The sequence below is a fragment of the Sarcophilus harrisii genome, chromosome 5 (genome assembly GCF_902635505.1).
Source record: "Sarcophilus harrisii chromosome 5, mSarHar1.11, whole genome shotgun sequence".
NCBI classification, from domain to species: domain Eukaryota; kingdom Metazoa; phylum Chordata; class Mammalia; order Dasyuromorphia; family Dasyuridae; genus Sarcophilus; species Sarcophilus harrisii.
Genome location: NC_045430.1, coordinates 198817675 through 198889763, shown reverse-complemented (window position 1 = coordinate 198889763; position 72089 = coordinate 198817675). Strand labels below are relative to the sequence as shown.

Genomic DNA, 72089 nt, shown 5'->3' with positions numbered 1-72089 from the left:
TTGCCCAGTTTGGGGATCCTTCCACATGACTCTTCCTAAAGAGTCCCTGTTAGAACAGATTGCTTTGTGTTCATCAAAAAAAGTTCTGCTGGGGAGAGGTATTAATCATTAAGTGTAAAAAAATTAAGAGTATATATAACTTTGGCCAGCCTCATACATGGCTTATCTTCATATCCCCTTTCTTTTTGTTTTTGCAGGAACATTTTAATGTCACAGGTTTTTCATTCAACAATTGCCCCTGTGGATTGTATGGCAGGCCAGAAATCTATTCAGTATTACAATACAGACAAAATTGTTTAAATTTAGATGATATATAAGCAGGATCATTATCTGTTTTTTTGTTTTTTTTTTAATGAGCTATACCTATATAAGCAAAACCAGAAAGCATGTGTTCAATAACATGCATTGTAGATTCTCTTGTCTGGAGAGTAGCCACTGTAAAGTAAAAAAAGTATCTACAAGGATGTGTATAAAGGATTAATGTCCAAAAGATGAATAATGAATAATATCCATTTGCCAAAATTCCAAGGAATGAAGATCTCTTGGATGGTGGATTACTGACTTGATCAGACAATCATACCTGTATTCAAAACTCCAAACAATATTAGATATAATCTCAAGAAATTTCATTTTAAATAGCAATTTTTACCAATTAAAGATTCAAATGGATTTAGCTCTCAAGGATCACACATTTTAAATAAGAATTTATTACTAGAGCAATCTGCTAGTGGCTGGTAGGTGTTATAGGAGCCACCTACTAATGGCTGCTGGTAATCTAATTCTGACAACCAGAACAGATCCCTTCATGTGAGAGGATGATGATACAAGGAGACTGAGAGGCAGTTGCATTCTCTGATCTCTCTCCTCTTCCCTCTTGTCTCCAATTTATTTCATTCCTAATTCATAAGCAATATCTGCATCAGTAAAGGCTGATTTGCAGTTCTTTCAAGTGTTCCCCATAGTTGTGGGTGCTTTCAGAGAATCATCCTATCCCTTCACACTTAGGCATAGTCCTTAACAATTCCCCATTTTTTTGTTTTATGGGAACACGATTATTTTCCCTCAACAGCATGGTCAGTAAGTTTGTCCAATACTGTGAAGCAGCTGTTATCTGAGTCCACAGGTTAAGGAATGCAAACAGCACTATCAAAGTCTTTTCCATCCTATTCCTCTGGATAATTGCAGGGTGAGATGCTATAGCAGGTTTTAAGCCAAACTTCTTTCGAGGCAAACTTTCTGACAAATGGAGAAGAAGATTGTAGTCCAAACAGGCATTTTTCATAAGTCTCTCATCAGTCTCCTGGCTCAGCCCTTTGATTTGTGGCCCATTTTAATTACTCTGACTGAAAAAGTCTCATTGAATCTCTTCCTTTCTTTCCCTACAGGTTACCAAAGGAACTCTCCTGGGAGGATCCTCCTCACGAACAGCTCCCGAACACTGCTGCTGCTTTATTTCTTGTGTTTCTTGTGCCCCACATTGGGAGCCATTTGTTATGGGAGCCACAAGCTAGTGGCTGCTGGGGATCTACTTCTGACCAGCAGAATAGATCCCTTCATGTGAGAGGATTATAATGATACAAGGAGACTGAGAGGTAGTTGCATTCTCAGACCTCTCTCCTCTTCCCTCTTCCCTCCAATTTATTTCATTCCCAATTCATAAGCAACAGCTGCGTCAGTAAAGGATGATTTGCAATACCTTCAATACAATCAATAGATGTGGGGCCTTTCAGAGAATCAACCTGCCCTTTCATACTTAGGCATGGTCCTTAACAAGTATCAACTATAATCTTGCATTGATAACAATAAGAGATTCATCCCTGAAAGTTCACAGCTTATCTTGACATCTGAATAGATGGTTTTAAGTTCAACATTACACAAATAATTTTGCTTAAAAGATACCCAATAATCAATAACCAAAGGCTCAAGTTTTAGAAATATATTAAAAAATTCCAGATTGCATATTGTCTATAGCAAAAACATGTTCAGATGTTAAACAGTTCAAAGGGACAAAGGTATACACTACTATTCTCAGAATCACTTTAAATAATGGGAATAAACATACACTGTATACTTATTATCTGGAAAAATGTTGAGGGGTTCTGTAACATTTTCAAGGAAGAGGATTATTACTAAGATTTCAGCCTTTTATGCAGAACTGTTATGAGTTTCCATGGCATTATATTTCTCATCTATACGGTATTCTGATTTCCCTAATCTAGAGTTATGGGTAAATGTAGTAAGTGCAGAATCAATAGGATAGTGCTTTATTATCTTTGGGAATATTCAATGACATTTTTCAAAAAAGTTGAGTAATTTTTATAGAGGGTTTATGATTATCTATTTTACCACTGTAAGTAGAAATAAACCCTTGCCATTCTTCATTCTGAAATATTAAAGATATTACTTCAGATAATGTATATAGTTGATATATGATTAACAAAGAAGAGCTGTGAGTTGGAAATGTCATTTAAAAATTTATTATATATGGCATAAATAAATATTATTAATTGGGCCTCAGATAATTTTTTTTCTCAACAAGATATAGTTCACATTTTGCCTCTGAAAACTCGAGAGTTTTAGAAGAGTTTTAACGAAGGGCCTCCCTATAAAATAGAGAATAAATGGGAAAGTTGATGTATAGGTATCTGTAGCATGGGTCAAAGTCAATAAACATCACTTAACCATATTTGAAAATCATTAAAATTTTGTAATGAATCTGTATTTGTCTCAAATTTCTGGGATCAGATTATTTGAGAATCTATCACATAGCCATTTTACAGAAAAAAAGGCTTTTTTTTTTCAGGAGTAATTACCAAATCTCATAAATTTAGGGCTTACTTTAAATCATGTATTTAGAAATTGAAATTGTTTACATCTTTACTGCTCTATAAAATATCATCCATATAGTGAATTATTTTGGAATCTGGATATTTCAGACTCATTCGTGAAATAGCATGGGTAACAAAATTTTTGGCACATTGTATAGACCTCTTTTTCATATCTTATGGCAACACTTTGAAATTTTGAAATTTGAAATCCATTGAAATCTTTGTGCAAGTGCCTCCACATTTACACTAGAAATAGTAAAGGCAAATTTAGCTTTATTCTTCTTTGGAAGAGGAATAGTAAAGATGCAGCCTTTTAAATCAATAACTAACAGGGATCATTTGGCAGGCACCATGGTAGGGAAAGAAAGACCAGGCTGAAGGGGACCCAGAGTGAACATGGTATCATTTATTGCATTACAAACATGTTATATTCACTATTTCCCTGATTATTACAAATATTGGAGAATTCCAAAGATTAGTAGAAAATTCATTATGTCCTAATTTGAGCTGTTCAGAGACTAGTGATGTAGAGCAGTTAACTTTCTCCTTTGCCAGAGGGCACTGTTCTACCCACACCAGAGTGTGACAAAGATTGTTCATAATTACCTTTAAAAAGTTTGCAATCCATGACTGGAGGGGCTAAATATGCATAATTTCATCTGTTCAAAAATGTCTTTGCCCCAGAGATTTATAGGAACCTTTTCTAAAGTATAAGGTTGAAAATAGTCTTTCCTATTTCAATATTTTAGCATTTTGTTTTGATGCTACCATGCCTATCTTTCTTGTTTCACATACAAAGTAATTACCAATAGTCCTCTTAACTCACAAGCAAAAGTGGAAAAACCCAATCCTCTAAATTACATTTACTGAGTTAGCAAGGCTGATAACAGATTTTTATACACATTTTCCACTTCTGTTGGTTTTTCAGTTTTTAACAAGCCAAATCTGGGTTCTACAATCTCAGAAGGAACCCAGCCTAAATCAGTTCATCTAGAAACAAATATATCACAACCAGTTTCCAATTTCAACACACTTACCAATTTTAAAGTTATCTAAAAATTAATCAGTACTTTAGTTTGTGAAATTCCCTAAAATCTACTTAGATATTTCATTCAAGCCTCTTCTCTTTAGTAAGCCAAGAAAGAGTTAAAGTCAATTCTTGCTTCATATGGGTTTTTACCTTGAGATTCTTCCTGGTATGATTCCACAATCCTGAGTTCTGATAAAGTTATAGGGTCTTTGCTTACAAGAGTTTTTAAAGTGATAACACACTGCTCTTCCATTTTCTCAAAAGTTCCCGAACTCTAATCTCTTTCAATCTATGCTCTTCTCATTTTTGTTTCTATTTTTTTTTTAATTAAAGCTTTTTATTTACAAAAGATATACATGGGTAAATTTTCAACATTTACCCTTGCAAAACCTTGTGTTCTAAATTTTTCCCTTCTTTCCCCTTCCCCTCCCCTAGATGGTTGGTAATTCAATACATGTTAAATATGTTTAAATATATGTTAAATTCAAAATATGTATACATATTTATACAGTTATCTTTATGCTCTTTTATTACTACATGCTTAAACCTTCTCACTATTTCACTACATTAAATATACTTTTCCTTTTCTCTTTCCCTCTTATGCAAAGGAAAGTCCCAAATCCAGAACCAAACACAAAAGCTACCAGAAGTTCTGATATGGCATCTGATTTCAGGTTTGAATTGGGAGATCCCCAAGAAAGGAGTTAAAAATCTCAGACAAGTCCTATCTGTTTTCCTGTTATTTCCCATTTTTCCAAATCAAGAGTTCCCTGGGGTGGGAAGCATTTGTCTACACATATCTCAAATTCCTTTCATTGATCAGTAGTTATAAGCAATCTTCTTTTATTACCCTTTTTTTCCTTTTTAGCACTTTTAAATATACCTATCTCTTTTTCTCCTGATTGAGATTGTCCCATTTTGCTAAATAAAGTGAAACTAAAATTAGCTCAAGACTTTAAATGAAACTGCAGCTCCTCCTCCCGCTGCACCTGTTGATTTCTAAGCTTTCCTGTTGCCCCTCTTGCCTCTTGTTGCTCTGGCTCGAATGATTAAGGGTACTTTCTCCTCAATGCTTCTCTGCTTCAATGTTTATATCCCTGTTTGGGGACCACTTAATACCAGCTCATGATCCTTGTGGAGGAGAAAGTATAATGTGGAACAGGCAAGAGCTTCATCAATGAAGTTCATTTATTGATCTGAGAGCCAGGGTTATATACTCTTTAGGCTAAACTAGTAATAGTGCCAGATTCTCTAAGTTAATTAGTTTACATTCCAGCTAGGCACTACAGTAAAGTAAAAACCAATAGTACCGTCTATTAATGGCAACACAATTATAAAACTGTCTCGTTTGTGATGTACGGTTCCTGATACAGGCATTCCTTGCCAAGGCCCTCTTATGTTTACATTAGACTTGCCTTCCTGATGTCTACATGACCACATACAAGACTCCCAGATTGATTGTGTACTTGTACTGACGGCATTTCTTGGTATTTTTCAGGTCATCTCGTCCCATTCTCAACCTTGGTTCTGAAGGAAGGGTGAGCCGGCTGCAAATCAATCCACAGCTGCACAGAGTATGTTAACCCCTGCATAGCTTTTTAGATCTGCTGGTTGTGGCCCTCTACCTGAGGCTCGTAAATAGAGTTTAGAGGGACCAATAACATTTTTATTTTCAGTAACCTCTAGTTAAAATTTAGTATTTCCCTGAATCATAGAAAGCACACTTATTTGGGGACGGGATCCATAGGCTTTATCAGACAACAAAAGCTGTCTAGGGCACAAAAAAAGTTAAAAATCGTGTTCCTAGACCTTACACCAAACCCCCAACCCTAGTTTATCCCCATTCTCTGCATCTTTTGTTTATCCTCATGTGCTGTTGAATAGAGCTTTAAAATGTTTGTTATTTTCTTGTGTGTGTGTGTGAGGCAACTAGGTTTAAATGACTTACTCATGGTCACATAGCTAGTAGGTATTAGGTGTCTGAGACCAGATTTGAACTCAAGTCCTCCTCACTTCAAGTCTGTTGCTCTAGCTACTGCATCATCTAACTGCCTCCAGAATTTAAGAATAGAAGTTATGTGACTATGCCGACTTCATCTACCAGAAATTAAAATGATCTATTCCCAACTAGGTACTCATTGCATATGGCAATTCCTTTTACTTCTCCCCAAATTGATTCTTTATCCTATGTTCCACAGCTGTTCATGATCTCTTTCTTGTTCTCCACAATGACTAGTGCTATCCTCCCAAATTACTTAATATATATTATATGCATAATTTTATATGCATTGCTAAGTCCCAATTGAATCTAGACTCTTTAAGAGCAAGGATTAATGTACCTGTCTTTGTCCCCAGTGCGTAGCACAAAAACAAGCACTTGATTTATGCTTATTTTCAAAAAAGAGGGGAAAGAACAGAGTCTGCAAACTATCCCCATGGAGTTTGACTTCAATTTCTGAGACGATTCTAAAGCAGATCATTAAGGAAATGATTGGTGAAGCAAAGGAAGTAATACTTACAAAAAGCATAATTTCAGTTTTCATGCCAGGATAACCTTAATTTCTTTGACAGGGTTACTAAACTGATATGTCAAAGGGATGATACACAGTTTACCTGTATTTTAACATTTACTCAAATAACTTATGCAATCCTCATGAAAAGATAGAGTGAAGTATACTAGGCTGTAAAATAATTACATGAATCAGGACCCAGTGCAACTTGAAAAGTCTCCAGCACAGTGTTCTAGGGATCTGTACTGTTTAACATTTTTATCAATGACCTGGTCAAAGGCAAAGGTGATAGATGAATTAAGCATTTATTAAACATCTACTGTGTATGATAAGCTATATTTAGAACTTTACAAATATTATCTCATTTGATCCTTATAACAATCCTGTATGTTTACAATTTTTCCCCCTTAAATTTAGAATTAAGCAAATTACTCACACACATTCAAACTTCTCTCAAAAGTTATGGCATAGCAGCTCCCTGGCTCTTGGGCCAGGGAGATAGGTACTATTATCCCCATTTTACAGCTGAGCAAACTGAGGTTAAGTGAGACTTGCCTAGGATCATACAGCTTGTAAAGATCTGAGGTCATACTTTTAAACTGAGGTCTTCCTTATTCTAGGACCAACAGTATCAGCTAGCTGTCCCAAGTGGCCTGGTCATCAAATTTGAAGATGACATATAACCAACAGATATACTGGATGACCCTGATACAAACTAAAAGTGGGAAAAGTCCTGATCTGGGAGTCAATATGATGACACTAGTCCTGGTTTTCATCATTCAAAGCCATTTAATGACCTATTTAATGTTTCATTGAAGGTCCATCACTTTATCTCACTGGGCCTCAGTTTCCTCATCTGTAAAGTGGGAGTCCTGAAATCCAAATGAGCCTCATTTTTCCTCTTTAGAGTGTACAAACAAATGGTGGCTTAGGTATGAATAAAGAGAATGTAAAAAGGCGCTTTGGGTGATTCCCTTCCATGAATTAGGGAACAAGGGACACTCAAGTTCATGTTCCAGAGGGTAGGGCCAGCTCCCACATCCCAAACTCTGGGGACTTAACGAGGACACCCGCCCCCTCCGTCCCAGGTAAGAAAGACCCTCACGGGGCGCAGGCCCCCTCTGCCCCCTCAGCGGCTCCGCTTAGCGTCCCTCTGCATTGCCCCCCCGCCGCAGCTACAGATTGACAGGGATACCCTGGGAGGCATGCTGGGAATCTCTTTACCCTGACTCACCCACACAGAGCTCCCTCATCCCAGGAAACTCTTGGGTCGCGCAGCGCCGCTTGCAGCCAGAACAGTCTTGGGCCTTCAGAGGCCCGGGGCCATGGGAGATGAGATCAAAGGAGATTTTAGTCCAGTATTTAGTGACTTGGGGAAGAAAGATTGGGGACGAGAATGGGCCTGGCTAGTGAGAAATCCTGGCAAATAATCCATGTTAAACATGTTAAAATATATTAAATCCAGTATATGTATACATATTTATACAATTATTAGATGATTATTTTCTCTTTGAAGACTTTCTAGTCTTTGTATTCCATTTCTGAAGTATTCTAAACTAGGAAATTAATAGCCATCAACAACTGTTATAGAATTTAAGCTCCTCTGGTATAAGAATTGTTTGATTTTTGCTTTTATTTCTTAAGAGCTTTCACTGCTTTGTGCAGTGCTTGCCATGTAGCAGGTACTTTATAATATACTTGTTGAAAACATGCCAATCCTCCAATTGGAATGTATAGTTCCTGAGAATAGAGTTAAGACAAGAATCATTTATTAAGTGCCAGACACTGTGCTAAACTCTGAGGATACAAATACAAACAAGAAGAAAGACAATTTCTACCCTCAATAGCACATATATTCTGAGGGGGGAGATGGCACCAGAAAGGAAGTTGAAAAGGAAGGAGGAAGGTACCTATATTGGTGACAAATTCCAAAGAGCTGGAAAAATGAAAGATGGCTTCTCAAAATAGATATTCTGGGATAAGGGATTGGATGAATGTTCCAAGTTGAGAATACCCCAGGGTTGCCATCTAGAGGAGGGGGTGAGGGAAGGGAGGGAAAATTTGGAACACAAGGTTTCGCAAAGGCCAATGTTGAAAAATTATCTATGCATATGTTTTGAAAATAAATTTATTTTATTAATTTTAATTTAATTTAATTTTAATTTATTTAAGTAAAAAAAAAGAATATAAGCTCCTTGGGAGTAGAGATTATCATTCTTCCTATGTATCTTTGTATTCTTAGCACTTAGCACAGTTCCTGACACATAATATGTGTATAATAAATACTTGTTGATTGACAAAAAAGAGACTACCCTAGGGACTGAGGGAACTGCCAGAACAAAAAGACAGCTGAGATATGGTAGCAAAAATCCAGAGAGTCAGAAGCAGAGATGGAAGAGGGATGAAGGATGGCAGGTGTGGCCCCATTCTCAAAAAGGAGATTCTGGAGACGGGAGAGGGAACTATCAGTGGAAAAATATTTTGTATCTGTATTCTCAGTGCCTAAATAATAAAAGCTGCACACTGACTGACTAATTGATTGAATCTTATAATGTGAATGTCACACACCTCAACATAAAGTACTTTGGGACTGTACTTTATGGTTCTAATTCACCCCTTAATTGTAATACACTCCTTTTTTTCATAATTATAACTTTTTATTGACAGAGCCCATGCCAGGGTAATTTTTTACAACATTATCCCTTGCACTCACTTCTGTTCCGACTTTTCCCCTCCCTTCCTCCATCCCCTCCCCTAGATGGCAAGTAGTCCTATACATGTTAATATGTCACAGTATATGCTAGATGCAATATATGTGTGCAGAACCAAACAGTTCTCTTGTTGCACAGGAAGAGTTGGAGTCAGAAGGTAAAAATAACCCGGGAAGATAAACAAAAATGCAAAATTGACACTCATTTCCCAATGTTCTTTCTTTGGGTTGTAGCTGCTTCTGTCCTTCATTGATCAACCGGAAGTCAGTTAGTTCTTCTCTTTGTCGAAGAAATCCACTTCCATCAGAATACATACTCATACAGTATTGTTGTTGAAGTGTATAATGATCTCTAGGTTCTACTCATTTCACTCAGCATCAGTTCATGTAAGTCTCGCCAATCCTCTCTGTATTCATCCTGCTGGTCATTTCTTATAGAACAATAATATTCCATAACATTCATATACCACAATTTACCTAACCATTCTCCAATCGATGGGCATCCATTCATTTTCCAGTTTCTAGCCACGACAAACAGGGCTGCCACAAACATTTTGAGACATACAGGTCCTTTTCCCTTCTTTAGTATCTCCTTGGGATATAAGCTCAGTAGTAGCACTGCTGGATCAAAGGGTATACACAGTTTGATAACTTTTTGAGCATAATTCCAGATTGCTCTCCAGAATGGTTGGATTCGTTCACAACTCCACCAACAATGTATCAGTGTCCTTGTCAAACACTTCTTTTTAGCTGCAATGCTTGTATCTGCAAGGAGGGATGGAACTGGACCTGGACCTGGAGGGATGGATGAGATTTCAGCAGGCAATATTAAGGGATAATGAGCATGGGATGGGACTGAGGGATGGAAGGGCAAAGAATATGATGAGGACGATTTTTCTGACACATGGAAGATTGTTTTATGTAACTCCAGAGAGGGTAAAGAGATAAAACAAGATGAATGGTAGGCATTATGAAAAGTCTTTCATAGATAGCTAGTAAGAAGTACTGTGAGCAAGGCAAGCTGAGCTGCCAGTGTGTCTGGGGAGGGTGGATTTTCTATTCCCTTTCACTCTGGGAGGAGTGGCTTTCCTGGCTGGCCAAGAACAGCTGCAAGCAGTGTGGAAATAAAATATCCTTAACCAATCTTTGCTGTCAGTTCTCATTGCCCTGTGACTTGTTTTTAGGAAGAGTTTGTCTGCCAGGTTTGTGACAATGTTAAACTTCTCTTCCACTTGCTTCCAGCAGCTCTAGTCTAAGGTTACTCCCATTACTCCCTTTAGTATCTATATAGATCCAGAGTACTCATTCCCTTGTTCCCCCTCTATTTGTAAGCCTTAAATACAGCTAAGCATTTCTGAAGGCCAACAAGTTTAGTTTAGGGAGCTCTACATTGAATACAACAATTAGAAGGCAGAATGGCTGGTTTACCTTGCCAACTGTAAGAGGGAAAAATGCCTCTGCTAACCAGTAAAAGGACCAAAAGAGGTCCTTAGTTCTTATCATCCTGGAGTAGATCTTTAGCTTGGGGTCTTTCAGTATGGCACATATATGATTAGTTCAGATATTCTAATAGGCTATCCATCAACATGCTATCCTTTTCCATGATCAACTCTCTCTTCTCTTCTTTCTTCTGTTTAACCAGCCCCCATTTTTTCTCCCCTTCCAAAAAAGTAAGCAAAGAAAGCCTGAGAATCAAGCTTAGCGCTTCCTAGAAGTCTCTCTGCCCCAAAGATGAGAACTATACAGGGGTCCTCAAACTACAGCCCGCGGGCCAGATGCAGCAGCTGAGGACGTTGATCCCCCTCACCCAGGGCTATGAAGTTTCTTTATTTTAAAGAACCACAAAACAAAGTTTTTGTTTTTACTATAGTCCGGCCCTCCAACAGTCTGAGGGACAGTGAACTGACCCCCTATTTAAAAAGTTTGAGGACCCCTGACAGGAACCATTCAAAAGCTGAAAGGGCATTATTATGAGTTAGTGGTCTCCCAATCACTGGAAGTATTTAAACAGCTTGAATAATCACTAATATTGCTGATGGCATGTGGCGGAAACATTTCCTGGGAAGCAGGAAAGACCTCCGAGATTCATTCCAACCCCAAGATTTTACTATTCTAGGAGTTCCTATTACTATATTCATTCACCAGAGACAAGAATGATGGGGGATTTAGTAGCAGAAGCCACCTGAATGATATGAGATGAGGAGATGAGAGCTCTGGGAATGGAATCAATTTATTTTTTAGTAAAATGTGAAGGAACGTCTTAGCTGATAGGATGGTATTAGAGGGAACACAGGGAGTTATTAGGGGCGATGAAAGGGTTTGGAAGAGGCTCTGGTGAGTGAGGGAATGAATCAATTAGGAAAGTATAAAAGGATTGCCTTGAAGCAATGAAGGCCCAACTGAGGTTATGTAACATAAATTTGTAGTGGATTCAGCACAGTTTTGTGGTTTTCTCCAATTTTATTCAGCCACAAAGGAGTGAAAGCAGCAAAAAATGGGAGTGTTCCAAAGCTGAGGGTTTAGCAGGTCAAGATTAGTGTTATGATAAAGGGAACATGACTCCAGAGAAGATAACAGTGTAGAGTTGAACTGGTTCACTAAAGGGTCAAGATCCTTAAAGAAGCAGAGGGTAAGATAGTGCAGGGATGATGGTGTGGGAGAGAACTGTGTTGAGAGATTTTTTTTCATAAAGAAACTTTGTGCTTCACAAAATTAAATGTGATTTGTATTTTTGTAAGATTTTTTCATAGAAATGAACTTACAACTTAGTAAAACAGGGATTTTTTATTGAGAAATTAGTTACATAACCAGATTATATGATAATCAATTCTGATGGATATGGCTCCTTTCAACAATGAAATGATCTTGTGATGAAGAGAGCCATTTACACCCAGAGAGAGGACTGTGGGAACAGTCACACATAGTATTTTCACTTTTTGTTGTTGTTTGCTTGCATTTTGTTTTGTTTTCTTTCTCATTTTTTTCCTTTTTTAATCTGATTTTTCTTGTGCATCAAGATAATTGTAGAAATATATATAGAAGAATTGCAATGTAACATATTGGATTACTTGTGGGGGGGATTTGGAACACAAGGTTTTGCAATCAATGTTGAAATGTTGAATGTTGAAATGCTGAAAAATTATCAATGCTTATTTTGAAAATAAAAAGCTTTAATAAAAAAAGAGAAATATAGTTACAATATCCTTACATTGTGGTATATATTCCCAATGATTGTCAGTGGGGCGATAGGCTCCTGAACTAAAGTACATTCCCAAATTCATAATTAATTAGGAGACAGCTCTGAGTAGTAGAAAGCAGAGACAGATTCAAAGTTTCATTTCAAAATGAATTTAGAGTTAGAAGGGGCCTGAGAAGTCATTTAGTCCAACCACCCCATTTTGTAGGTCAGAAAACCCAGACTTGTCCAAAGTCACACAAGTAATAAGTTGCAGAGCAAGGATCCAGCAGAAATCCTCTGACTACAAATTCAGTGTTCTTTTTGCTGATTCGAATTCTGTTATTCTTTTCACTGCCTCCCAAAGAAGTACATTTTCCACTTAAGTAAAATAGTCCTTATTAATGCCAAGAACTTAGGAAAGCCTGATTACAGATAAATAAAAAGAAACAGAGCTGAAATTATTTTCATTTCTCAAAAGACATTTTTACATTGTTAGAAGAGTTTTCCTAACAATGTAAAAATGTCTTTTGAGAATATATCTATATGTGAAATGAGCAGGACCAGGAGATCATTATATACTTCAACAACAATACTATATGATGACCAGTTCTGATGGACCAGGCCATCCTCAGCAACGAGATCAACCAAATCATTTCTAATGGAGCAGTAATGAACTGAACCAGCTATGCCCAGAAAAAGAACTCTGGGAGATGACTAAAAACCATTACATTGAATTCCCAATCCCTATATTTATGTACACCTGCATTTTTGATTTCCTTCACAAGCTAATTATACAATATTTCAGAGTCTGATTCTTTTTGTACAGCAAAATAACATTTTGATCATGTATACTTATTGTGTATCTAATTTATATTTTAATATATTTAACATCTACTGGTCATCCTGCCATCTAGGGGAGGGGGTGGTGGGGTAAGAGGTGAAAAATTGGAACAAGAGGTTTGGCAATTGTTAATGCTGTAAAGTTACCCATGCATATATCCTGTAAATAAAAGGCTATTAAATAAAAAAAAAGAGAATATATCTATGTATATCTATGACTCAGAACTGCAGATAAACTTCTTAGTATTTTAAAGTACAATTAGTTCATAAGAAGAATGTATAGGGGAATAGAATGAAAGAAAATGGAACAATTAGTTCATAAGAAGAATGTATAGGGGAATAGAATGAAAGGAAGTATTTAGATTAGACCTAAGTAGGAATTTCTTGGCATTCAGGACTGTTAATCTGGGTTAGCAAATTATTAAACTAGAAGCAATCTGAAAGACCATCTCTTCTCACTGATTCATTAATACTCAGAATCCTAGAAAAGCTCTGAAAATTTCTGTGAAGATCTTAACAGCAAAATAAGCAGAGAAGGAAATAGCAAACCACTTCAACATCTTGGTTAAGAGAACCCCAAAAGGGGGGTGAAGAGACATAAAGGTGCCCAGGCAGTAGTGTTAGGGGCAAGGACGTAAGCATGAATAATAAAGCAAAAAATAATAAATGAATAATAAAGCAATAAATTCTCAAAGAATTTATGTTCTAGTGGGGAATCAAACAATATAAATACATACAGCAGAAATAGAAAATAAATACAAATATATACAAAATAGTTAAATTCCATTAGAAGGAGGCATTCTATAATACAAGGCACAAGCAGTTGGTAAGAGAGAAATCAGAAAAGGCTTCATTAGAGAAATTAATGCTTAAGCCACCTCTTAAAGGAAGAGAGGAATTCTGTGAGCTAGAGAAAATGCCTTCCAGGCCATGTACAATCAGTTCAAAAGTGCAAAGATGGGAGACAGAGTTATTTTTGAAGAAGAGAAAGGCTATTTTGATTGGATCAAAGAAATTCAGAGGGAGAGTATTGTCCTTGAAACTAGAGAAATGGACTGGGAAGATAGGGCTTTAAAAGATAAATAGAAAAGTTTATATATTTTATTTCAGAGGTAATACAAATCATTCAATGAGTTGAAGTTCATTGAGGTGGAGCATCTCAAGGTTACTTCTGTGCTGAAGGAAAATTACTTTGACAGCAGTGGGTAACATAGAGTGGAATGACAAGACTTTGAGGCACAAAGATCAATTTGGAGGCTGTTGTAATAATCCATGTGAGAGGTAATGAGGGCTTGTAACTAATGTGAATGGCAAGAAGATGGCAGACGGCTGTAAAGGCAGAAGTGTCAAGAATTGACAATTGATTAAATATATGGGTTAAGTGACAGTGATTATCTGGCTAATGGTGAGATTATGAACCTGAGATAATGGAGGATATTTCTGTCTTTGACAGAAACTTCGAAAGAAGAAAGGATTAAGAATTTATTTATCTGCAATCAGACTTTTCTATTTTCCTATCATTAATAAGGGTTGTTTTACTTAAGTGGAAAATGTTCTTCCTTGGGAGACATTAAAAATAATATAATGCATTCAATTTGTTATGTTGAGTTTAAGATGTTTTTTGGGTCATGCTTTTGAAAATATCCAGTAGGCTTTTGGCAATGTGTGACTGAAATGATATATGGATATGGGTGTAATCAGCATAGAAATGATGGTTAAACTCATGGGATGTGAGGGGGGAGAAGGTTTGGGAGGGGAGAGAGAGAGAGAGAGAGAGAGAGAGAGAGAAGAGAAGAGAAGAGAAGAGAAGAGCAAGGAGAAAGAGGGAGGGAAGGAAAGAGAGGGAGAAAGGGAAGGAAAGAGGAAGGAAGGGAGAGAGGGAGAGAGAGAGAAAGGGAAGGAGGACAAGGGAAAGGGGGAAGGGGAGAGGGAAGAGAGGGAGGGGACAGGGAAAGGAGAGGGAGAGGGAGACGAGAACGGGAAAGGGAGGAGAGGAGGAAGGGGAGAGGGAAGAAGAGAAAATGGGAAAGGGAGTAAAAGGAAAGGAAAGGGACAGAGAGCCTCGGGGAACACCTAAACTAAAGTTTGTTCAGTGATATGAATGATGAGGCGGTAAAGGACAATGAGAAGGAGCAGTCAGACAGGTAGTACGGAAACCAGAGAACCTGGGTGGAGAGAGCATTGAAGTAAAAAGTATGGTCAACAGCATAAAATGCAGAAGAGAGGGTTGAGAAGTTTGAAAACAGAAAAGACCCTCAGATTTGGCAACTTTGGAGAGAGCTGTTCCGGTTGCTGATGAGGTTGCCAGCCAGACTGCAAAGATTTGAGGGGAAAGAGGAAAGTTAACAATGAGAATCTGTCCCTTTGCTTAGGTTTAAGATGCAGCTGTTGTGGTAGGAAATCTGGTCCCGCAAGCCCCCAGCGCCCGCTTTTTACTCTCCCAGCCCGGAGGCACTGTTTTTTGACTGGAGCTTTCAACAAGTGGCTCTTCCAGAGAGGTCAGTTCGGGGGAAAGGAGCAAGAGTCCCAGGATGCACCGCGGGGGTCCAGCAACAGCTGCCGTGGGCAGTCGGACTCAAGTGGGGTCTGAGCCGGGTGCAGGTGCTGAGGGCTCAGGCGGAGTCGGAGCCTGGCCGAGCGGCGGCAGAGTTGGAGCCGGAGGCGGGGGGAAGGACTTTGCGAGAACAGTAGCAGCCCAGCCAGGGAGCCGGGGCGCGGGCCGGCCAACCTCTCAACTCCTCCTTGGGACCGGAACCGCCGCCAGCCTCCGGGGTTCGGGGCTCCCGGCCTTCTCGCCGACTGCATTGCAGGAGGGAGGAGGCAGCGTCGGCGGAGAAGGGTGCAGACTGTCCCATTCCCCTCCGCCCAGGCTTGGGGGGAAGGGAGCGGGGGCAGAAGCCGCTGCGTCCTCGGGCTCGGGAAGCCGACGGAAAATCATGGCCAAAGCGACTCCTGTTAAGGTGAGAGATCTCTCCCCGCAGCCCCCCCACCCCCACCCCCTCCCTCAGGATACGTACGCGCAGTGAGGAAGAGACCGGGGTCCAGGAGAGACCCCGGCTCTGGCTTTGCGCAGGTAGAAATGGGGAAAACTACAGATAGATCCCCGCATAGATGAATGAGGGAAGAAGCCCGCTGCGTTGGAGACCGAGAGAAAGGGCGATCCAAGGGCCGCTGCCTTGTCATAGTGTGTGGGTGCATCTTGACAGTCTGGGTAGCAGACGTGAAGCTTGTTCTGGCCCAAGCCATTATTCACGGTAGTAGCTGTGAAACTGAGGCCCAGAAGAGGTGAGCCCTCTTAGAGCTCAGAACCATGTCTCTCCGTGGGACGTCCCTTATACCGTCCTGCTCTGGTCTCAAGACCACCCACATGGCAGGGCCAAATTCTCCGCTGCAGGGAATGAGGATAAACATAACTAACTTAATTAAGTGCTTTACAATTTGCTATTTGCATATGTTATTCCATGAAGATTATTTTAAACAGAAATTCTGGTGGTGGGAGACTTGCAACTTATTATACCAGAGGTTTAACTGGAGGCAACTATTTGCCAGTTACTGTAACACCATGGATAAGAAAAATGCAAGCATCTTGCTGAACTACACAGATTGTTCGCTTAACAATGTTACCAATGAATCCTTCTTTCCTTTTTGACAGAATTCTATCTGTCCTACCAGCCTTCCCCCTTGCTCCCGTTTCACAAATGAGAAACTGGTTGAGATTTCCCTCTCTCCAGCCTCTGTTTTCATATCCCCAAAAGGCTGTTTTTGCTCTCTCTGTGTATGTGTTTAACCTAGGAAATTGGGATTAGTTTCACATTAGGCATGAAAGCATATTCCATTTCTTCTAAACTGGCGAATTCTTTTCTTGCTGATATAAATTGCATATTTCCCTTTTCTTTGGGTACAGATTAATGATGATTGGTCATATCTTTACAAGTGAGATGTTAGGCTTGTGTTACATATCAGAAGCATATTAATGAAACATAAGCAAGATTTTGAAACCAGACCTTTTTATTACAACTATGAACTTAGAACATAGTACAGTATGGTAGGCCTGTTGAGATCATTATACTTTTAATACTCTTATGCCAAGGTCTTAGACACTGAGGGCCTGTGTTTCTGTCAATCCTCCTGGGCCCTATTTTGGGCAACGTGACTCTGCTTTGCTATCAGTACTTGCTGCCAACATTTTGGTAACAGTTGGAAAAAAAGTACCAACATTTCTTGAAAGATGTATCCCCTAGGTGTTCTTCTAGAATACTTATGCCAAATAATGAAAACAAACACTGAGAAGTATGCATAAAATGTATCTTGAAAATATAGTACTTTATTTTAAAGGAAAGGCCTTAATAAATCATTTTAAAATATGACAGGCAAAGGAAGATGGAGCAGAGAATTCCCTTGGGCCTGAGTCAGTCATAAGCATTTATTTCATACCCATAGATATTTTACCACTTAGTGGTAAGACCCTGTTGAGAATCTGATGAGATAATTTTGTTTTTCTAATTCTCTTCTAAGGCGCTAAATAAATGCCAATAGATTTAATTTTTAGTCACTCTAATGGCCTTTTTGACTCTGCCTGGGTGTGTATGTGTGAGAGGTGGGAGATGGGGAAGCAGGTTGTAGGAAGGAAGGAGGGAAAGGAAGGGAGACAGGGAGAGAGAATGAGAACTTCTGATTTTTGTTGCTATTGGAAAAGATTCCCAGATGTCTTAGATGTATGTCCGTAAGTAATATCCTGGAATGGTGAAATCAAGACAACCTTTAAGATGCTAAAAATATACAGTGAGAAGAAACTGTTTTACTTTTTAACTGTAATACTCTTTTTCATGGAAGTGATCTTGATTGGTCTTTTTAAAATCTACCATGAAAAGAAGAGGTAGTTAGGTCATGCAGTGGTTAGAATGTTAAGTCTGGAGTCAGGAAGACCTAAGTTCAAATGTGGCCTAAATAAATCATTTCACCTTTGTTTGCTTTCTTTCCTTATCTGTAAGATGGGGATATTAATAGCATCTGCCTCTTCAGGGTATATGAGAATAAGATAATTATAAACCATTTAGCACATGCTATATGAATGTTAGTTATTATTATGTTTGTGATTTCAGGTGTCTGTGACATTTGATGATGTGGCTGTATATTTCTCGAAGCATGAATGGAAGAAACTGGAATGGTCCCAGAAAGAACTTTATAAGCACGTGATGAGGACTAATTATGAAACCTTGATCTCTTTGGGTAAGAAAGATTCATTACAAACTTTGAGGGTGACTCTTATGGAATCAAGTACTATGAGATAACTCATTTAGCAGACATTTTGAGTATTAACTTACGTGTAAAGCACTGTACTAGTTGTGGAATATACAAAAGGAATTAGCCATTATCCTTCCTCTCAAACAACTTCCAGTCTAAATAGGGAGACAATGTGTACACATACTGTGTTTCTAGTCAAACTGGAAATGCAGATCCACACATGGAAATGAAATATTTCTCTTGACAAGACTTTCTAAAAATGATGATAAAAATAAAACTTTATATTAATTCATAGTTTTCAATGGGATCTCACCTATACAATTTGATTATCACAGTAAGCTTGTCTATACTATATATACTATATACTATAAGCAATATATAGACAAATCCCAGTTCTAGATTTCAGGATACCATATTGCCTCCTATAGTCCAGTGACCACCAATTCTCACTAGATGGTATGACTTTTTTAGTTTTCCTTTTCCAATCTGTAGATGAGCTTTTCTTGACTTTTAAAATAAAATAAATCATATTTTTAAATTTAATTTAAAATTTTTAATTTTGGCATATGTAAAAATCAGCTGTTTTATGGCTGTTTTGACTTTGGAATTTGATTAGAGACTGTATTCCTCTTTTCACACATCTTTATAATTTTATATAACTTATTTTAACCTATTCTAGATATTAAGTCTTTCAAAAAGTATTTAAATAAAAAAATTAGGATTTTTTATTTAAGAATTCATTTCTTTTATCCACTCACAGATTTGATAAGGGTGGGTACACAGCAACCTCAGGTTATCTGATTCCTAACCCAATACACTCTCTACTATAACATATTATTCTATTAATCTGCAGGAATAGCCTTTTTTCTTTTTTTTAACTAATACTTTTAATGTTGGCTGCTTTATATTCTAGATTGAGATCAAGTAAAAATCTAGATATTTTCCCCTTGTTTTTCTTGAGAATCTAGAATCTTTTTGCTCTTTCACATGAATTTTGTTATTGTTATGTTGTTTTATAAACTAATACCTGGTAATTTGAGGTAACAAGAAATCTATAAATTTATTTGGATAATACCATTATTTGTATTATATTGATATGGTCCAACTATGACCAATATCTCTTTCCTAATGAAATCTTCCTTTATATATGTCAAGTGTTTGTTTATTGCAAGTATAGTTGCATTTATATAAGTTCAGAGTGTGTTCTAATACATTAACTCCCAGATATTTTATAGTTATTTTCAAGTTGATTCCTCTTTCTATCATTCCTTATTTTTGTTAGGAAATGTTAATGATTTTTTTCAGTTTATGTTGTACTTTGTTTCTTTATCAAAACTATTATGGAAGAAAAACACTGTATATTGCATTTTAGTCAAATCTCTCAGAGATTTTTTGCTGACATTTTCTCATTTATCCAACAAAAAAGTCTTTTAAATCTACTTTTTTATCCAGATCAAAGGATACTTCTTTTGAAAACGGTTTAACCTAATCATTTCTAGCATATAAATTCCATTTGTTTAAGAATTTACAAGTTTCATGATGATAGTGAATGTATATAAAACACTGAATTTTTTTGTCCAAGAATAGTATTCAAATGGTACATCAAATATGCTATTTTTTAGCCCAAATAATTCTTGAAGCTTTTTTGTTATTCTGACACTTCTGTTAGGATACTTTCCCAGTATTTTTGTCTAGAATCAGGGATCCTCAAGCTACGCCAGATGGGACAGCTGAGGATGATTATCCCCCTCACCCAGGGCTATGAAGTTTCTTCATTTAAAGGCCCACAAAACAAAGTTTTTGTTTTTACTATAGTCTGGCCCAACAACAGTCTGAGGAACAGTGAACTGCCCCCCTATTTAAAAAGTTTGAGGACCCCTGGACTACTCTAGATGGTCTTCTAGCCATGACTGATCCAAAGCTAAATACCACTGTATCAAGAATTGAAATTCAGGGTAACTACAAAAGAAAAGCACTATATCTTGTGTTTTGGTCAGGTTTTTTTAAAGATAAATTTTACTAATATATAAATAGTTTGTTGGGAGAAAGAATTTCTGACAAAATCTCCCTTACTAACTGGGAAAGCCTTCTGGGCCTAAAAACAGTGTCCAATTCACATTTTCTGGAAACCATGAAGTAAAAAATGTAGAATTATAGTGCTGGCACATAGTAGGTACTTAATAAATGTTTATTGATGGATTGATTGAAATTCCAGAGCAATGAAAAAACAAAACATAATTTGTTATGTTTTTATGATGATTTGTCAAAGGAAAATGTTAAAAAAAGAAAGTGTGACATACTTTAGGAGAGATTTGTCTTCTTAAAAAGCTAAAGATGGCTCCTTTTAACTTTTGTCTACATTAATCAAGAAGAACATCACTTTTTTTTTTTTTTTGATTTGGTCCATTATAAATTGAAGGAAATTTTCTTATTTATAACACATTTGAAGCCTTAATTGTGTAAGTTTACCTGTTAGTAATCGTCTCAATTAGTTTCTTCACAGATTCCTTTTTTCTCCTATGTCAATCATTGTCTAGTCTGTAGGTAGAGATAATTTTGTCTCTATTTCCCAAGTTTTATTTCTCTCTCTCTTATCTTATTGATGTAATGAATATTTCTAGAGCCATTTCAAGTAAGAGCAGGAAGAGGAGATCCCCATATTATCCCTATAATTCTTAGGAAATATTTCTATTGTTTTTCTGTTGCAAAAAATAGTAATTCTTGCTCTTAGAAACATACTTTTAATCGTATTAAAGAAAAGTCCTTTCATATCAATGCATTTTAGACTAATTTTACATAAATATTGTATTTTATTGCATACTTTTTCTTCATCATATAGTACTAATGCAATTATCTAAGACAATAAATTTCAGATTTTTCATTGCTCTACATTGCTAGAGGGCATTTCTACAACAGTATTATACTAATTATACTAATTCTTTCCTGATTGATTGTATTGTTTTCCCAATATTGGGTCATCTTTGAATGCCAGGCATTAATCAAACTTGATAGGGAATAATTATTCAACTGTGTTGCTGTAGTCTCTGCTTAGATTTTATGTAAAACTTCCAAATTAGTCAACAGTTTAAAGGATAATGGTTATAGAACTGGAAGGGACCCAAGAGGTCATTTAGTCCAGTCTTGTCAACATGTGACACCTGAAACACTGAAGTATGAAATACTCTAGAATTCATTTCCTTAAAATGTAATTGAGAAATGTTTAGCAAAATATCTAAAATTTGCAATAGAATATAGATAATATTAATATTCAGTTTTCTGAAGAGGTAGCCATAAGGATCTTTACAAATTGTTTAGTGGCCTCTAATTTCCATTTGAGTTTGACACCATTGACTTAGTTTGTTTTTATCTCTTTCTCTGCTAGATTGTTCACTGGTTTGGGTATTGGACTGCATTTATTTCTTAAAGGAATTTGGGTAGTTTGATTTATTTTTCAATTATTGAGAATAGTTTTTTTTTTAAATTTAGTAATAAAGCTATTAACAATTCTTTAAGCTCCAAATGTCATTTAGAAATCTTTAACTGGATATCTATTAGACATCTTAACAGGTCCAAAATAGAACTTTTTTTTTCTCCTAAACCCTTACTCCTCCCCACTTCCCAACTTCCCTATCACTATTAACTATTATCATTTATTAACAATTAAGTATTCTTTAAATATTTGATGGAATTTTCATTGTATTTATCTGTTCCCTTAAATATTGTTAGTCTAGGGGAAATTCATATATATGTATTTATCTATCCATCTGTGTATATATTATATATGCATATATATATATATACATATACATATATGTTTCAGCTCTGTTCCTGAATGCTGTCCTTTAATTTGAAAAGATTATGGCAAGCAATTTATTCAAGGCTTGACTCTCTTCTCAACAAATGCCAATTCCACACATAATAAATAGTAACTAAACCTACTTATCCCAATAAACAGCAAAACAGAAATAAGAGAAAATATGCATTTGAGAATATTTAAGACAATATAGAGTGAATGAGCTCTCCCATTGGAATAAAGACAGTTCATCTCAACCAGGAGGAAAAGTCTTAAATTTCATATAAGGGGAAATTCCCCAAAGTCTGTAATGTAGTGAGCTGGAGATAAGGACATGACCAGGGCTTTCTGCTTCTCTACACACAGTTTCTTCTCAAAGTTTTTCAATCCCTTCAGTGACCTGAAGAATCTTGGATGTAATGTCTTTTGAAACTGGAAGCTAAATCAGGCTCTCTTTTCTCTCTTTTTCTTTCAACTTTATGGTCTCATTCAGGGAAGGAACCTTCACTTATTAATCTGAACCATTACAGAGAGTCTTGTGCAAATAGTCTTTAATCCATGGATTAATTCATTAATCCTAATTCATGATTAGGATTATTAATTAATAATTATTTCATTATTCATTAATGAATTCATTAATAAATTGCAGATAATCTAAAGAAGCTACATATGATCTTAGTTGAAGGAAACTGATGATATTTAGCCAAGTGATGTCTTTGGGGATATAGTGATCTTATAGTTATTTGAAATGTTATGTGGAAGAGTACAACATTAGATTTCTTCTGCGTTTCAACTAGGAGCAGTGATTCAAAGTTGCAGAGGCAGAGTTTGCTTTGATATAAAGAGTAATTTCTTGTTTGATTTTTCTTAAAGTGGAAAGGGTCACCCAGAAAGGGAGATTTCCCTCACTAGAGGGCTTCAAGTAAAGGATGAATGACTTCCAGCCTTTGGGAGTGTTTTAAGAAGCTTGAGTCTATCCGGGTTCTCAGATTCTGTAATCGTATTCATCCTTCTAAAACCATTTAAAATTTCCTGTCTTCTAGGAAATCTTCCCTGTTTTTCTGAATTGAAAATAATTTCACTTTCCTAAGTATTCTGATAACACTCGGTTTGTACTCTTAGGTCATTAATAAGGTGGTTAATTTCAACCACAGAAACTTGTGAAAACTGATTAATAAAGTGTTTTGACCTACTACAATGAAGGAAGGGAACAGAAAAGGGGGTGGAGTGGAAGAGAGACACAGCTTTTCACAGTATTATTATAATAATCTGGACACAAGTTTTAGCTTTCCTTTTAGATCAGGAGTTCTTAGTTTGGAGACTACTAATTTGGTTTTAAAAAATATTTTGATGACTTTATTTAAATACACTTGACTTTTTTGAAATTCTATTTTTAAAATTTTATTTTAGCCATTTAAAGTCATGATTCTAAGAAAATCTCCATGAACTTCACCAGAATGTGGATTTAAAGGTCATTTAGTCCAATGCCCTTGTTTAAAAAAAATTTTTTATTATAGCTTTTTATTTACAAAACATATGCATGAGTAATATTTCAACAGTGACCCTTGCAAAACCATCTGTTCCAAATTTTTCCTTCCTTCCCTCTACCCCCTCCCCTCAATCACAGGTATTCCAATACATGTTACAATATATGTTAAATCCACTATATGTATACATAGCCATATAATTATCTTGCTGCAAAAGAAAAATCGGATCTAGAAAGAAAAAAAAACCCTGAGAAGGAAAACAAAAATGCAAGTAAACAACAACAGAAAGAGTGAAAATGCTATGTTGTGGTCCACACTCAGTTCCTACAGTCCTCTCCCTGGGTGTAGATGGTTCTCTTCATTGCTGAACAATTGGAACTAGTCTGAATAAATTCATTATTGAAGAGAGCCACATCCATCAGAATTGATCATTGTATAATCTTGCTGTTGTACAATGATCTCCTGGCCCTGCTCATTTCACTCAGCATCAATTCATGTAAGTCTCTCCAGGCCTCTCTGAAATCATCCTGTTGGTCATTTCTTACAGAACAATAATATTCCCTAACATTCATATACAATAATTTATTCAACCATTCTCCAGTTAATGGGCATTCACTCAGTTTCCAGTTTCTAGCCACTACCAAGAGGGCTGCCACAAACATTTTGGCACATACAGATCCCTTTCCCTTCTTTATGATCTCTTTGGGATATAAGCCCAGTAGTAACACTGCTGGATCAAAGGATATGCACAGTTTGATAACTTTTTGAGCATAGTTCCAAATTGCTCTCCAGAATGGCTGGATCCGTTCACAATTCCACCAACAATGTATTAGTGTCCCTGTTTTCCCACATCCCCTCCAACATTTGTCATTATCTTTTCCTGTCATCTTAGCCACTCTGTGAGGTATGTAGTGGTATCTCAAAGTTTTCTTAATTTCCAATGCTCTCATTTTGTACATGAGGAAACCCTGTCCCTGGAAGGTTTAAAGTGCCCTTCTTAAGGACACACAAGTAGTAAGATTCTAAAAAATCTTAGAGATCATTCAGTCCAATTCTGAATTTAGAGAAAAGGAAATCCAGGCTCAGAGAGAAGAAATAACTGGACCGATGTAGCTCTGATGTAGTGTCAGAGCAAAGGCTTGGTTCTGTATTCTTTGTCCAGAGCTCCTGCTGCTGCACCCTTTCAGCCTAGAAGGCTTGTTTTGTTTTCCTAGAAGCAATTCACTCATATTGACATTGCCTTGTAAATCAGATCTCTGGGAAAGAAATTGTCACTATGAAGTTAAAATTAATTTCAATATTGGGCCACTAGATGGCATCTTTTCACAGCTTGACCAACAGCAGCTCATAAATACTGCATGAATAAATATCAATGAGAACATAAAAAAAAATTTTTTTAAACCAAAACACTAGCACTATATGCTATAAAGAATATGTGAACTGAAGTGACTGCTCCCTACTTTTGAAGATGTTTTCTTCAGTGGATTTTTTTTTTTTTTTTTTTTTTGCATTTGGCCAATTGTAGTTTTTAAGGAATTGACTTTCTTTTCCAAGCTGTTGACTTTTACATACCTCTCATTTCCTTTCTCATTTTTTTCTTCTACCTTTCTTATTTGTCTTTTGAAGTCTTTTATGAGCACTTTTAAGAAACCTCTTGGGTTTGAGACCAATTCATGTTACTCTTTGAGATTTCCTCTATGGACATTTTGTCCTCTTCTTGAGTTGGTGTTTTGGTCTTCCCTGTCACCATAGTATGACTGCTCCCTTAGAGAAAAATATAATTGGGCTTATACTTAGAAAATTTTAGAGAAAAGAAATTAACTCTGAAATAAATGATTTTTTTTGTTTGAATTCTAAGTTAGATCAATGAAGTCAAATATCTTTTGTATCTAAAAGAAAAAGAAGAGCATTATGATCCTTAGGATTCACCTCTGTCTGAAGGGAAAACCTCTTTAGATTCAAGAGGGAAATGTTTATCATACAGTTCAATGAAGATTTATTGATGCTATTTTTGTCATCCTGACCATTGCAGAAACTGACATTCTCCCTGATGGGAAGAAATAACTAATGACATTATAGCCTTTTAGTTCCTGCATCTGTCTCAGAACTGGGTGCCAGGAGCAGTCAGTTATTGCATAATGTTATGCTCACTACAAAAAAAAGTCCAAATTTCTCTTCCATGTAAAATCTGATTTGTAATGAAGGAAAGCAAGGTCTTTATCACTCATCTTTCATGGATAACTGTGAGTTCTCTGACAGAGTAAACCTATATGAGGATAGATGGCAGGACTAAGCTGATAGAAAAATGACGATAGCTTTATATTCCTATTATCCTTAAAATCTGAGGAAACTAAATATTTCTTAGGGATAGGAACATGTTCCTCAGACATTAGATGGCACCACACACTCAAATCCCTACTTGATTTCTAAAAGTTCCTTTGTCCTATATTCATATCTTAGAACTCAGAATATATTTTCCTACATAAATAATGTTTTCAGGGGTGGAGTCAAGATGGCAGAGAAAAGGTAGGGACTTGCTTCAGTTTTCCCAAAAACCTCACCAATCAATGCCATAAGACAGTTCCTGGGGCAGCAGAACCCACAAAGGGACAGGGTAAACAGGAACAGGCCTTGGGAGCTACTAAACATATTTCCATATTTATCATGCTGCACAAATTAGATCAAAAAGCAAAAACCCCCCTCCAAAAAAAAAAAACAAACAAACAAGTAAACAAACAATAGCAGCAACAAAGGTGAAAATACTGTGCTGTAATCCACATTCAGTCTCCATAGTTCTCTCTTTCCATCACAAGCCTATTGGAATTACTTTAAATCACCTCATTGTTGAAAAGAGCCAAGTCCATCACAATTGGTCATCACATAATCTTGTTGCTGTGTACAATGTTCTCTTGGTTCTATTCGTTTTACTTAGTATCAGTTCACATAAGTCTTTCCAGACTAAGAAAAGAATTCCTTAAAAATTAGAATTGAATAAATGGAAGCCAATGACTTGATGGGAAGTATAAGAAACAATAAAAGAAAACCAAAAGACTAATTTTAAAAAGAAAACAATGTGAAATATCTCATAGGCAAAAAAACAATTGACCTGGAAAAGAGATCCAGGAGATATAATTTTTAAATGACTGGACTATCTGAAAATCATGATCAAAAAAAGAACTCAGAAATCATCTTTCAAGAGATTATCAAGGAAAACTGCCCCTGATATTCTAGAACCAGAACATAAAATAGAAATTGAAAGAATCAATCAGTTCTTAAAAGAGATCAGAAAATGAAATTCCAGAGCTCCCAGGACAAGGAGAAAATATTGCAAATAGCCAGAAAGAAACAATTCAAGTGTTGTGGAGCCATAGTCAGGATGACCCAGGATTTAGCAGCTTCTACATTAAAGGATTAGAGGGCTTGGAATATGATATTCCAGAGTGTAAAATAAGTAAGATTACAAACAAGAATCATCTTCGCAGCAAAATAGTATAATCCTTCAGGGGAGGGAATAAATATTAAATGAACTAGAGGAATTTCAAGCATTCTTGATGAAAATATGAGAGTTGAATATGAAACTTGACTTTCAAATACAGGACTCAATAGAAGCATACAAAGATAAACAGGAAAGGAAAATCATAAGAGGCTTAATAAGGTCAAATAGTTTACATTCCTAAATGAAAAGATGATACTTGTAACTCATAAGAACTTTTTCATTATTAGGGCAGAGGACACAAATGTGAGTTGAATAGAAAGGGGTGATATCTAAAAAAATATGAGAGGAATGTATGGGGAAAAAGGGAACATGAGAGATAGAATGGGGTAACATATCCTACATAAAAGAAGCAAGAAAAAGCTTTGGAAATGGGAGGGAGTAAGTGAACCTTACTCTTATCAGAATTGATTCAAAGAGGAAATAACATACATACTCAAATGGGTATAGAAATCTATCTTAACTACAGGAAAGTAGGAGGGGAAGGGGAAAAGAGAATGGGGGTGGTGATAGATGAGAGGGAAGATTGATGGAAGAGGTTGTCAGAAGCAAAATACTTGTGAGGAGGGACAGAGTGAAAGAAAAGAGAAAATAGGATGGGGGAATAGTATAGAGAGAAATACATTTAACAATTGTAACTGAAAAAAACTTGAATTGTTTCACTAATAAAGGTCTTATTTCTCAAGCATAGTCAAATTTATAAAAATAAGAGCCATTTGGCAATTGATAAATGATTAAAAGATGTGAATAATTTTCATATGAAGCTATCTGTAGTCATATGAAAATGCAAATTAAAACAATTCTGAGCTACTATCTCACGCCTATTTGATTGGCTAATAGGATAGAAAAAGAAGATGACAAATGTTAGAGGGGATATGGGAAAAATGAGACATTAATGCATTGTTGGTGGAATTCTGTAGCACAATTTGGAACTAAATCCAAAGGACCATAAAACCATTCATACCCTTTGACCTAGTAATACCACTACTAGGTCTGTATCCTAAAAGAGATAAAAAATAAAAAGGAAAAGGACCTTATATACAGAAAGATTTGTAGCAGCTCTTTTCTGTTGGCAAACAATTGGAAATTGAGGGGATGCTCATAAGTTGGGAAATGACTGAATAAATTGTGGTAGGTGATTATGATGGAATACTATTGTGCTATAAGAAATGATAATCAGGATGCTCTCAGAAAAACCTGGAAGGTTTTTACATAAGTTAATGCAAAAGGAAAAGTAATGTACAAAATAACAGCAATATTACTAAGATGATCAGCTGTGAATGACTCGGTTATTCTTAAAAATAAAATGATCCAAGAGAGCTCTTAAGGACTTACAATGAAAAATGTTATCCATTCCCAGTCAAAAAACTGATGGTGTCTGAATACAGATTGAAACACTTTTTTCACCCTTCATTATTTTTTTCTACTTATAAATTCTTAAATCTACTATACCATTTATAGTTGACACTTAAGGTTGAAATTATCATAATCATCTATTATTAGTTGTACCATTCAACTAAAATCTAAATAACTTTTTACACAGTTGATTCATTGGAGGTAGGCTCCTGAATCCAAACTAACAGGGTACCATTAGTGTGTGTGGTTCACTTCATTAGGGGATTACCCCAGAAAATTTTTTGAAAAAGTTTATAAGGCAGACATTTATTGAATTCTCAATCATGTAGGACATTATTTTGATTAAGCAAACTAAAATTAAAACAACTAAACTTTAGTTTTGAAATTTAACTTTAAAAATATAAATTTCACAAAGGGTTTTTTTTTTAAATTATCAAATTCTTACTCTTACCCTGATAACCTTTTAGCTAACAAAAATGTCTTTCTACCTGGAATTTATATCCTTATCCCCTATTTGACAAAGAGAGCCAGGAGTGGAATTTAAGGACATAGGACCAAAGGTGTAAACTTTTCAAATTTTAGGCTTCTTCCGCATTACTCATCTGTACTAACTGAAGCCTTAGAGTGAAGTCTCATGAATTGAATCATGGGAAACTAAGTGAACAAAACAGTCAAAGTGGGGGAAATGTCTAGTCAATTTTTTTCCTGGCCTAACTGCAACCACATGAAGTGCCTGGGCAGGAGTAGGGATGCTTTTAGGGATCTAAAAAGGGGTACAAATCTCCCTCCAGATCCAGATCTTGTTCCTGACTCAGAACCTGAACTTCACCAAGTAGAAACAGCACCAAAGAAGGAGAAGCAGTGATGTTCAGAGTCTGGAAAACAATTATCAAAAGGGCTCCAGACCTGCAAGATGAACAAGTCATTGGATATGTTTCCTTCTTCCTTCCATACCGGAGAACCTTACAGAAATGGAGGAGTAGGAATAAGTGGGAAGTGGAGAAGGAAGTAGGAATAGCAGTTAATGGTGATTGCTGCAACCATCCAAAAGCCCTCAGAGACTTTGAGTACTTTTCCATCTTTTAGAAGGTTCCAGGTCCAGAGCATAATGGTGAGAGGGCTGCTGGCACATTTGGATGTGGCTTTGGTACATTTAATACATCCCACATATAAGTCTGTATAAGGGACATCTTGGGCAGGAATGTTTGGGCTAGAACTAATGATATCGTTATCTCTTCATTTATAACTTCTCTCCTTGGGGAATTTTATTATGATTGAGATTTAAGGACTTTCTCCTTAAAGTCCTTAAGGACTCCTTCATTCTGTATTATGTGATGTATATATATGTATATATATCACATAATATATATATATATATACACATATATATCACATATATACATATCACATATATACACGCACATATGTATGTATATATATGTATTTAGATTTTTATATGTACATTTTCTCTCATTTCCATTTATTGCTAACAATTTAGATAGATGAGTTTCTTTGCTAAAACAAGCCAAAACAAAACAAACGTCTATCTTGATTTTGTATGTATTTATTCTCATACTTCCCAAGGTTGTCCATTTTTTCTACATCTTTTCCTATTGTAATAATAATATTAGCTAGCATTTAGACATCACTTCACCTTATTTCATTTTATCCCCTTATCAACCCTTAGAGGTGTCTACTATTATTATCCTTGTCTTACAGATTAGAAAATTAAAGCAGGAATAAGATAAATGATGTAAGTATATAAGGCTGGATTTGAGGTCTTTCTGATTCTAGGAATAGTACTTTACTGTATCACAGAAATGTTGTTTTTGTGAAATTGTCTTTGAGTCCTTACAAAATGTAATATCTACCTTTTTGTTTTCTGCCTAGATTATACTATTCCCAAACCAGACTTGATATCCCATATTGAACAAGGAAGGGAGCCAATTTTCAAGAATAAAGCAAATTTGAAGACAAGTGGGAGAACAATCCAATCTGGCACTGATGAACTGCGTAACTGCAACAACATTCAGGAACAGCAATCTGGTAATGATCAGCTACATAACTCCAACAGCACTGAGGAAGAGCAGCCTATCCTTGGTAAATGGGAAGGGATTAAGACTTTGTGGCAAAAGATTAAAAAAGAAAAAGAAAGAAAACATTTTAGCAAAACTAAAACTAAACAAGATCTTAAAGAAAGTATGAGAGTATTTTTAATGTTCCATAGTGTTTGCCTTGAAGAGGAGGGACATTTTCTCTATATTTCATTATTAAGCCTGGTCATGCTAAATGCAATGTTCAATTTCAGGGTTGTTTGTTTTTGTTTTTTCTTTCCATTTACCTTGTTATTTTATTTGTTGTTTTCCTGGTTCTTTTTAAGTACTCCCATCCATGCTCCATTGTATTTTCCACATCTTTCATTTCTTACCGCACTATAGTATTCATGTACAACAGCTGGTTTAGCTGTTTCCCCAGTTGATAGGCTTTTTTTTTTAAGTTCTTTACTATTCGATTCAACTCAATAAATACTTATTAAATGCCTACTATGTGTTGAGCACTGTGCTAAGCACTAAGGCTACAGATAAGAAAAAGACAGCCCTCAAGAAGCTGACAATCTAATGGGAAAGACAGTACACAAAAGAAAGCTGGAAAGTATTGGGAAGGAGGGAAAGAGATGCATGGGTACCAGGAGTACCCAGGATCGGGGCTTCTTGTCCTGTGGAGTTGAAACAAAACAGAACTGAACATAGAAAATAAACACAAAAATATAAATTAGAAGAAATGCTACTTTGAATATTTTGATGAATATAGGAGCTTTCTTTTTGTCTCTGACTTCCATAGGACCTTTGTCTATCAGTGTATTAGTGTTCTCTTCCCTTGGTAGACCATCTAAATATGATCTTTTTTTTTTTTCTCCTTTTTCAAGTGAAATCTCAGAATAGTTTTGCTTTTTATTTTAGTATTAGTAACTTGGAACAATCTTTAATTTTCACTTCTTTTTAGAACTGTTTGTTTATATCCTTTGACAATTCATAGTCTTATATGTTTATGTTAATTCTGCTTGTATTTTGAATTTTAGATCCTTATCAAAAGGATCTGATACAGAGATAATTCACCAATAACAAGCAATGATAGGACATGACCTAGGAAAGGGAATCAACCATAGGAGCTCCAGTGGCGCAATTAGTTACTGAGTGGTACTTATATAGGAAATCAACCATAATTAGACTCAAATTTCTCTTCTTCAAGAACTATAATCTTGAGGAGGTGAAATTAAGATGGAGGAATACAGGCAACAACTTTGTTAAATTTTTAACAACATTCCCCTCTAAACAACTTTAAAATAATTTATCAAATCAAATTAATAACTTCAACAAAGTTGAAGAATGTAAGAGAAACCCATAAATCAACATTTCTGTATATTACCAACAAAGCCCAGCTGCAAGATATAGAGAAATTTCAGTTTAAAATAATTGCAGACAATATGAAATACTTGGGAATCTACCTGTCAAGACAAGCCCAGGAACTATATGGACACAATTGTAAAATACTTTTCATAAATATAGTCAGATCTATACAATTGGAGAAAAAGTAATTGTTCATAGGTAGAACAAGCCAATATAATAAAAAATGGAGGTGGACAACATATTTCATGATAAGTCCTTTGGAATTGTCTTGCTGAGATTATTATATTGCCCAGAATAGCTAAGGCATTCACAATTGATCATTGTGCAATGTTACTATTACTGTAAATTATGTTTTCTAGTTCTGCTCATTATTGTTCCTTTTTTTTTTTCTTATCTCCTCCAATATTTGTCATTTTCCTTTTCTGTCATGTTAGCTAATGTGATAGGAGTGAGGTGGTACCATTTTAATTTGTGTTTCTCTAAGCAATAGTAATTTGGACATATTTCTTCATATGACTTTAGGTAGCTTTAATTTCTTCATCTGCAAACTGAATATGTCTTTTGACCATTTGTCAATTGGGAGATGGCTTACATTCTTATAAATTTGATTCTGTCTTCTCTGTATTCGAGAAATTAGAACTTTATCAGAGAAACTTGCTATAAAATTCCTCCCTAATCTTCCCCCCTCCTAGTTTTAGGCTTTTCATCTTGGTTATATTTGTGCAAAATCTCTAAAATTTGATATAATTTAACCATTTTACATTCACAAATTCTTTCCTAATCCATAAAATAGTCTATTCCCTAATTTATTTATGTATTACCCTTTATGTCTAAATCATGTAGCCATTTTGACCTTATCTCAATATATGATAGAGGATGTTAATCTATATCTAGTTTTTGCTAAACTTTCTAGTTTTCCCAACAATTTTTGTCAAATAATGAGTTTTTATCCCCAAATTTTGGATCTTTGGGTTTATCAAACACTAAATTGCTCTGGTCATATACTACTATTTATTATGTACCTAGTCTATTCCATTGATTCAACATTCTATTTCCTAATCATTAGATTGTTTTGATGATAACTACTTTGTAATATAATTTGAAATCTGGAACTGTTTTCCTTAATGTTTTTTCACTGATTCCCTTGATATTCTTAAACTTTTATTCTTCCAGATAATTTATTAATTTTTCTAACTCTATAAAATAATTTTTAGTAATTTGATTGGTAAAATAAATTACTAAGTAAGTAAATTAATTTAGGTCAAATTTTTATTTTTTATTATATTGGCTTGACCTACCCATGAACAATAACTTTCTTCATTTTTTTAGATCTTTCTTCATTTTTTTTAATAATTATGTTACATAACTGCTGGGTTTCTCTTGTCAGGTAGACTCCTAAGTATTTCATATTGTCTGCAATTATTTTAAATGAAATTTCTCTTTCTGTCTCTTGCTGTTGGACTTTGTTGATAATATATAGAAATGCTGATTTTTGTGGGTTTATTTTAGATCCTTCAACTTTGCAGAAGTTGTTAATTTGATTTGAGGAATTATTTTGAAGTTGTTTGGAAAGAAATGTTGTAAGAATTTGACTGGGTTACTATCTATGTTCCTCCATCTTGGTTTCAGTTCCTCAAGACTATAATTCTTGAAGAAGAGACATTTGAGTCTAGCTGTGGTTGGTTTCTTTTCCTAGGCTATGTTCTACTTTTTGCTTGCAGTTGGTGAATTATTCTGGATTAAGCCAAAGACAGAACAGTCTTGGTTTAGTACATCTTGGGGAATAAACACTAATGTAGTCCTCTAGTCCTCTCATTTCTCTCTTTTAAGTTGTTTTTAGTATGGAAATAAAGAAGATCATATCTGTATGCTTGCTTATCCAAATAGTACAATGAAAGAGCTCTTTAAGAAATAGAGCTAAGTTCACACCTGAGACTTCCCTTTATGCAGCATAGAAACATAATTTGCTCTTTCTGAATGTTTCTATTTTCATTTATTATGTATTTGTGTAAAATCCCCCCAGAAAGCTTTTTCTGAACCCAGTGGTAGAAATGGGCAATGAATGTAATAATCTGATTTCTATGTTATATTTTACAAGACTAAGAAAATTTGTGTTGATATGTTTTCTGAAGTTTCTGTTACAACCTGTGGTCCAAACACTGAATTCATCTGTGAACTCAAGTAATTGGGTTTCATGGTGTTGGATACAGGGAGATTTCACATCTTTGCTCTTGGTGACTTAGTTCATAACTATATTGTTTTCATTCAGTCTAAGTTCTCCACATTCTATTATGTTATGTATGTTCATGAAAGAACTTTGCAAAGCAAAATTATAGCTTTAGGAAAGATAGCCCAGGTTAGAGTTGGATTCTCATTTTTAGTTTCTCATAAGTTTCTCATAGGTTCCTTAGCTCCTTTATAAATCAGACATGAATAATAATTGGATTGTTGCTCTTTATTTCAGGAAACCAGAGAAAAGCAAAGGAACGCCATTTTGGTGGTCCTAAAAACCAAAACTCATCTGGATCTTCATCATTAAAAGATAGAAATGTTTTCTGCAGACCTAACCAAAGAAACACCTTGAGAAACTTTTCCTCCCAAAACGCAGAGCCTTCAATACCAGAACCTAACCGCACTAAGGGATCCACTGAGAGGTTGGAAGACTCCCAGGGGAATGTCAGTTGCCAGGAAGCCCCCTCCGGACATAGATTCTATCCCTGCCATGTGTGTGGGAAAAGCTTCCAGTTCAAAAGTCACTTGGTAAAACACCAAAGGAGCCATTTAGATAATCAATGCAAGTGCCCAAAGTGCAAGGAAAAATTTGGCAAGCAATCTGACTGTAGACAGAAAGGAAAGAATAAAAAAAAGAGAAGGAACAGAAAAAGAATCTATGAGTGCAGTGAGTGTGGTAAGAGCTATTGCTTGAAGAGAAACCTGAATGCCCATCAGCGTAAACACAATAGGGAGGATTTCTTTCAGGGATCTAAAAGGAATAAGAACTTTACACAGAAGGTCAACCTAAAGAGGTCTGACCGCACACTCAGCAGGAGGAATGTCTTCACTTGTAGGGAGTGTGGGAAAAGCTTCTGCCAGGAGTCTTATCTGCGAACCCATCTAAGCCTGCATAAGGAGGAAAAGCTGTTTATCTGTGGTGAGTGTAACAAGTGCTTTTCTTATCAGTACAAGTTCATTGAACACATAAGGGTTCATACTGGGGAGAAGCCCTTTCAGTGTACCAACTGTGGAAAGAGCTTCCGCCTAAAGGTTAATCTGAAGATCCACATGAGCCTGCATAATGGGGTTGATCCTTACCGCTGCAGTGAGTGTAAAAAGACCTTTGCTCACAAGTCAAGCTTGGTTAGACATGTCAGAAGACTTCATAAACTAGACAGGCCTTTTAAGTGTCCTGAGTGCGACAAGACCTTCAAAAGGAAGACGACCATGAAACTCCATTATAGCCTGCACAAAGGGGAAAAGCCATTCCCTTGCACAAAGTGTGACAAGTGCTTCAGCCAACAAATTAAACTCACGGAACACCTGAGAGTCCACACTGGGGAGAAACCTTACCAGTGTCCTGACTGTGGCAAAAAATTTCGCCTGAGGAGAAGTATGGTGGCCCATCAGAGTGAACACAATGGCATGAAGTCCTTCATCTGTGGGGAGTGTGGCAAGAGATTCCTCATGCAATACATGCTCACAGAACACTTCAGGGTCCACAGCGGAGAGAAGCCCTTCCAGTGTGGTGAATGTGGTAAGAATTTTACCAGAAGAACTAACTTGAATGCCCACATGCGTATCCATACTGGACAAAAGCCCTTCTCCTGTAGCCAGTGTGGCAAATGTTTCCCCCATCATTCTAAGCTCGCTCAGCACCTTCAAGTTCACAACAAGGAAAAAACTTTCCAGTGTCCTGAATGTAATAAAAGTTTTCGCCAGAACAGAAGTCTGAAGGCCCACATGAGCCATCACAGTGGGGAGAAGCCTTTCACTTGTAAAGAGTGTAGCAAAAGCTTTGCCTTGCAGCATGTCTTCAATGAACACGTCCGGGTTCATAGTGGGGAAAAGCCCTTTCAGTGTCCTGAATGTAACAAGTGTTTCTATAGGAAGACTACCATGAAGGTCCATCAGAGCAGACATCAACAGAAGAAATCATACCCATGTTCCAAGTGTGATAAATGTTTTTCCCAGCGTTGTGAACTCACTGAACATGCTAAATCTCACCAAAAAAAGGAGGCCTTCCAGTGTTCTGAATGTGACAAGAGCTTTTCTCAGGAAAAATCTTTGAAGGTCCATGAAAGTCTGCACAAAGGAGAGAATACACTTTCCTGTGATGAATGTGGTAAAAATTTCACCCGCAAGTGTGAACTAAGTAGACACATCAAGATCCACACTAGGAAGGAGTCTTTCCAGTGTCCTGACTGTAAAAAGAGCTTTGTCCATAAGTCATCCTTGAGGGCTCACCACCACGTACATAAGAAGGAAAGACCATTCTTGTGTTCTGATTGTGGCAAGAGCTTTGCTTATGTGGGTGCATTCAATACCCACACTGCAGCCCATGCTAAGGAGAGAGCCAAGAGTTCTAGGTCAGAGAAGAATTCCAGGTCAGAAGTGATACCCAATAGTGCCAGCTCTTTGGAGCAGTAATCAGATGGGTGGATAGTTCAGAAGAAATAGAAGACTGATTAGATTTAAAAAATCTGAGAGACCGTAAAGTACCTTCCTTCTAAAGCCTTACATTGAAGCCTCTCTTTGCCCCTTCCTAACAATAATTTTTCATTTGAGTTCACATTGCTCTTATTGATTCCTTTAGTGCCTTCTAAAGGTGTGAACAATCCTTTACCCATTTGATCCTTCTTTCTTTCTCTCCTCTAGGAATTTCATAATCTTATACACATCTTATATACTAAAAAAAAGACCATGAATGAGGACATATGAAGGGGTTGAAACTGTCCCTTAGGATGATGCAGTCTCAATTTCCCTTTTTCTAGAATTCTTTGATTAAATTTAGCAGGATCTTTCCTATAAATTAATAATTGTTTAATAGGGAACAGATTCCTGAAAGAAAGTTCTATTTGTTATTTTTTAAAAAAGTAATGACATCATCTTAGATTTTAGAATAATTATCCTCTTAAGTCTTAATCATTCCCTTCAGAGTTGTATTAAATCTTTCTACCAGGAAATGACATTGTTGGTGACAAACAGGCTTTACATTTAATCCCAGTTTACTTCCACAGGTATTTATCACTTCTGAAAAATCTGTTAGGATCACTAAAGAAAATGCCAGATGAAAAAAAAAAATCAGTAAAACCTTAGCCACTTTTTGTTCCTTTATGGAGGCCAACATTAGTGCTTTTGAATACCTTGTGGCATAAACTACCATAGCATGAGTTGTTATTTTAATGGTAAATGGGCTTAAGGAACACACCTACTTAGACCTATGTACTCCATAGAAAAATTTTCTTAAGAATGGGCAAATAAATAAAGCTTTACTTTGGTGTTCATTTTTGAACATTCTCAAAAGACTGAGAACTTTGTCACCTGCTGTATTTTCTTAGGTCAGAAGAAATTTAGAAACTGCCTTTTGATTTTTAATAGCTGGATGATTTACCAATATGTATATTTAATATATATATATATTTATATATAGGTGCATTGTGCATATACAAAGATCCTGATACAGATGTAGATTTATTTTGATAGATAGATATATTTCTACATATAGTAAACGATGACTAATTCAACAATCCTTTCATGTGTTACACACATACACACATACATGTGTTTCTGGAGTTTCCCTATAATACTTAGGATCACAAAGTTTGAAAAATTTTCATAACCTGCTGCTTTCTAATTATTTGCTCTTTTGAAGCCCACAGTTACCGATAAAGCTAACTTGAGATTGTTGATCAAGATTATACATTACTTTTCCTTATAAATTTCTTGAAATTTGGCCTCTGCTTTTTATTTCTAAAGGGATAAATCTCTTCCCTCTCCTCCCCTCCCCCCCGCCATATTTTAAAACACAGTTGAACAGAACTATTTTAAAATTAGGATTTTAATAGTGGTAAAAAGAAAAAAATATAGATAAAAGATGTAAGAATTTCATTGGAAATATAAAAAAAGTTTGTTTGGACCAAACTAGAAATAGCTTATAAAGTCTTCAATCAGCAAATATTTATTGAATTTCCATTATGTACAAAGGACCTTCCTCCATCCCCCGTTAGCTTTTGGTTATAGCCGCTGATGTGTTCTATAGTAGGAATTTAATTGCCTTAGTATTATTATGCAAATAATTTTGACCTTGAGAATCTTAGAAAGGGGCCTCCAGTCTCCAGGATTACTGGACCACAGTTTGAAAACCATTGCTTTAGATGATCTTTTAAGTTCCCTTCCTAGTTCTAAATCTGTGATCCTATAATTATGCCTTTGAGGATTTTTTTTTTAATCCAAAGTGACAATCATTATCTTAGAAAGGACAATAAAAATAGACTTGGTGAAGAGAAAGACACTATTTTATGCTCAAAGGCATTATAGTACTTGTGAGCATTTTTTAAGACAATCAAATGAATTATAAGACCTAAATAGAAAGACAGTAATTATTGAGGCCATTCAAATTTAAGTAATTCTTTTAAAGAAATAAAGAAATTATAAATATGAACAAATGTTTTCTTTCAAAATCTAGAAATAACAGGTGTTTGGAGATTAGTGAATGGTAATCTCAAGGAGTATACCTGTTTTTAGGATATAATCTGCAATACTCTGCAAAAATTGATCATGTTATGATCATGATTGGCATGAGGAATTTATAAATAAATGCAAGGAAAACCAAGTGGATGAAGAATACCTATTGTTCTAACCGAGTATATTGATGGACTTTATTCATCAATCTGGAATAAACATCACAAATGGACTATCAAGAGCAGAGAACAACTCAAATTGTTGTTGAAAATAGCAAAGTTATAAGGACCAAAAGCTTCTCCCTGAAATAGATGCCATTTCAGGTGATGTATGGATGAAAGTCATGGATATGAACAATCTTCAAAATCAGTTGAAGATCACCTAAAGGACAGTAGAGAAGAACACAGTGGACATGAGGAGGCTACAACATATTATGAACTAGGAGTTACTCAATGGAAGTGGTTTAACAAATGTCATTTAAAAAAGTCTGATCAGATAAAAGATGAGCCAGTCACATAGCAAGAGGAAGGGACAACCAGGGGATGCATCCATAGACCCTATTTTGTTGTCCAGCATATTGGGATCTACTATTGTTGTGCAATCAGATCAGTGTTTTATAAGTTTTTCATGTTTCAGTGGTGAAGCTGTGTATATATCTCTGCCTTATATATGTATGTTCATTGGTGTTAATTTGGTTTGGAGATAATTGTTTCTTTTTTTCTAGTAATTTGGTATAGTTTAATGGAATCAAAAAGCAAATGGGTATTTGCCTTTCAGCATTTTTGCTATAGATAGGCCTTAGTATCATTATCTATTAAAATGAGAGAGTTGGATTCAATGACCTCTAAGGTCTCTTTAGCCCTAACGTTATAGTTCTATAAATTCAGAAAAGAAGAATTTCACTGGAAGAACTTTCTGATCATTCTAATTAAAGGGCAAATAAAAGATTTTTTCATTTTATTATAGTTAAACATTTGTAAAATCTCAGAGAATTTTACCAGACTTTTCTCCCCATGTCTAGTCAATAGTTGAGAAGGTTTATTATTGAGAAGTTATTATAGTTAAGGAGAATTACATACACCACTGTAAATTTGTTTATCAATATCTGAGTTTGTGTGAAGAATCTTTTCCATATAAGAAACTAAAGGATAGCTGAAGTATTTTTCTAAACTTATCTCTATATTTTACATTTTTATTTTATTTATTCTGTAAGCATGATTGTGATATTAATTTGATGCTCAAAAATGGTCTTCAATTTACTAATTAGAGCTATTTCATCATTTTTAAAATTCATACTTATTTCAGTTGCATAATGGGACACAGTGTTTTGATGAGAGAAAGTCCCTTATGTAGGGTGGGAATTCAGAGAATGAGTTGAGTATTTAGAGTCGGGGCAGGGATCCTCAAACTTTTTAAATAGGGGGCCAGTTCACTGTCCCTCAGATTGTTGGAGGGCCGGACTATAGTAAAAACAAAAACTTTGTTTTGTGGGCCTTTAAATAAAGAAGCTTCAAAGCCCTGAGTGAGGGGGATAATCGTCCTCAGCTGCCGCATCTGGCCCATAGGCCATAGTTCGAGGACCCCTGAATTTTAGACTGTTGATCCTTGGAAAGAGATAATTTTATTCTAGGTTAAAAAAAAATTGGACATGTTATTTCATAAACCAGAAGAGCAATGAGAGCTTTAGATAGAAATGGGAAAAAGCTAAAAGAAGTATGTTTAGATGCAAAAGTAACAAGTTCTATTTATATGTCTGTGAAACATTCAATTTGAAATGTCAAATAGATGATGATACAATAACCTCAGTCTTTTATACATCAAGAGGAAGATGAGTAATTGTAAGTTTTGATCTCAGGTTATACAAAGACTAATACAAAGTTCACTTTTTTTTGCAAGTCTGAACTGGGGAGAAAATAAATTCTATTAAGCAGTTTTGAATTTTGATAACAGAATTGAGAGATATAATATAGCTGCAAGTACTCATCCCTATATAGGAGACTTTGTATCTAGATAGTGATGTTTGTATTTATATATATACATATATTTCTATTGCAACAGTTTGGCTTATTAAATGTTTAATAACATATATATTTGCACTTATAGACACAGATAGGCATATTAATATTTAAATATATTATATATTTATAAACTTTTGCCTACCTACTGCATTCCTGAACTTTTTAAGAAACCTCAAGTGTCTTGTCTATCCTTCCCCACAGTTATGTGTATGAGACAATCAGCAACTGAATTGACAAGGCCATGTTAAATAGCTATCTTCACATGTATGTTGTGAGTGATATATTTGCTAGGCTAAGCAGAAGCCAGACCAAATCTCTCCACCAATTCCTACTCCCTTCCCACATAGTAATATCCAAAGACTCAGAAACCAAGAAAAAATTGCACTTAAACTTTATCAGTTAAAATATTGGCAAACTCAAACTGGGAAAAAGAAAGCCAGCACTAGCACTCTAAAAAGCTAACCCCCCCCCCCAAAGTACAAAAGCACAAAGATGTAGCTGTCGTGTATGCTGTCTCACAGATGTTCTGTGCCTTGTGTCATATTTCACCTTAATGAAGGACCAGCCACTATGGATGTGTGTCCTTGATGTTGTGCTGAATTAAAATAAAGACATATAAATATGAGTATTGCTTTCATTTCTAAGATGATGGGGTACGTGATTTTTCAGTGAAGTGTAGAAAATTAGAAATGAGTGGTCATTTCCATTAATCTCATATGCCTACCTACTACAAAGCTAAAGTCTCTCAACAACTATCTTAATGCAAATTCAGTGAGATTCAGGATACCAAGGTCCTGTGCAAGAATAATGGAGCCATGGATCTAGGGAAATGGCATAGAACTGGAGAGGATTGTATGGACTGGCAAGTTTGCCCATTGTTAAATATTCAATATGAGCATTTCCATTTCAGAAGTTGGCAGGACTTGATTTATTGTATTGTTGATTGTCTAAATTTAAGAACATGATGGAGAAAATGTTAATAATGCAGATTAAACTGAAAAGTGTGTTGTACGTACATAAACAGTTGTTAAATGTGTAACAGCATCCCATTGGATAATCCACACGGCCTTTCCTCCCTGACCCACTCCACCAAGTTCTTCTGGTCTTTGGGGAAAAAAAACAAAACACCTAAGTGAATGGGATAAATTGAGTGAAGACCTCTCATAAGAATGTGGCCTTGACCACCCTATTGTGACTTGAGACTTTGTGGTCACAAATTGAGCTATAGTTAAAAGCTGCAGGTGTTCGATTATTTTAGATAAATATTTCTCCCCTTTCTCTCCCCCCCCCCCCACACCTTTTCATTAGTATTTAAATACCTAATAAGTAAAATGTGTTCTGGGGTTGATATTTAGTCTCTGGGTAAATTAGAACTTGACAACCAATGGAAGAAAAGGTCAGAAGGGGGAGTAGTGGGGGTTTCTGGTTAAATAATCTATATAATCCTGTATTTGCAGCTTGTGTTTTGCACTTCTTTACTGACACCTTGTCTATTGGGAGTTGCCCTTTCTTGTGAAATCACAATAAATTCTTTTTTGCTTTTTACCTTAAGAGTCGCTGATTTTAATTTGGGTAAGAGTCACTGTCCCACACATATGCACTTCTTAACTCTTTTCTCCAGCAATCCTAGTTTGTTTATCCATCTATCTAAAACACAAGTATTTACCAAGCCAAAGAAAGCTAGAAAGAGATACACTAGATTTCCCTTCCCCTCCCAAAGCCATAACTGCAGAAATAAAAGAGTGAAGGATGAAAGGAGTGGTCCTTTAACAGTTTTTTCCATATTCCCACAATTTAAAATTTAAACAAATTTTTCATTTTTCTTTTTCTTGGATTTCTCTGTTTATAGACCTTGTACTTATAATTCCCTGCATGAATAGTTGGCAGGGGAGGGGGCTCAATCCCTGGAGTTTTCATCTAAAAACCTCTGAACCGCAATAACTCCCATCATGAGTACCCAATTTTTGATATCACTAGAATTAGATAACAAAAAAATGTAATTTGTATCAACATTGACCACCATGCCACCAAGAGAAAAACTCTTTATATAATCCTAGGATTTTTGATGGCGCTATTTATTTGTTTTACCATTGATCATAGAAGATTCCTTATGGACTCATTGATTCAAGTAGTGTTTTTCTTTTTTTAAATTACACTCCCAAATCTTTTTTCTTCATGTTCTACAGATGAATTTATATTAAGTCGCACACAGGTTACAATAAATGTTTTTAAAAATAAACTTTTACTGATATGTTTTGTTTTTATGTCACATACATTTCTCCCTGTATCCTCCCTTCTCCTAGAAAGACATTCCATATTTTTTAAAGATTTTTTTAAAAAGAGAAAAAGGAAATAAAACAGACCAATGTACTAAATAAAAATATAACAAACAAAATATTTAGTGTTTCATTTCCTTAGAGGCCTCTTCCCAAAGCTCTGTAAACTCTTGGGGGTCCTCTTATAATTTCTTCCATGGGACCACTCTTACTCTTTGACATTTTTCAATTTTCCTTTTTGTTAATAAATGGTTCCATGCACAGATCCATCCATTCTGGAGAGCAATTTGGAACTATGTTCAAAAAGTTATCAAATTGCATACCCTTTCGTCCAACAGTGTTACTACTGGGCTTATATCCCAAAAAGATCTTAAAGGAGGGAAAGGCCCCCACATGTGCAAAAATGTTTGTGGCAGCCCTTTTTTTTTGTAGTGGCTAGAAACTGGAAATTGAGTGGATGCCCCTCAGTTGGATAATGGTTGAATAAATTGTGGTATATGAATATTATGGAATATTATTGTTCTGTAAGAAATGACCAGCAGGATGATTTCAGAGAGGTCTGTTGAGATTTACATGAACTGATGCTGAAACTGATGAGTGAAATGAGCAGAACTAGGAGATCATTATACACTTCAACAAAAAGAATATACAATGATCAATTCTGGATGGATGTGGCTCTCTTCAACAATGAGATAATTCAAACCAGTTCCAATTGTTCAGTGAAGAGAGACATCTGTACCCAGAGAGGTGGACTGTGGGAACAGAGGTTGGAACACAACATAGCATTCTGGGTTTTGTTTTCTTTCTCAGGTTTTTTTTCCCTTCTTGATCCAATTTTTTCTTGTATAGCAAGATAACTGTATAAATATGTAAACATATTGGATTTAACATATTTTATTTTTATTTTTTTTCTGAGGCAATTGGGGTTAAGTGACTTGCCCAGGGTCACACAACTAGGAAATGTTAAGTATCTGAGGTCACACTTGAACTCAAGTCCTCCTAACTTCAGGGCTGGTGCTCTATCCACTGCACTACCTAGCTGCCCTAATATATTTTAACATCCTTAATATATATTGGACTACCTGCCATTTGGCGAGGGAATGGGGGGAAGGAGAGAAAAATTTGGAACAAAGTTTTGCAAGGATCAATGTTGAAAAATTACCCATGCATATGTTTTGTAAATAAAAAATTTTAATAAAATTTAAAAATAATAAATGGTTCGGTTCAATTCAATCAACATTTATTGGGCACCTAGGATGTTCTAGACACAGTGCTAAGTATTGGGGATACAAAAAAAAAAAACACAAAAAACAGTTCCTGTTCTCAAGGAGCTTACAATCTAATGGGGGATGGGGAACAACATGCAAATAGATACAAAACAGGCTACATACAGGATAAAAGGGGAAAATGTAGAGGAAAGACATCCAAGTTAAGAGGGGTTGTTTAGTGAATTTAGACACCTTAACCACAACGCATTCAATGTGCAGCATGTCTGGGACACGGCCAATGTTTGGTATTTGTTTCGCTTGACTACATAGTCTTCACAAGAGTGGAGTGTTTTTGTTTTTGTTTTTTTCCTCTTTTTTTCCAAGTGCAGAGGATGGGTTGGGACCGAGAGAAAACATATTTTTGTTCATTGAAAAACTAAAAATGTAATCTGGTGCAGCTGGAAGTTCCCTGGAACCATCAGAGACCCCCTATAGGGCCCGTCAGGTGACGTCAGAAGCTTTGAGAGCTGCCCCGAGGGTAGCCGAAGCGAAGAGACTGAGGTTGGATCCCTGGGGGTGAGGAACTCGTGCGACACGCCTCTATTCCTCCGCACCCGAGGCGGCGCTGTGTCACAGGAGCCCCGGCGTCTCAGGCTGGTGCTGAACTGGACTCCCGGGATGCACCGCGTGTACCCGGCTACAGCTGCCGGTGGCAAGGGGGGATCAGCCGGGGCCGGAGCCCTGGTGCTCAGGCACCAGGGGCAGCCCGGCTCGGGGCCCGCCCTCCGCGGGCTCAGAGCGGCCCGGGGACGGGCTCGGCGCCCTCCCCGTTGTCGGCCCCTTCTCCTGCCGGACGTCCCGGGCCGGGCCGAAGGCGGAGGGGGGGACGGGCCAGAATCGGACTCCCCGGAGCCGTCCGAGTCTCAGCCTCGCCGGGGCCCCGGCTCCACACGGAGGGCCATGGCCGCGGCGGCGCCGACTTCGGTGAGACTTGCCCGCGCGGGGGCGCGGGGCGGGCGTGCCGCAGCCCAGGGGATCCCCGAGTTCCCCAGTCTCCAGGCTCCGACCCCTAGGACCGCTTTCCGGCGGGTTTGCTCCTTCTCGCCCTCACCTTAAGAACCGGGGCTCCTATGACGGAGTCAGCCGCCGGCCGACCGAGCCAGGGAGCACCGAATGCCGGGGGCCACCATCCCTGGGGAGGTGTCTGGGGCGCCCGGAGAGGCGCGTCCTGCCCGGAGCGGGGGCGGAGACTCGGGAGCGCTGGTTCCCACCTGCCCTGGCTCAGCCCGGAAGCTTCCCCGGAGGACGGGGAGCGCGTTGTGGAGGGAGGTCGGGTTCGGGCCAGCTTGGCCGGAATGGTGCGGGGCCACTTGGTGCGGTGCAAAGTTGGAGCCGTGGGAGCGGAGGGGAAGGATCGGGGATGCTTCTCTTGCATACAAGACTTGGGGGTGGGGGTGTTGAGAGGGTGATTGCTGTCTTGAAAGTAATTAAAGGGCTGTTTATTTCTGTTTTACAAGCACTTTATCCTTATTTAAGTATCACTGCCCCGGAACCTGAGGAAGGCCTGTTTTCTAGCCGTGATACATTGTTGACAGTTTATAGAGCTCATCCATCACCCAGCACTGTCCCCTTCTCTCTCATATACATGTATGTATGTTTTTGCATATCCATATAGATGGAGATAGATAACCCTCTCCACCCCAAATCAACACTCATTTGGGAGAAGGAAAGAGGAAACGGAGTGACTCGACCCGGTCCTCGTTTGTAAAATATGATAATACTAGATTGTTTTCAAAACCAGCCTCAGACACTGGGCAAGTCACTTAACCTGTTTGCCAGTTTCCTCACCTGTAAAGTGGGGATAATAATGATTGCTGTAACACAGCTTAATTGAGAACAACTAATAGAGTGACCGAGTCTCATAATTTAGGTAGCATTCTCTATATGTATGTCTGGGCTTAGAATTAAGCAAGAAAGGGGCAAGCTGGATGGCTCTTTGGAAATTACAAAGTTCTTTTGATTACTCAAAGCATTTACCTAAAAAAAAATCCAATTTAAACACTAGTGATCTTTGGTGCTATCTGATTACAAGTCATGGAAACCTGTAGTTTCCAAAGAATTGAAGTTGAGGATCACCCCAAAAAGTCAGGGGAAAGGTACAGGGGAGCAGGAACAGGCTGTGATAAATTACAAAACAAAGAATTAAACAGAAGTGATATAAAGCACATTCCCAAAGAAACATAAGTGAAGAAGTTTGGCCATTAAAATAGTAAGATTGAGGGAAGACTGATGGCATCCAAGCCACGGGGTAGGCAGGGCAGAGATGAGTTTCTTTTTGACAAAAATAAACATATATAGAAACCAGTGGCACACCATTAGTAACATTGTTTTCATCTTTGTTTATATGCAAGTGTGTTGTGTATTTTTTTACATAGTTATGAGGGAATATATAGGAAGCATTGTGGTATGGCAGATAGAGTTAAAGGATGAATGCAGGCAAGTCACTTAACCTGTCAATGTTCAGTTTAACTCTCCGATCAACATTTATTAACCACCCACTGTGTGCCAGGGACTATGCTAAATCCTGGATCATACATTGCAAGGAAAATACCCATTTGCATAGTGGAAATTTCTCATGAGGAATTCCCTACATCAAAAAAATTAGAAGTTTGATACCTTCCCACAATCAGTGTAAATAAAATGTTCCATATCCTTTTTCTCTTGCCTACCCGGTTTTGTATTACTTTATAAAATCCTTTCCACATTTCTCTTTTTTCAATAGTTATATTGCTTTTGCTATTGCCTGAATGTATGTATGACAGCCTATTTAACCATTAGGCATTAGGCATTTACATTGTTTTTAGTTTATTTTGTTCATTATTTTGTTTATTCTATTTTAAACTTTATTTGTGCCTTTTGTTTTTTTTATACCACATCTAGTATCCTATGTCCTTCCTTTGACCACCAACAGGAAATTCTTATTTTGTAATAAAGAAAATCTGTGAAGCAAAACTAGCGGACCCCATCTGATGGCATAGGCCTGTGATCCTTTATGGTACTTCATAAATGGTACTTTAGCACTTTTTCTCCAGTCAGACCAAGATTGGTCATTGCAATGACTGTTTTTAGTGTTGTTATATTAATGTAGTCATGGTAGATATTTTATGGACCTTTTGTTTTTATATCACTTTTATTTCCAAATATTATCTCCCTTGTCTCCTACAAAGAGAATCATCTCTTATAATAAAGAAGAAAAAAAGCAGTTAAAAACTAATCAAACAGGGGTGGCTAGTTAGTGCAGTGGATAGAGCACCAGCCCTGAAGTCAGGAGGACCTGAGTTCAAATCTGGCCTCAGACACTTAACACTTCCTAACTGTATGACCCTGGCCAAGTCACTTAACCCCAATTGCCTCAGCAAAAAAAAAAAAGGAAAAAAAAATAAAAAAAAAACCTACTTTCTATGCAATAATCCACAGCCATAGTCTCTCTAAAGAGAGAAAAGAAGTGTATTTTTATATTTTTGTTTAGTGCCAAGCTTGGTTAGTACAATTTAAAAAAAAAGACAAATTTGTTTTTATTTTCTTGTTCTTTCCATTGTTGCCCTTGTTTATGTTGTTTTCCTGATTCTCTTTAATTCACTTTTCATGAATCTTCCTTCTATAGTCTTCAAATTAATTAGCATTATTGGAATAAATTTATAATCTTCTCTTTGGAACAAACAATTGCAAAGTCTGTAAGAACAGCAGTGGCACTGATAAAACTAAATGTCTATATGATGCTTATGATTCCAGGTCCCAGTGAAGTTTGATGATGTGGCCATATATTTCTCACAGCAAGAGTGGGATATTCTTGATGATTGGCAGAAAGACCTTTACAAGCACGTGATGAGGGCCAATTATTCAACCCTGGTTTCCTTAGGTAGGTTGTATTTACAAAAAAAAATTTAAGTTAACTATTGAATTGGAGGGCAGCTAGGTGACACAGTGAACTGAATACTGAACCTGGAATCAGAAAAACTTATCTTCCTGAACTCAAATCTAACATTAGACATGTACTAGCTATATGACCCTATGCAAATTACTTCATCTATTTGCCTCAGTTCCTTATCTGGAAAATGAACTGCAGAAAGAATTGAACTTTTGCTCCAATATGTTTCTTAAGAAAACCCAAATAGCATCACAGTTGGACATGACCAAGAAACTTCTGAATGATAACAACAATGAAATTGGATGGTAGCTATTCAGCAGAAGGCTCATTGGTTAGCCCTTTGACCTGTCTGCTAGGGAAGCATAAGACAGTGCTTTATCTTCTAGAAATCTGTGATTATTGAAAGCTTAAGACTCAGACCAATAAAATAAATAAGAAAATCTATATTGGAAAATAAAATGCCAGAACCGCATAATAAAGAATCCAGTTTGGTGGTATATACTATAAGAATTCTGATAAGAGAGATTAATGTTTATTGGAATGGTTATGGGAAACCTAGTGAAGAGTTAGGATATTCTTGTCAGTGAGAATGAAGAAAGGCATTTGAGATGAAAGCATTCAGAAAAACCAGAGAAGGGGTTAACTGTGATCTATGGGAAAACACACACACACACACACACACTCACAAACACAAGAAAGAGATTAACTTGACTGGTATGATGAACTCATATTGAAGAGTAATAATCAATGCATACTTTGACCAAACACCTAGAGAAAATAAACTGTTTATACATGACTTTTCTTGACAGATTATACCATTCCCAAACCAGATTTGATATTTCGGATTGAATTAGGAGAAGTATTATTTGTCGGGAATTGGGGAAATTTGGAACAAACAGAAATAGGAGTCAGCCTGAGTGCTTATGAGCATTTCAACTTGAAGGTCACTGAAAAGCATCTGTTTAGGGGTAAGTGAGAACAAATCAATATCATGAAATTGTACTTTTTGTGGGACACAGTTTTGAGAATTTTGAGACATTTGAGTATTATAGAGCTAAAGCTCAGGAGTTCCATAGGCCTTGAACTAAAGTTTCCCATTATTCTGAGAATTGTTATCTCTATTACAATGAATAAGGTGAATATTCCTCTGGTTTTTTTGTTATGTTTAGGGAACTGGAATTCTTAACTCTAAAAATTAAAAATGTTATTTTAGAGGCATATATGTGGCATCATGAATAGAATGGCTAATGAGTGCTGTATTATATTGACTTTTCCTTCCCAGTGGACCATTGACTAGGATGCTTCTCCAGAGGTGTCACACATGTAGCCCATTGAGTGTACATTGAGTGCAGTCTGAATCAGATTAAAATGTAATTGGGAAATATTTTTTTTTATTATAGCTTTTTATTCACAAGATATATGCATGGGTAATTTTTCAGCATTGACAGTTGCAAAACCTTTTGTTCCAACTTTTCCTTTCCTTCCCCCCACTCCCTCCCCCAGATGGCAGGTAGATCGATTCATGTTAAATATGTTAAAGTATATGTTAAATACAGTATATACATACATATCCATAGTCATTTCGCTGCACAAGAAGAATTGGACTTTGAAATAATATACAATTAACCTGTGAAGGAAATCAAAAAGCCAGGTGGACAAAAATAGAGGGATTGGGAATTCTACATGGTGGTTCACACTCATTTCTCCGAGTTCTTTCGCTGGGTATAGCTGGTTCAATTCATTACTGTTCTATTGGAACTGATTTGTTTCATCTCATTGTTGAAGAGAGCCATATCATCAGAATTGATCATCATATAGTATTGTTGTTGAAGTATATAATGATCTCCTGGTCCTGCTCATTTCACTTAACAAAAGTTCATATAAGTCTCTCCAGGCCTTTCTGAAATCGTCCTGCTGGTCATTTCTTACAGAACAATAATATTCCATAACATTCATATACCACAATTTATTCAGCCATTCTCCAACTGAGGAGCATCCACTCAGTTTCCAGTTTCTGGCCACTACAAAAAAGGCTGCCACAAACATTGTTGCACATACAGGTCCCTTTCCCTTCTTTAAGATCTCTTTGGGATATCTTTGGGATATAAGCCCAGTAGTAACCAGTAGTAACATTGCTGGATCAAAGGGTATGCACAGTTTGATAACTTTTTGAGCATAGTTCCAAATCACTCTGCAGAATGGCTAGATGTGTTCTATTTGAGTTTGATGCCATTACTTTAGATTACTAATATTTTGCTCTCATAACTCCATAACTGAGTTCTATAGGGACCTAATCAGCTCTATTAGTAAGCAAGTAAATTGTGTACTTAAAAGCAAAATAGACCAAAGTTATAGCTAAGACTGTAATAATCACAAAAAACCCAACAAAGTTTGAGCCCTGTTATATTTCTTTTTCTTGGGAAGACAAAGCAACTGATAATTTCACCTAGATTAAGCAGTGGACAGGACGCTTTATTCTGGTGAAACAGGAAAGGAACAGGAAATGATGGAATTATTACAGCATTGTAAAGAATTATGTAAATTAATAATAACAATAATAATATCTATACTTTGTAACAGTAGTTACAAAACAGTTTTATATGCATTATAGCATTTGATTTAGTTCAACAAATATAAGGACTTGTAATTTGTTTATTTACTTATTCTTGATTTTCATGTGAAGAAAAATTCAGAGATGTTAAATGATTTGTCCACAGTCACACAGATTTAAGTGATTGGTTCATTTTGCAACCACATAACCAGTATTATTTTTTGCTCCTGTCCCTCTTCTCAGTTTTGATTTAAAATATGGCACTCCAGTTCCCATTTCAACAGTTGCCATTGTTTCTTATCTCACAATTTTTAGCTGTAGAGCACTTTCCTTATCCATATGACCATCTGCCCAACACAGGCCTCCTTGGCAAAGAGAGTAAAAATCTTCAGTTAACACTTTTGATTTTTAGATAAGCTGCTGTTTACCCTTCTTGGAAGCCAAATTTTTCAGGAAATCTTTCTTGAGCAGTGGTAAAAATAGTATATATAGTTCCCCAAACTCTTTACCTTTCTATAGGACCTGGCCAAAGGTTAGGATCCATATGCCCATGCTTCTAAGAACTCGTCGCTCATATTCAATATCTTTAGTAGACTGGAAATAATAATAAAATGCATTTTTAAAGTGAAAAGAAAAGTGCACTTTGCAGTTTTTGCCACAAGCTTAAATGTAACAAAAAATGTATACTGTCAAAATTCTATTTTTTCTTATGTTCTCTGGATTAATCTGTTTGGCTAATAGAGTTTGATTTATGATACTGGACACATAGAAACCTTAAGTCCTTATTTTTTTCAGTATTATCTCTGAATATGCTTTTCACATTTAAATCCTAGCAGTCCTAGAAGTCTGATTATATATTTGATTAGTAATCAGGGATTTGGGGGTAAAGTAAAGAGAGAGATAGGAAGAGGTTCTGTAAGAGAGAGACCTAAGAAGAGCTAAAAACTGAATTAGTAGGATGGTTCAGAATAAACTTTCTCAAGCTCATATATAAAATGCAGAAATATCTTTACTTCACTTTAAGACAGAAGTACTGATGGGATCTTTTCTTTTTAATAGGGAACCATGGAGTTATACGAACAAAAAAGGAAGGAGGTGATTTAGATGGTTCTCAAAATCAGTGCTCTGAGAAAAGGAAAGAGATTTCTTCCAAATCAAATCAAAAAGGCACTGTGGAATATCTATGCCTCCAAGACATGCAGACTCCAATTCCAAAATTAGAGGACTCTACCCAGAGTGACAGAAGTGAGAGCCACAAAACCTTCAGCTCACCCAATCACCAGGAATCCTCCTCAGGACAAAAAATTTGCTCCTATCCTGTCTTAGGGAAAAATGTCCAGGCAAAAGGACTTCAAGTAAAACACCATAGCAACCACACAAAGAACAATCCGTGCACATGTTCAAAATGCAAAGAAAAAGTGAGAAAACAGTCTGGCTTACATTTGCATTATGGGAAGAAGTGCTTCCAGTCTAATGAATGTGAGAAGAACTTTAGCTACAATATGAATCGGCATTATCGCCAGTTCATACCTGTAGGGAAAAAGCTATTCCAGTGTTCCGAATGTGATAGGAGCTTTCGATGGGAGGCTGGTTTAAAATCCCACCAGAGCCTACACAGTGGAAACGGGCAATTTTCCTGTAATACATGTGGCAAGGTTTTCATTCGGAAAGCTAGGTTTATCACCCATATCAAATTACACACAAGTGAGAATCCTTTTCATTGCCCAGTGTGTGGCAAGAGATTCTTTAAGAGGAAGTACCTCCTCAGACACCAGCAGCTCCATTCAGGGAAAAGGCCTTTTCAGTGTCCTGAGTGTGGTAAGACTTTCTGTCGAAAATCCTACATGAAGGCCCATCAGCGCTTACACAGCACAGAGAGGCCGTTTGCCTGCACACAGTGTGAAAAAGACTTCACTCACCAATATAAACTCACTGAACATATGCGGGTACATAGTGGGGAAAAGCCTTTCCAGTGCCCTGAGTGTGATAAGAGCTTTAGCCGAAAGTCCCACATGAAGGCCCATCGACGCTTACACAGTCGGGACTGGCCTTTTTCCTGTAGAGAATGTGGCAAAGGCTTCACCCAGCGGTATAGACTCACCAGACATATGAGGGTGCATAGTGGAGAGAAGCCCTTCCAGTGCACGGAATGTGGCAAGAGCTTCCGACAGAAGGCAAGCCTTCTTCATCACCAGCTCATGCATATGGGAGACATTGCCTTTCTCTTTAAGTGCCCGGAGTGCAATAAGAGCTTCCACCAGAAGAAAAGTCTGCTCAACCATCAACTCATGCACACAGGTGAGAGACCCTTTCAGTGTCCCAAATGTGATAAGAGATTCCGTCTCAAGGGCAACATGAAGGCCCACCAGCGCCTGCACAGCGGCATCAGACCGTTCTCCTGCGGAGTTTGTGGCAAGGGCTTCACTCATAAGTCCAAGCTGACCAGCCACACCAAGGTACACACTGAGGAGAAGCCCTTTCAGTGTCCTCAGTGTAATAAGAGCTTCTGCCACAAGAGGAGCCTGATTAATCACCAGTTGGTACACACAGGGGAGAGACCCTACCATTGCCCTGACTGTAACAAGAGCTTCTCTTCTAAGGCCTATGTAAAGGCCCACCAGCGAATACATAAGGGAGAGAAGCCATTTTCCTGTAGTGAGTGTGGCAAGAACTTCACCAATCAGTTTAGGCTCACAGAACACATCCGAGTGCACACTGGGGAGAAGCCCTTCCAGTGCCCTGAGTGTGACAAGAGCTTCCGTCAGAAGAGGAGCCTCATCAACCATCAGCTTGTTCACACAGGTGAGAGACCCTTCCAGTGCCCTGAATGTAATAAAAGCTTCCGCTGGAAGGCTGGCATGAAGGCCCATCAGCGTCTGCATAGGGGCGAGAGGCCCTTTCAGTGCCCTGACTGTGACAAGAGCTTCTCTTTGAAGGCCTATCTGAAGGCCCACCAGCGAATACATAAGAGGGAGAAACCATTTTCCTGTAGTGAATGTGGCAAGAACTTTGCTGATCAGTTTAGGCTCACGGAGCACATCCGAGTGCATACTGGGGAGAAGCCCTTCCAGTGCCCTGAGTGTGACAAGAGCTTCCGTCAGAAGAGGAGTCTGACAAACCACCAGCTTGTACACACAAGTGAAAAACCCTTTCAGTGCCCTGAGTGCAACAAGAGCTTCCGGTGGAAGGCTGGAATGAAGGCCCATCAACGTTTGCACAAGGGCGAAAGAGTGTTTTCCTGCAGTGAATGTGACAAATGTTTTTCTAAGCAATCTAAACTTGATGAGCATATCCAAGTTCACAGTGGAGATGAACCCTCCTAGTGTTCTAAATGTGACAAGCTTCCAGTAACAAAAAAGCAAAAAAGGTGCCTCAATAACCATCTGGCCCGCCAGTGCCTAGCTAATAGTGAGACACCCTTCTGCAAGCAGGGGAGGCAAAGGCTGCTCTCAGCAGTCTGAATGCATCCCCTACGTGGACTTAGCCGCCACGATCATAACTTGGCAGCACTTTGGACCAATAACAGGGTCACTGGAGCTAAGACAGAATTGACAACATCAAGGATGTCCTTGAGCTTCCAGAGTATAAAATGTTCTTTCTTCCTCCTTCAAATTTCCTAAAGCACTTTGTCTAAATCTCTCCATGGCCTCTGTTATACTCTCTTTCACGTATCCTACTTATCTTTGTGCATGGGATCTCAATTCCCCCTCTTAATTGCTCCTCTCTCTCCCAAAATGTAAGCAACTTGAAGGCAAGGACTGTTATTTTTTTAATCTTTGTATCCCCAGCATCTAACACAGTACCTTGCACACAGTAGGCACTTAATGAGTGTTTCTTGAATTTAATTAAATTTGGCACAACTGTTGGCTATCTGAGAAACCACAGTAGCCAATAGACTAGCCTAGAAGGTGGAAATCCAGAACTGAGGGCTTTTGTAATGCAAAGATGATAGCCCACATAGTAAACTTGGAAACTTCATAATTGTAATCATGCTTCCTCTTCTTTGCTGGAAAAAGTCATTTGGTCCCATAATCCAATTCCTGCTTCTTTCACAGTACCACTGAGAAGCTTCTTTACCAAATAGCGAGAGCACCTTGAAACTGGAACCCGTATGGGAAATTAAAAAAAAAAAAAAAAAAAAAAAAACTGGCAAGGATAGAATCCTTCCCCTGAAATCTGGAGAGTAGAGATAATATCTAGCTATTTTTCTGTTACTCCTGCACTCTCTCCTCAGGTGTACAACTCCTGTTGGAAGTAGTGATATTGTCCAAAAGCCACAGGATACATATGTTCAAATTAAGAGCTACAGAAAATAATAACTCTAATGCTAAAGACTCAGAGTTTTATACCGAAGCAAAGCATTTTTAAAGGATGACTCAGATCAGTTACTGTTCTGTAACCTCTTATTCAGATATAGCAGGCTCTGAATGGATGCACGGTTTAATAAGTCATGCCTCTTCCTGGACTTAATTCCTGATTCCTGGGGGCATAGTGCATGGTAGGTAGTCAGAACCATTCCCTGAGTTGACTCAGTGCCCCTAACACAAAATTGTACGAATGTGGCAAGATATAAATTATTGGCAGTGCCTTTGAGATATATGGGATAGTCTTGAGCTGGTCCTTAAAGGGAGGCAGGGGTTAGGAGAAGCTGGTGACATGTGATACCCCTATCTTCTCTTGGAGAGAGAACTGTGATCCAAGAGAAGCTAATTCTTGGTAAACAATAACTTAAACCTGGTAAACAAAGGTTCAACATAGAAATGAGTAGGTGCCTACTGTAAGAACAGTTAATGAAGTTGGTTCAATAATGCAATATTCCAATGTCCCAATCCTTGATTGCATTAGACTTACGTCTAAGAGTATATAATTAGGCCATTGGAAGACATATAAATAAGTAAGGTTGTTTTGTAGGCATTGTGATTACCTATGTCATCAGACATCAAACTATATAAAGTCCAAGACCTGGGTGCAAAACCAAGTTTTTCTTAATGGGTTAAAGTCTACATTTCATGTGTCTGAGCTAGAACTAGTAGGGGTGCACCTTGAACCATTTCCTTATCTTTTGATCCTATCTTTAATGCAAATATCTGCTGGTGGAGGCCTAGGCTTATATACATGGAATCAACCACTGGGGGCTTTCTAAATATGTTCACAGTCCCTTTTGTAAGCTCTTAAATTGATGCTTTTTGGGTTTTTTTTGATAGTGCCACAACCATTACCAAAATATCTCTTTATCCCTTAGAATCCTGCCTTGTAACAAAAATGGTTAAGCAAAAATAACTGTGTTTGGCAGTATATGCAGCATTCTTATCCCATAGCTCCTCACCTTTACTGAGAAAGTGTTTTGTCATCTGTTCTTAGGAACAGAATTGGTCCACTGTAACCTTGAGTTCTGTCTGTTAGTGTTATTTTCATTTGCCTTCTTGTAGTCATTGTGTATATTGTGCTAATGTTGCTTATTTTGTTCTGTCAGTTTGTATAAGTCTGTACTTTTTGTCTTTTACAGTGCAACAGGATTCCATTACATTCCTCTACAATAATTTTTCCAGCTGTCCCCAATCAATGAGCACCCACTCTATTTCCATTTTTTTTTTTGCCATCACAAAAAACACAAGTTTCTTAACTATAAACTTACATGTATAAAGCCATATGTTAACAAAAATTCCTAACAAAATCACATCTTGAATACTTGTTAGAGGCACAAATAAAATCACTCTTCATATTTTAAGGGGAAAATCCCATCAACAAGAATTCAAAATAGTTTATTTTAATAGGACAGATATTGATATTTGTTATTGGATGTTGAAACTGCTATCCTATTGATATTCAGATAAGGGATAATGTCACCATCAATTCAAATTGCTGTCTTGTCCATTCACTATTTTTAACACTCTAGATTTTCATCTGGAAACAGGAAATTCTCTCTCTTTTTTTTTAATTTAATAGCCTTTTATTTACAGGATATAGGCATGGGTAACTTTACAGCATTAACAATTGCCAAACCTCTTGTTCCAATTTTTCACCTCCTACCCCCCACCCCCTCCCCCAGATGGCAGGATGACCAGTAGATGTTAAGTACATTAAAATATAAATTAGATACACAATAAGTATACGTGACCAAAACGTTATTTTTCTGTACAAAAAGAATCAGACTGAAATATTGTACAATTAGCTTGTGAAGGAAATCAAAAATGCATGTGGGCATAAATATAGGGATTGGGAATTCAATGTAATGGTTTTTAGTCATCTCCCAGAGTTCTTTCTCTGGGCATAGCTAGTTCAGTTCATCACTGCTCCGTTGGAAATGATTTGGTTGATCTCGTTGCTGAGGATGGCCTGGTCCATCAGAACTGGTCATCATATAGTATTGTTGTTGAAGTATATAATGATCTCCTGGTCCTCATTTCACTCAGCATCAGTTCGTGTAAGTCTCTCCAGGCCTTTCTGAAATCATCCTGTTGGTCATTTCTTACAGAACAGTAATATTCCATAATATTCATATACCACAATTTATTCAGCCATTCTCCAACTGATGGACATCCATTCAGTTTCCAGTTTCTAGCCACTACAAAAAGGGCTGCCACAAACATTCGTGCACATACAGGTCCCTTTATAATCTCTTTGGGGATATAATCCCAGTAGTAGCAATGCTGGATCAAAGGGTATGCACAGTTTGATAACTTTTTGAGCATAGTTCCAAACTACTCTCCAGAATGGTTGGATTCGTTCACAACTCCACCAACAATGCATCAATGTCCCAGTGGAAACAGGAAATTCAATCCCGAAATAGAGCCAGTGGGGTAGGGGACACAACCTAGCAAAATTTGTGACTGAGTTAATGCCATTGGATTCACTGCCTCTCTGGATGTTGCCTAAGTACAGTTACTAGACCCTCTTTCCAGGATGAAGGTAACTGCAGGTTGTTTGCTCATGTGAGTGACCAAAGGAGGGCTCAGACATCCTGTTACCCAAAATAATCATCATCAAACAGCTCTGTGCCAAGCTCTTGAGATTCCAGTGACTTTTAAGTCATCTCATGGTACACAGACAAACTCCAGAAGGTAGACCCATGTGATTTGTTGCTGTGATTTTATTTCCCTCCAGCTAAAAGCATTATAGCAACTCAGTCTAGTTCTTTATGACCTTGCTGTCAGTTGTTAGTGCTGCCTGTGTGGAGCCCCAGACCTCAATCTTTTCTCGCCTTTTGGAGTGTAAACATGTGGAAAACAGGCTAGTCAGATCCTTTTCACTGATACTCAAACTGGTCCCAAATGGTTCTAAGTTACACGTAGATTGTTTGGGGAAGGAACCTCATTATACAGTTTGCACTGCCTAGGAGTAATTTACCTGACTGAAGTAACCATGAGACTATGAATTGGCCAAGCAGACTAAATGTTTTATCACCTGGCTGCATTCCACATCATAGTGTGAGCTTCCCTCTCAGGCTCATGGAGATCAGTGCCTTTAATTTTGATTACAATTCTTTCCTCAAGCTCAATTTGAGCTTTAAAGTTGCTCTTGATGGTCTAAAATATAGAAAGACTATAGCCTGCATCACCTAGATATCTGAAAATAGTAAATGGAGGGCAGTAGCTGAAAGGCCTTATGAGAAATAAGCCCTGAAAGGAAGTCTAGAGCAAAGCAAGAAGTACTTTAATTACCAAGAATTTGCATTTTATATTTGAGGCTACAAGGAGTCACTAAGGTTTCTTGAGCAGGTAAATGAGGCCAAGTTGTGGAGGATGGATTAAAGGGAGAGGGTGACAAGACCACCCTGAGATTTTAACATTTCCTGAAGTGATTGCCTAAAGTAGCCTGAGAACTGTGAATGGTAACTGATAAATAGGAAATTATAAATAAACTTAAGTCTTCCAGACTCTCAGGCTGATCCATTACATCAGCCATGGTCTTAGTTCATTTGGCTTTTGTTTATAAAAGGAAATATTTTTTAATTTGTTAAATTTGATTGGTTCATATAAAGAATCAAGCTATTTACAGTGACCAAACCTCCTCTTCAGTAAGCACCTGGTGACTATGATTTCAAGAGGATACAGCAACATGTTTAGTTTGTCTCAAAGAAGCTCATTTGAGAATGACTACTCATCCGCTAAACAAAAAGTGCTTTGTAGCTATGACTGCCTTTCGTCAGGCAGGTATAGTTTTTTCTCCTGTATTTTCCATGTCTCTGACTCCTAAAGATATAAATACAGAGTTTAAAACACTATGAAAAATATCTGTCAGAGTAGGATAGCATTATAGAGTTAAGAAAGCTTTCCTTAAATGCTGCATCAACTATCTCTCCCGTTTCTTAAATTCAAGTTTGCAAGTGAATTCAGCAAACGTTGAGGGCTTACTATGTGCCAGACACTGCACCAAGAACTAAGCTTTGTTGTTTGTCCTTCATTAAGACCACCATGATGCCATGACATGCAAGTGCACTGGATTTAAGTGAGGGAGGGTCTTGTGCAAGGTTGGCTGCTTCATTTTTCCTCCAGAGCCATCTGGGTCTGGTGGCCAGATATAGATCAGGATGACTGGAGATGGCCCTGGACACAGCCGTAAACCTTGGCCTTTTTAAGCTAAGGTCTTCAACAGGTCTCAGTTTGACTGAAGAAAAAACTCATTCAGTTAAGAGTGATGGGAAAAAAATAAAGCAAAGTGTCCTTTTCATGAGAGAGAGCCAGTGTGTGCATGAGGTAGCCCTAACAGACTTAGTTGAGTAGACTAGACGTATTCTTTGATCCCTATAACCTCTCCAAAATGGAAATTATTCACTAAGCAACTGTTTATTTAGATCATAGAGAATCTGCCACAGCAGATAGACCAAATTCTGAGAGAGTTTAGCAATTAAGAGTTTGGGGGAGCTTAAATACTGAAAATTGAGGATTTAGTTAGCAGGCTAACAGCTTACTTGGGGAGAGCAAAATACAGATAAGGGAGGAACCAGGATGTCTTTTAGCAAGGTGTTGTTATTTAGGGAAGGAGACAAGTGGGCAATTAAAATTTGGCTTTTACAAAAAGACATTTTCAGGATGGGGCTTTTATATGAGACATAAGGAGCAACAGATAAAAGGTTTTATTGTTCAGCATTCCTTAGGTAGATACAAGGTTTCAAGTAATACTGAGCTCTGATCAGTTGGACATGACTGAAACAACTGAACAACCCACAAAAATTTTGTACCTACTACAAAAAAGGAGGAAGGAATGAAATAATAATGTTCCAAAGAGCAATGGAGCTCAGGATGCCCCAGGGTTACTTATTCTGCAATCTGAGCCTCACTGTACAGGACCAAAGATGAATATTTGGTAACAAAAGTTTGAAACATTTTTAGAAAGAAAACCAGAACTGAAGAGAGTATTTGCCTTTTGAACACCCCAAATAACAGAAATGCAGGAGGTGAATAAGTGCAGCAGACAATAACAGTAACAACAGTAAGACACTTGAGAGACATTTCTTCTAAACAAGAGAGAAGTGAAGAAGGAAATCTGATAGAGGTAAAAGTGAAGAAGTAGATAGTATTGATGATAGAACCTGACAACACCCTGCCTAAGGTGAATACTGTTTTTGTGGAACTATATTATAACATGGAAGGATCCATAAAAGTAAGTGAGGGGAAAAGCAAGAAGAGTGAGTGATACACTGGAGTCAAATCTAGAGCTAGCAATGAGAGTGTGACCCTTGTGGTCTCAGAAAGAGAATAACTTAGAGAAGAATATGTGAAAAGGAGTGGTGGGGAGGCAAGGTTGAAAAGAGAAGGAGAGGAAGGAGGCCTTACTGTGAAGGTAAGATGAGCTTCAAATGATGAATGCTTCTGTTAGTGAAGAGAGTGTGTCAATGAGAAAGATGAGGACCTCACATTAGGAGGACTGGGAGATTTGGTGCTTAAAAAGTCCTGTATGAAATCTGAAAACAAATGACCAAAAAATCACAGAGGTTATGCAACTGCTATTAACTCTAAAAATACCAAAAAGTTCACGCAAGTTACCACAACCACCATTAACTCTCAGATATAAAATAAAAACAAAATAAACATAGGGGCAGCTAGGTAGTGCAGTGGATAGAGCACCACCAGCCCTGAAGTCCTGAGTTCAAATCTAGCCTCAGATACTTAACACTTCCTAGCTGTGTGATCCTGGGCAAGTCACTTAACCCCAATTGCCTCTGCAAATAAAATAACACAATAGCTAACTGTGGTCATAAACAAAAAGTTGTCTTTTTTTAAAGTCAGTTAAAGGAGAGAATCTAGACACATGTCAGGGCCTCCTCTAAGAGGATCGGTTTTAGTGAGGTCAAATCTTAACACATAGCAACGGCTGTGCAGTGAACTGTAGTCCTGCAATGAGGTCTCACGATAATGAGGCAAGTTTGATTCATAGCAGTCGGGGTGCAGGGGGTACCCAAAATATTTTGAGGTTCCATGCCAGTGTGGCTGCTGTCCCAAAGTAATTTGGAAGCTTAAAAAATTTCTAAGTCAAGAGGTAAAGTTTTATTATAATTGTAATGCTAATTAAAGAAGGCCAGATTCCCAAAGGAAAATTGCAAAGAACATGGAGCAAGCAGGTAAATTTATAGGGATGTGGGGAGTACAGAACAAAGAACAGAGCAGGGTAAATGATATCATGGGACTGGGGTTCACATTATTGGTGAGAAGTTTGGTAATAGAGGCTGACAATGACCTCCTTTCTTCTGTGAAACTAAGAAGTGCTCATTGTTTGAGTCCAGGTGCAGGACAACAGCCCAGACTTTTAGAAGATATACCAGACATCCTTGAAGTATACCTTGCTGGAATAAAGCTATCAGGCTCCCTTTCTTTCACGCATTCTCCAAGGTTCTACCATATCATTCCCAATAGCAAGATTCTTAAGGTGACTACATCATTCCCAAGGCCGAGTGACCTGGGGTCTCTTGAAAAATATTGAGTTCTCTTCTACTATTGGGCTTTCTATATCAGCAGGTTTCATGACCTGAATATGGGTCCTGTAAGTACGTCTGAACTCAGGGATCACTTGCTGCTGGTGCAAAACAATTCTGGGATTTTGCTGTGGCTGAATTCATCCAGAAGATAAGCACAAAGGATGTTATTAAGCTCAAGGTACAGCTTGCTTGCTGGGCCTTGGCTCTGGAAAACAGAGTAGCTCCTAAAAGTTTAAAAAAAAGAGTAAAATTAAAGGGTAATTGTGGTATGGGGAATCTGACATCTAGGAGTAGGGTTGAGATGAAAGTTTGGAAACCCTGGAGGCAACTGGTTCCTGGAAGAGTGGGACAACATTTCTAGGCAAATGGAAGGGGGAAAAAAGTCGAGGATATACGTTGGGAATGGTCTGCATAATCAGGGACATGGCTGGAGAAGGGTCCTGTGGGCCAATATCTGACACTTGTAATAACTGGCATTAGTTCTAGGAAGTGAAACACAATAGAAAAGGGGAATCCATGGAGCAAGCTCTCTAGTGACAGAAAATGCCTAAAAGGGAGGGCCTAGCAGGAATATATTTAAAGCTTTGACTTCATGAAGTATATAAAAAAAGAGAGAAACCAGATAATTATAGGGGATAAGAATCAGAGATGGAAATCTAGAGCAAACAGAAAGATGGCTAATGAAGCAAATGAGAGAAATCCTTTTTGGAAAGGGGTACAAAAAACTTAAAAATTAAAGAATAGGACTAGCTGAAAGGGAGAAAAAAAAGGAATACCAAATGACAAGAAGGGATCAGAAGAGAAGAAAGCTGGAGGAACAGGAATACCTTAAAAAAATTAAGTAGTAAGGAACAAAATACTATATAGCAAAAGAAGGAATCTGAAACTGAAAAGCTCCTGTATAGACAACATTAATGTAACTAGAATCAGAAGAGAAGTGGTTGAATGGGTAAAAACAATTTCAGATTTCTCTAAAAAAAAAGGTTTGGTATCCAATAAACAATTAAATATAGATAACTAATAGCCATTTTCCAATAGATTGTCAATTGTCAATGGACAATTCTCAAAAGAACTGCAAAGTATTCACAGCCACATGAAAAAAAAAATGCTCCACATCACTAATAATGAGAAATGCAAATGAAAACAAATGTGAGATTTCATTCCATACCCTGCAAATTGACAAAAATAATCAAAGAATGACAAGTCAATGTTGGGGAATTTTAGAAAGACAAGTTACAGTGATATATTGTTGGTGAAGCTATGAAATGGTACATTTTGTAAAGCAATTTGGAATTATGGAAATAAAGTCATTAAAAAGTGATTTGAACAAGAGACTCCATTACTGAATTTATACCTAAGGAAGCCACTGATAAGGAAAAAAGTCCCCATATATTCCAAAATATTTATAGCAGAATTTTTTGTGATAGTTAAGAGTTGGAAATAAAGTAGATGCCCATTAACTGGGGAATAGCTAAATAAATTGTAATTTATTTGCATTACATTTATTTAAAGAAATATTACTACATTGTAAGAAATGATGTGTTAGTGATGAGGTTTGGCTTCCCCTCGATTCCTGGTCAGGGAGCCAAATGATGAGGTTCGTGGTTATGTCCCCAAATGATGAGGTCAGTGAAGGGTCCCTTTGATTCCCCTAGGATTCATCACAGGGTAGAGTTGTGAGAACCCCTTTGGTTGGTGCAGAGCTGCTTTATAAAGGAATTTATAAACCCAAAAAGCTAGACTGGCAAAAACATGTTTATTATTGGCATTGGGAAGTCAGTCTTTGCTATGCATGAATAGAAAGACTGAATTCCTTGGTGGCAAGGTCCCAACAGAGAGACAAAGTTTTTAGCAGAAAAATCTTATCCTAGCAGAGAAAGTGAATAAGGTCATGTTAGGAGAATAGGAGAGAGAGAGAGATAAAATGGAGGTAACACTGAAAGAGAATGTCTTTCAGCAGGCAAAGAGTTCCTCACAGGTAGCTATGCCAAGGGAGGTCTCTTGGCCTGGCATGATTCCTGCTTTGAGGTCCTCTGTTGCAAAGAGCATTGAGCCCAGCTGCTCCTTTTTATAAGTGAAGCCTTGGCTAGAAGCTGGGAGCAGTTTGAGCTGGAATCAAAATAGAAAATCTTAGAATTGAATGAGTGTCTGGGCTAATCTCCAACTCAATAGAGTTGGATCCCATCCAGATAACAGAATGAAACCATTTTATCTTGATTCCCCTGGGGCAGGTCTCTCAGGGGAGAACTTAGTGTTCCCCCCAACGTCAGAGAAAGAGAGTTTCAGGGCTCCCCTCTTCATTAGGAATACATAGAAGAATGGAAAGATGCAGCAGCTGAGGACGATTATCCCCCTCACCCAGGGCTATGAAGTTTCTTTATTTAAAGGCCCACAAAACAAAGTTTTTGTTTTTACTATAGTACGGCCCTCCAACAGTCTGAGGGATGGTGAACTGGCCCCCTATTTAAAAAATTTGAGGACCCCTGATCTATATGGAGTGATGCAGACAAAGTAAGCAGAGTCAAGAAAACGATATATACGATAACCACATCAATATAAATGGAAAGAACTGCAAAGAAATCAAAAGTAAAATGAACAAAATTATAAAGATCAAGTGGGACTCAAATTAAGAGTACCAATTTACTGCTTCATGGAGGTAGGAAAATCTAAAATATTACACATTGCATATGTTTCTGACTCTTTCAATATATTAGGTTTTTTTTTTTTCCTTTTCCCCTACAAAAAATACTATTTGTCATAGAAAATGGCTTTTAGACAGGAATAGAGAAAGGATACATAGGATACTATCATGAAATGGCATAAAGAACAGAAAATATAAATAAAAATTTATTTAAAAAATCAAAATACAGGAAAGGCACAAGGAGGGAAAGGACTTTGAGACTGGCAATATTGGAGGAGGTGAATTGCCTTGGCCATGTGCTCCCTACAAGTGTCATTAGCATTGTATAGTTTGTTCCCACAATTCACAAATACTGAATGTGTTTATGGGAAAGTACATATCCTGGGTTTATAGAGGAAATGTTTTTTGTAGATATTTTAGTACCCCTTTTTGGTAAATGTCTTTACTAAAAGCTAACTATCTATTGAATGACTGTTAAGGGGAAGAACACCTATGAATTAAAGTAGGACTACAGCTTCGCAGAGTAGTTTTTAAACCTAAGATATAGGCCATCTGTGTGAATACAAATAGGGGGAAATCTGAAAATCTATTTTTCATTCTTTCCAGTCTGCTTTGCCACATAACAAACTACTTCTCAAACAATCTGCAATAACATTTTATGAGAATCTACACATAGTTGTTATTGGAGAAATGGTGCCTATTTATTATTCACTATTCCCTAGATTTTTTGGGAGATAAGGAAAGAAATAAGAAATTCCAGAATTCCACTAGGATCACTAAGCAAGGTTAGAGTAGAACTAGGATCATGGCTAGCCAAGTAGAAAATACTGAAATGAAAGAGGCTTACTTTTCTTTCAAATTAAATATTTTTCAAATTGTGAAATTAACAAATCTATATATAAACATATCAACATACAAAGAAAGAAAACAGGATTGCATATTACACAATGAATCTTTACTATATATAGCTTATTATTTTTAAAATTTTTAATAAACTTTTTATTTTCAAATTATATGGAAAGATAGTTTTCAACATTCACCCTTGAAAACCTTGTGTTCCATATTCTTCTCCCTACTTTCTTCTGCTAGATAGCGAATAATCCAATATAGTTTAAACATGTAGTTCTTCTAATCATACTTCCACATTTATCATGCTGCACAAGAAAAAATCAGATCAAAAAAGAAAGAAAATGAGGAAAAAAAAAGAAAGCAAATAACAATCAAAAAAAAGGTGAAAATACTATGTTGTGATCCACATTCAGTCCCCATAATCCTCTTTTTGGATGCTGCTGATATAAGAACACCTCTAGCTGTTTCAGCCAATGACATTGCTAATAAAACTAAGGGAAAAGTACTGGTAGAAACAGCCAACAGAGATGTTCCAAAGGAGGCTTTGAGGAGAAATGTCATTCCAGCGGGGATCAGTCATGGGGAAGAATATATTTTGTGCAAGGGAGAAAAATATTATTAGACCATGGATGCTAGGCTTATCATGGGCTACAAGAAAAAACCACGTCTATAAACTTTCAAAGAACTTCCTGTCAACAAAGTCACCATGAAAAATGTCACCTTAGCCTTTGTTTCAATGGTTGACTCTACCTACAGATTTTCTTTTTCTTTTTTTTTGACTCACATCAAAGGCCACTTATGTTCCAGACTGACCAAAGGCAAACTGGGAGGCAGAGGGAGTGGCAGGAAAAGTATCAGATAGAGCCAGGAAATTGGAAGTTTAGTCCCTGCTCCACCATTTAGCAATCCTCTAACCTTAGGTATGTCACATGACTTCTGAGGAAATTACCTTATCTATAATTCTTAAAGTGGAGTGGGAAGGAGAGAAGGGGCACCCAATGAGAAATACACATAAAGCATTTTTAAAACTTGAAGTACCTATAAAATATAATTTTTGTTATTAAGATAGAGTTTGATCAGTAATGAGGTTAATGTCTGAAAAATGAGAAAAAACAAATATGGCAGAAACTCTGCTAAATGTTTCTATTATGGAATAACGTAAATGAATTTAATGTTCCATTTATATTGCTAATCATCACATCAGTTCCAAATAGCATCAATTTTTTTTTTTTTTTTTTTTTTTTTTTTTTTTTTTACTTTTAGCCATGTAAGGAGGCATCTGAAGCCAGTTCTAGTGGACCATTTGTTTTTGCTTGCCCGGGCATGATCTTTGCCCAAAAGATGGGTTGGGGGGGGGGGGTAGGGAGAGTGGAGCCTAGATGTCCTTATAAAGGCCAAAATAAGAGGAGAGTTTTAAAAACTATCACCTGGGTGCTTTTACCTATCACTTTCAGTGAAATATGTATTACCATTCTAAAAGTATACAAAGCTAAGCCTTTTTCTATCAAAGGCTCCTAACTCTTAATTAAGAGTTCTCACAATTCTTAAAAAATCAAAGTCCATTTCACTTTTATCGCTTAATCCTTTTCTAGTCCCAAGTTCCACTGGTAGCCATCAAATTTGTTTGAGCTGGTAAGAGAGCCAGGGTTAGGACATCAGTCTCTGAAAAGACTGTGGGGTGGGAAAAGGCACACTAGTACTGAAGAAAATGGGATACCAGCTTGTTGTTGGGGGTGTTTGTCCTTTGTTTTGAAGGGGACTATGGCATCAGAGAAGTGATGCTATGACATGCAAATGAGTTGGATTGAAGTGAGGGAGGACTGTGCAAAGTCACCTGCCTCACTTTCACCTCCAGAGTCATCTGGGGCCAGTGGCCAGATAGAGATCAAATGACTGGAGAGAGCCCTGGGTGCAGTAGGAAACCTTGGTCTTTTTAATCTAAGATCTTCAACAGGTCTCAGTTTGACCCATTCAGTGATTAAGGCTAGGTAGCAACTGAGGCAAAGACCTCCTGGAATACCCCAGGAGGAGCTGAGAAGGGGTGAAGTGGGGGAAACCTGACTCACTTCCTATGCAGCTTAGTATCCATGGAACACCACTACAACTCAGTTCTTGAAGCTAGGGTATGGCTACCAAGGCTGACTTGATGCTTTGTTGGTGAATTACTGGTTTGTGGCTTTTTACAAATTCCCCATAAGATTAAGGGAAACTAAGCTAGATTCATTCTGGGACCAAATTCCTATGAGAAGTTACTGGGATCCTCCCTCCATGGATGACTTCTACCCATGCTTTTAAGGTTGCCAAAATTGAAAACTCCCTAAGATTAATTTGTAGCTACTGTTCCACCTTTGGGTCTGGAAAACTTCCTTTGAGGATGAAAGATAGGAAGAGAACAAGAAAAGTACAATCTTTACTTTTACAGATCAAAAAGCCGGGCTTATTAAAGGCTAAATTAGTTATCCATGGTCACACAGCTATAAGTATCTGCTCTGAGTTTCCTAGGCCTCTTGACTCCAAGACTACTAGTCTTTTCCTTACACTATGTTGTCCTTCTCCATCATAGGGTAACCAATATGTTAAAAGAAGCATATATCTGTTACCAGGAGGTAACACAACGCTATAGGTCAAGATAATAGTGAATTTCCTCAGAAGGTTATCATTCAAGATGCAGTTAATCTGACCTTGTCACAACAGGATCATCATTACCCTGGAATCTTTTGCTTACTTTGAAAGACTTCAGACAATTTTCCTCACAGGCAGGTGCACAACTCTCCCCAGAGACTCAAATATAGACATATAAGGAAACCAGACTTCCCCCTGCTTTACCACAAGACCTCACTTAGCTCTCTGTTATTTTTAGAATTTTGTCTTATTATTAACTAAAAAATGATCAATAAACATAAACACTTGCATATGTAAAAAGCCAGGAAAGTAGTATTTATATGACAATACCAATCCATTACATATAGCTTGTTTTTTAGAAACATGTATTACATTTAACATGGTAGTGTTACTGCCCTGCTTGTCCTTGTCCCTTTTCCAAATTTCCTTCTGCTTTCTTTTGTGTATTTTAAAATTATTTCGTTGACCTTTTTTTATTTGAATCATTATTAACCTTTCACTTCTCCCTTGTAACAAATAAGAATTGTTAAGTAAAATAAATTTGAGTTAGGCATGCTTGAATATTCTGCAGGTATGTTTTGAACCTAAAACCACAATCCATAAAGAGATGAAATTCCAATGATCTAAAGTGGAAAAAAAATAACCATAAAGAATAACACAATAATAGACTAGTAGAGTACTAATGTTGTTTTCTCAGAAAAACTCTGACACAGATAAACAACAGGAAAAATAGAGAATTAAACATTATTTTGGAGAAATTAGGGTTAAATGATTTACTGTACCTTCTGAATGGGACTGATAAAGAATACACATATTTCTCATCAACATATGACAATTTTACAAAAGCTGACCAGATATGAGAGTGCAAAAAAATTGCAAATAAATATGAAGACAGAAATATTAAATATATTCTTTATAGACCATAAAGCAACAAAATGATAATCAGTTCTGGTGAACATAAACAAAAGACACAAACCCAAATGGAGACAGTAGTGAAATTCCAAATTAGTGAGTCAAAGAACAAGTCATAGAAACAATTCATAATTATGAAATAAAATATCTAAATTTCTAAAAGGGAGTAAGATAGGTCTCAGAGGAGAATATACATTAACGCATAGGGATTACAATTAATTGAATATGAATTTTAAAATAGCCAATAAACACAAAAGATGAAATCTGGAAAATTGGAGAAGAAATAGTTAAATTGGAAAACAAAAAGATTACTGAAGCATAACCTAAATCTGGCTGTTAGAAAAACTAACAAAATCGATAAACTTTAGAAAACTTGGATTAAAAAGAGGGCAAAAGAATCAAATCAAATAAGTAAAAAATTAGCAAAGATAATTGTCAACTCATGTACTTTGATCTTTTATATATTGAAGCATGTTTTTTATTTTTATATATTTATATCAATTTTCCATATATCTTTGAATATCAGACATTAGAGGAATTTGCTGGTTTTCCAGTTAATTGTTTCCCCTCTAATTGTAACTGCATTGCTTTTCTTTGCGCAAAAACTTTTTGGTTTTGTAGAGTAAAATTGTCCATTTGGTCTCCCATTTTCTTTATCCCTGCCTTCTTTCATTCTAAGAAACAATTTCTCTACTAACAATACAACATAAGCTCAAATATCTAGGTCTCCCTACTTCGATCCACTAAGGCTTCACTGGCAACCTCAGAATGAGAGAGGCAAATTAATGCCCTATCCTTCTGACTATTGACAAAAACTGCTCCAAGCAAGTGATCTCATTTTATACTGCTGTTAAAAGTTTTGTTTTTGTTAATATTTTGTGCGTCTATCCTCCTAATTTAACACTTACTGCAATATGAAACACTTGCTATAAAATAATGATGTTACCAAATTAAAAATATAATTAAGAGAAATTTCCCACCACACCCCAAGAAACAGAGATGGGGGATATAAATAGCAATTTTTAAAAATGGATCAGTTTAAGGCTTCTGGAAAGCCTTAAGTCTGGTAATGACTCAGATCTGAGTTCCTGAAATTAAGTCAGTATAGTTTTATTTAAAACATATTCTTCATGTGTAAGATTTTTAAAGGGTTTACTGATGCTTTTTCTTTACCCCAATTACTTCCCAATCCCTGCGTCTCTCCCATCCCAATTTTAAAAAAATAAAAAAATAAAAGCAGGGTGTTGATATGATTTAGTAGAAAGAATATTTGCTGTTAGTACAAATCCAGCTTCCGATGTTTATTCTCTGGATGAGCCTGAGCAAATCACTGATCTTTTCTGGGTCTCAGTTTCCTCACCAGTAAAAATTAGGAAATTTGATTAGATCCATGCTAGCCCTGAATTCATGATCCCATGAATTAAGCAAAACAAATTAACTCTGTCCTCTGCTGGAATAACTTTTTCTCAAGTAATTTCAAATCATTTTCCAGGGCTATTGGACAAACTTTCAGTATATTCATGATATTGACTTCCCATGACACTTATTATCTTTGCTAATTTGATGGGTCTAAGGCAAAACCAGATAGATAGATAGTACTAGCTTAAGATTCAATATAAATTGATGAAACAATTCTAGACTTTCCACCTGAAAAAAAAAATAATTGAAATATGAGAGTGATGAGGTGATTCTGGTCAAATTAAATATCACCGAGATCTGCTGAAGATTAGAACTGAGATCAATAGATGGGCTAATTTAAGCTTCTAGGAGCTTTTTCCAGGAATTTTTGAAACTTCAAAGTAATGTCATATAAGAAAGAGTTCAAGAAGGGTTCTTTCACCAGTATTTTTGGTTTTATGATCCCATGTAGTGATCCTTAGTGGGTAGGAGATAGAACATGAAATAGATTTAGCACATAGGTTAAAAGCCTATTCAGTTTCTAAGAAGTCCTTTATCTCAAAATCTCAAAAGATTCAGCATGAAAAGTGATTCTAAGTCCAAAGTATATCTGCTTTGTTCTTAGGACTTTTTAAGTGATTTGAAAGGAAGCTTATATTTTCTCCGGCTATGAGATTATATTGTCTTCCCTTTGGCATCATACAGTGGTGATGAATAGGCTAACATCCTATTCTATGGAGGGTTTGATCAGTGATATCTGATAGACCGTTTTTCCCCAATAGTATTCTATTTTTCCAAATACATGTAAGGATAGTTTTCAACATTCATTTTTATAAAACCTTGCATTCCAAATTTTTTCTCTTCCTCTCTTTCCTCCTCCCTTCCCAAGCCAAATAATCTGATATAGGTTAAATATGTGCAATTTTAAAAATCATTTTTCCATATTTGTCATATTGTGCAAGAAAATGAGATCAAAAGGGAAAAAAAAACATGAGAAAGAAAAAAGCAAGCAAACAAATGACCACAAAAGTGAAAATACTATGCTTTGAACCATACTCTCCATGGTTCTCTTTGGATGAGTATGACATTTTCCATCTCAAGTCTACTGGAATTGCTTTGAAATTGTTGGAAAGAGTCAAGTGATGGACTTTGTTGCCCCCTATGTAAGTAATAATTTTATTGTAACTTGATATGCTGAAATGCAAAAAAAAAAATATTTTCAGTAACAAGATACAAAAAAGTATCTGAACATTAACATCAGCTGATTTTTAAAAAGAAGTTGGCTGGTTTGATGCAAGTGTTTACACATATATTATGGATTTTCTAAATCACACCCATCCAATACTGATCTTTAAATCATTATAACAATGTTTATTTTCAAAACAGGACACATTTAAGTGAAGCCTTCATTTTAAACACCAAATACAGAATTAACTGGACTGCTGTGAATGATGAAAAAATCAAACATCTGAAGAATTCCCACAAATTCCCTTTCAAACATAAAGTCCATTTACTGCAAACAGAAAATAAGCTGTGAGAATGATTCAATTAAACACTGGTTAAACTAGTTTATTTTGATTGTTTATGGGAAACTCTGGGTGTATGTGTATTTTTCCAATACATTAATACCAGTGACCAGAATTAATTTCAAATAAATGAAGTTAATACTCACAAATTGTATAAGTTTCAATCTGTGATTAAATACTGAGTTTAAACTATGAAACACCTTTGCAAGGAAATAATTGTAATCTAAAATTGCAATCTTAAAATACTTATTTGAAGACCATGAGAATGCAAATATAAATATCTGACATGTTTGAATTGGGGGGAAACCCCTTTCTGTTCAAGAATATTACATATGACTGCATCTGAATAAAGGACTTGTTAGATTGTAGGCATGCTGTTTTCAATTACATATAAGCAAAGGAGATTTGCTTTGCTTTGATTCAATTGTAAGTTTAATGAAATGTCAAAGATAAATTACTCCAATTTTCTTATAATTTATTTTCAATCTAGTTTACATATAAATAAGTAATCTTGAGAAAACTTAAGATATTTTAATGTTTTATAGCAATTTTATCATTTTAGTCCTAAAAAGGCACTGTATTTTCTTAGTTCAGTATGCAGTAAATTGACCATATAAAAATGTATTTTATAGCTTCCTCATTTCCCAAACTACTTCCTAAATAAAACAAGTTAAAATGAAATATCTGAAAC

The 72089-nt window shown here is 36.7% G+C and overlaps 2 protein-coding genes across 3 annotated transcripts; both read left to right on the top strand.

Moving 5' to 3' along the window:
* The first annotated feature begins 14227 nt into the window (after nt 1-14227).
* Nucleotides 14228-38713, top strand: LOC100928217 (zinc finger protein 425). 2 transcript variants are annotated; one of them, XM_023504945.2, is made up of 5 exons: nt 14228-14377; nt 15469-16056; nt 18199-18325; nt 30360-30569; nt 34341-38713. In XM_023504945.2, the coding sequence occupies exons 2-5, from the start codon at nt 15628-15630 to the stop codon at nt 36518-36520; spliced, it is 2946 nt and encodes a 981-aa protein (XP_023360713.2). In that variant the 5' UTR covers nt 14228-14377; nt 15469-15627; the 3' UTR covers nt 36521-38713. The 2 variants fall into 2 exon arrangements, with proteins under 2 accessions (XP_023360713.2, XP_031795189.1); XM_031939329.1 differs by lacking the exon at nt 14228-14377 and having other exon boundaries at nt 15103-16056; nt 30360-30515.
* Nucleotides 38714-44336: 5623 nt separating this feature from the next.
* LOC100927952 (zinc finger protein 84) lies at nt 44337-54681 on the top strand. Its single transcript, XM_031940234.1, has 5 exons — nt 44337-44361; nt 44562-45040; nt 47849-47975; nt 48794-48952; nt 51595-54681. Exons 1-5 carry the CDS (start codon nt 44337-44339, stop codon nt 53856-53858), a joined length of 3054 nt encoding a protein of 1017 aa, XP_031796094.1. The 3' UTR covers nt 53859-54681.
* Nucleotides 54682-72089: the final 17408 nt, after the last annotated feature.

Bases quoted from the DNA above. Each gene is read 5' to 3' on its own strand.
- LOC100927952 (XM_031940234.1), top strand. From the start codon at position 44,337: ATGTCTGGGACACGGCCAATGTTTG. The intron at 44,362-44,561 runs GTATTTGTTTCG...AGGGCCCGTCAG, and splicing joins TGGGACACGGCCAATGTTTG to GTGACGTCAGAAGCTTTGAG. The intron at 45,041-47,848 runs GTGAGACTTGCC...TTATGATTCCAG, and splicing joins CCGCGGCGGCGCCGACTTCG to GTCCCAGTGAAGTTTGATGA.
- LOC100928217 (XM_023504945.2), top strand. From the start codon at position 15,628: ATGCACCGCGGGGGTCCAGCAACAGCTGCCGTGGGCAGTCGGACTCAA. The intron at 16,057-18,198 runs GTGAGAGATCTC...TTGTGATTTCAG, and splicing joins CCAAAGCGACTCCTGTTAAG to GTGTCTGTGACATTTGATGA. The intron at 30,570-34,340 runs GTAAATGGGAAG...TCTTTATTTCAG, and splicing joins GGAAGAGCAGCCTATCCTTG to GAAACCAGAGAAAAGCAAAG.